Source organism: Plectropomus leopardus, chromosome 14 (assembly GCF_008729295.1).
Source record: "Plectropomus leopardus isolate mb chromosome 14, YSFRI_Pleo_2.0, whole genome shotgun sequence".
In the NCBI taxonomy this organism is placed as follows: domain Eukaryota; kingdom Metazoa; phylum Chordata; class Actinopteri; order Perciformes; family Serranidae; genus Plectropomus; species Plectropomus leopardus.
In genome coordinates this window covers 29,537,063-29,609,151 of record NC_056476.1, presented here as the reverse complement: position 1 = coordinate 29,609,151, position 72,089 = coordinate 29,537,063, and the positions used below count along the sequence as shown (strand labels likewise).

The window sequence follows — 72,089 nt, the reverse complement described above, 5'->3', positions numbered from 1 at the left end:
GAATATTACATTACTGTTGTGCTATGGCTCATATGAAACATCAGTGTGTTTTCTCATGTTTATGACTCCCTGTTCACTTCCAGGCAGGTAAAACAGCTCTTGACAAAGCCAGAGATAACAACCACAAAGATCTGGCACAGTTCCTGGCCAGAGCACCTCAGGTTTGTATCTGTATCAATAACTTCACTAAGATCTTATGACTTCTTCTATTATCGACAGACCAAAACATCAACACTAGAACGCCATGACTGTTTTCACATTCATATGTCATATAACTCTGTTGAATTTAAAATAACAGTGCTGCAGCGCCCATTATTAGCTGATAATTTTTATCATAGCTCTCAAATTTTGACACCAAGTTCTTTGGCAGAGGCTTCAACAAAGAGAAATGTTTGCAACTTTTTTGGTTTTATTTTTCGCAAAATTAAAACATACACACATGCACACACAAGAGTAACAAATACATGCAGTGCAGGGAGAGACAGAAAACCTGTTGGGCTTATTTGGAGCCTCCATCTAAATAATGTATTTTAAAAAAAGGAAAAATTAGGCTATACAGAACACACCATATGAAAAATAATATGATTAGATAGCACGTACAAAAAAAAAGCCAAAATAGAAAAAGTCTAAATGAACTTGTTAATATATTATAATGTACATTTTGTGTTTACATTATTATTATTATTATTATTATTATTATTATTATTTATTATTATTATTATTATTATTATTATTATTATTATTATTGTTGTTGTTGTTAATTTTTTAAAAGATAACCTACCACAATAAATGCATTACTCTCTATACTGGATATTTGTCATAAGAAATTTTGGCGTTAAATGACCATGCAAGGCCTCTCTAGCTGGCATGGCATTCTGGCCCTTCTAGTGTTAAAAAGTACAGTGTAATGAATATGATTAGCAGAGATATTATAATCAGCGTTTATGATTGCAGGAGCAAATTTGTTGCGTATTTAAGGCTTATTCCTAGAATAAAATGTATTACTGTAAACTGCAACAGGTCTTGTATTTGTCCTCAGGTGCATCGTTTCATGCGCGGAAGAACTATAAGGAAACGAAGAGAGAGACTCACAGCTGATCGCAGGAGCCAATCTGTCACCAGATTAGAAATTCTACCAAACAAAGTGAGAAAATACAAAAAACTATTTATACAGCATGTGGAGGTCTGCTGAGCTGTAGGGAGAATTCTTCTCAGGTTGCATTTGAATTTGATTTTACTGTGTACCTGTTATCTGTTTGTCCTGAGCAGGACAGCAGCTCTGCAGTGGAGGAAACCCCCAGCAGTGAAAAAATGGAGAACAGAACCATCACTAAAGTGGCTCCTCACCAGCAGCCGCCTCATCATCACAAAACCCCTGCAGCCGCCATCAGCAGCCCCAACAGCCACCGAAAGAGAAGGAGAGCCAGGGAACAGGTAGGACAGAGAGACCACAGCTGTCATGCTGAGCTGTCCACAATAGGCGGGTCATTACAAATTTAATATTTTTGAAATGTAAAATAAAACACAATTGCGAGATGAAATGTGTTTCCACTGAGTGACGTTATACGACATTCTCACAATATTATGCAACTTCTCCTCTGGAAACTGAAACTGTGAATATAAAATATGCCCAATAGAAACACAACAAGTTAAAAAACTCTTATTTATTGCAAAAAAGTTTTTGCGCTTGCATGAGGTGGTATTCCACACAAAACCATATTTTGCAGAACTGCAATGGAAACACTTTTTGGGGTTTTATAGGTCACATGACGCTATGACTATGTGCTTGTCAGTAGGAACTGGCTCCCTCATTATTTTTTTGCATCACATAACTCTTCAAAAGTTGAGTGGATCATCTGAAAGTTTTGAATCCACAGTTCCTCTGTGAAATCGTGGACTATCACCTCCCAGAAATCCCTCATATGTGGCCGCTCCCATGTATAAGGGGCTCGCCTTTCCATTATGGCTCCATAACACGCCTATGTGGCCTTGAATTGGAAATAATGACCGCTAGTGTGGTGACTGCAATAGAAATAAAGCTGCTAATGTTTAGAACATCCATCAGCATGCTTCTTGGAATGTTATCACCAGAGGAGAAGTTGCAGAACATCACTCAATGGAAACACAGTCATCTCGCAATTGTGTTTTTATGACATTTTAAAAATATTGCTTAAGTTTTGCGTAAATTTATAATGGTAACCTGCCTACTGTGACTGACTACATAATGACCAGATGAACTCAGATGCAGTCCAGTTTCCACCTGGTCTAACTCTCATGTCAGAACGTCACTGTATATCATTTAAAAACAACTTGGACCAGATATCACCACATTTTGAAAACTTAACCAACAGTTTCCTGTTTTAACTCCTGTGCAGGCTTTGAAAGGAAATGATGTGAGAAAAGGCAAAAAAGACTTCAACATTAAGGAGAATCTGCTGTGGGATGATTTTGAAGATTTCGCAGAGAATGGAAAAATGTATCAGCTGTACACACTATACCGAGACAAGGACGGCAACATTAGACAGGTCAGTGATGACGAAGCTACTAACATGTTTTGTAAAGCCATTATTCTCAGAGTTCAATTCCATCCTGCTTCTGAGTGTGCAGTCAGTGTGTAACCTGAGATGTCCCCCTTCAGGCTCCAGCCTATGGATGCCACTGTAAGCCCCTGCTCAAGAAGCTGGAGGGCCAACTGAAGGCCACGCAGGAGGAGATGAGGCTGCACATCCTCAACATCCAGGAGCAGGTCAACTGCAGACTGGGCAAAATGGACAGCAGGAACAGACACCAGGTCTGTGTCCACTCTGTCTCTGCTCACACATCGTTACTTTAGTTTACTTCACACACTTAAAGATCAGTTCATTTGATTTTACTCCAAAAACTGCTGGCTGCCTTTACTTTATGGAGGACATAAGTATCAATGAATACATGTATAAATAAATATAGGAATAAATAAATACAAAGAAAGAAAGAAAGAGTGGAATGTAATCACAATTCACATCAGTGAAATTAACACTTTTTTTCTAGTCTTCAAATTGCATGTCTTTCTCTTTTTTAGTCTGTTTGATTTTGTTTTGTCTTGTTTTGTCTTGTTTTTTTTTTTCTTGTTTTGTTTTTTCTTGTCTCGTCTTGTCTTATTTTGTTGTGTTTTGTCTTGTCTTTCTTTCTCTTTCTGGTGTGTTTAAAGTCTGGATGCTCTATTTCTTTGTTCTTTTGCGTAGTTGTATTTTTGGAAACCTTGACTAAGAAACTACAGATAAAAACTAGCCTCCTGGCTAATTCTGGCATTTTTATACCTTGTGTATTTATTAATGTGCACTGTCTCCTTTTTGATACTAAACAGAAAGAAAGAAAGACAGAGGTTAGGACCTCTTACCTAAATTTATTAATGCATCTGTCTGTTTAAAATCATTTCAGTTTCATTGTTTTCAGCATTTATTTATTTTCACATTTATTTCAGAATTTATTTATTCTTTAAAGTATTTATTTTTATGTTTATGCCCATTTTATTCATATAAGTATTTGTATCCAAATAATGTGTTCCTTTATGTATTTATACATCATTTATTTATTTATTTTTCATGCTCTTTAATATTTTATGTCTTAAAACTCAAACTTAAATGATTATACAATTCATTAAATTATCACAGTTGCTTGCTTCAGTTTGTTTTTTTTTTTGACAGTGAGATTGTTCTTTTCTTGTGGCAGATGAAAGTGTTGGACATGCTGAGTCAGGAAAGAGCTGCAGCAGAGAGGAAGAACATGATTTATAAGATCGAGCAGAGAGCTGCGCAGGGAAGAGAGGAAGCCCTCATGACTCAGGTATCTGTGACAACACCGGACCACTTTGGAGGATCTTATTTTATGACTATTTATGTAACCTTCATAACTGCGAACCGAATTCATTGTATTCTGATTATGAGATGGGAGGTCAGATGGATGCAACTTCCTGCATTCTGTAAGAAATATAAGTAAAAAACCTTTAAACCTTTAATTAAAGAATAATGGCAGATTTTGGCAAAATCATGATGTGATAATAGTCCAGATTTTTTAAAGAGATCTTACTTCATGTTTGGCACCCAATAGGAGACTGATCTGAAGATGAAAAATAATGTTTGAATATAAACACACACTTCCAAGAAGATGGAAGAAGGTATAAGAGAGTAGAGTCATCAGCATAAAAGTCAGAAGTGGAGCTTTAGTCTGAGTGGATTTTTGTCATGATTTTCACTCCATGTAGGAACAAGTGAAATGAGAGTGAGGGATAGCAGCTGCTGTGCTGTTACTCAGGTAAAGTTTGATAATCCAGCACCTTGTTTGTATCTCCTGCAGGCTGCAGTGAGTCATGAGCTGAAGAGATGGTGTATGTCCCAGCTGAAGGACATGGATGTCCACATCTCAGCCAAAAGCCAATACTACAAGCTCCTCCCGTCCCAGTCTTTGGAGCAGTCTGTGGCAGACGCTGACCTGGAATCACTCCCCCTGCTGTCTTTAGTGTCCGGAGACAGCAGCACTTCACTGGCCACCTACGTCAACATCCTGCCGTCTAAATCCACCTACAGCGTGGGAGGCCCGGAGCAGGAGCAGATAGGGAGCAGGACGTACTTTGAGATGAAGGTGGACAGATCACCAGGTATGTCCAAAAACAGCACCAATAGAGACCATTTTAAAGGGGCAATTGAGCCATGATTTATGGTTGTATTGCTGACGCAGCGTCAGTGGCACAGCTCAAAGGGATTAAAAATATAAAGACATTTTTTCACAGGACAGAGCAGTGAAGGAGACAATGAGAACCAACAGAAATATCAAACAGAGAAGTCATATATAAATCGCTACAACTTCGGAACAATATTGGCAGCATTAAGCCTGGGCGTCCAAGGTTTCAGCCGCAAATGTTTTATATATATATGTATGTGTGTGTGTGTGTGTGTGTTTAGAGAGAGAGAGAGAGAGAGAGAGAGAGAGAGAGAGAGAGAAAGAATTACTTATTAATGAATAAATCAATACCAAAATATGTAACTAAAACTCATAATGCAAAATTGTGACTCGCTCGATATAAAGGTGAAGTAGAGTAATGGGATTCAACTTTGGCTATCAGAAACAATGAGTTTTACATTAGAATATAAAATTTTAAAAATTCTGATAAAATGAAGGCTGCTACAAAGTTCTTGTTTCAGGTGTACAGTGACTCCACACACACATCACAATGTCAAGTGTTTTTATAAATGAAGTGAAAACCAGTGAGGAACTGAACAAAATGTGACATCTGAACTTGATCACATGCCAAGACAACCAAACGGATTAGACTTTTTGGATTAAAGAACAGTTAATGTCAAACATCAGTCAACAGCAGCATGGTAACCTATCCCATAAAACATTAAAGGAAAAGACAAAGAAGAAGCCTGATTTAAGAATAACACATCATTGTATTAATGACAGATCCTAACCTAGTTCCAACACTTCCTATATTTCCTTGTCGTCTGAGAGCATCAAGCCCATGAGCACAGAAAAGATGGATCACCTTGGAATAGGTCGGCTCTGGATTAACCACTTTACATTTTTACAGGTAGTAGTCCATTCTGATATGGTGTTGGTATATGTACCTGAGGTAAAGACCTACTCGGGAACAGACAGTAAAAGGACATAAAGTGTTTCTTTGACCATTAGTGCATGTAAAGATGTCCTGGTGGAAACCTTTAATACAAGTACGAACTTGAAAATGAGCAGAATTGGTCCCCTTTAACAAAAACCTTTTGAGCCCATGAAGCTAGCAATGATAATATCTCTGTGTTTTTGTCCTTGTATTGTATTATTTTTTAAACCAATATGGATTTGTGTACGGGTACGAAATTAAGTTTATTTGAATGGATAATACTAAAGCTATAATACTATAATAGTATAGTATAGTGTAGTAGTAATAGTTTGACAAAAAAAAGTTTCAAGTTCGGCTCATGACTTTCGTCCCACAGATTTTACCATGGAGACAGTTTAGTTGTAGTGGCGAGTCTTGATGGCAACTTACAGACATCTACTTTGCAAATAAGCAAACTCCATCTATGAGTCAAAATTTTGAAATATTTATGAATTATGCAAGATTGCTTGCTGTCAAAATCAACTTGTACAGATCTCAGCTGCTGGATGAATGTTTGTCATTTGCATACTGTGATTATTTATATGGAGAAAAACATTACAGTTGAACAGACTATTGCTTTTGTGTTAATGCATGATTTGTTTTTTTCTTAAACCCCACACATGTCACCAGACGACTACGAGAACACAGCGCTGTTCCCTCTCCATGCCAGCCCCACCCCAGGCCTCCTGCTGGGCTCTGTGGACCCCGTCTGGCAGCCTCCAGCAGTGCAGGACAGCTGCACAGCAGCACTGAGGCCTCTGTGTGCGGAGGGTTTCTCAAGCAGCAGCAGCCAGTCCAGCATCAGCAACCAGGGAGGCAGACTGATCCAACATCAGGAGCACGGCTCTGACGGACAAGACAGAAAACACTTTGGAGAGCTGATGTGTGCAAGCAGGCATACGGCGATGCACACTGAGGGCAGCAGAACACTGGAGTTCTTCATCGACCGTCCCGCTGAGCCCACACTCAGGCAGGAAAGGAACAATCAGCACGCCATGGAGGTGAGTATACTCAGTGTCCACCACAGCAGACGGTGACAGGGACATGGACCAGACCTGTCAAACACACAAACGGGCTCCAAACCCCATTTCACTTCAAGCCTTAGAGGATAATTCCATTTCATTACAACGTGAGTCTGATTTTAGCAGTTTCTGGCCATTATTTCAATCTCTATTAATGAAGTTAACAGAGGTGGGGACTTGGACTCAAGTCAGACTTGAGTCAATAATTTGATGACTTTAGACTCAACTGAACTAAAATAAAAATTTTAAAAAACTTGTAACTGAACTTGGACTTGGATTTGAACTTTTTGACTTAAAAAAAGACCAAAGATAAAAATGTATGACGAGCGAAGTAGTTTACCTTCTTTTTCTTTGAATAGACTGACACGATCAACTAACTTTCATGCTTTTCAAACCATTCTGGGTGTCTGGATCTTTTACACCAGTTTTTTTGTCAGAAGTCCTTCCTATTTTTAAGTAGTATTTGCTTCCATGAGCACCAATAATTTGACGGACACAAGAGGCGCACCTGCTGCCTCTCTTTGTTTGACAATTTAGAGTCACCAGTAAACCAAACCTGGACAGAGGAAGGAAGCCAAAGCACCCAGAGGAAACCCTCAAAGAAACAGGGAGAACATGTGAACTCCACAGTGAGCCTTCTTATCTGCACCATTGTGCCATCATTGTATCTCAGGCAAACTACTGAGACACAGTGCATTAACTAAAGCTGTAGAGGTGTTGGCAAATGTATTTGTGAACGGTGGACAGGACAAGGCGAACAGTTTCACCCTGTTCTCAGCCGTAATGCTAAGCTAGGCTAATTATCTACCAGCTCTGTGAAACCTATAGCGACATCACTTTTTTTGCCCTGCTTAGATGCCTTTCACAAGTATTTAAACCCTTGCACACAGGGCAAATAGGTTCAAATTATATATAAAAAATAAACTATGGGGAAAAAGGCAAATGGCAACTTGGCAATGAATGTTTTAAAACTTAAATATATAAGTAGATTAAAATAAGTATATCTGAAAAAGGCTAGCACCTTATTTATAATTACCAATAACACATTTTAAATAATATTACAAGAATTATTTACATTTTTCAGGTGATTTCCTTTGTTTTCACTTTTTTCTTTCTTTTTTTTCTTTGAATTTTTTTAAATTAATTTTCAAGTTAAATTTAAATTTAATTTCAAGTTTAAATTTCTTGTTCATTTTTGTTTTATTTCCGAAGTTGCTATTTACCATGCCATGTTTTTCAAAGACATTAAGTCATTTTGTTCTGGTTTCCAAGGATTAAAACACAGACATTAGACTGATATCAGTCTTCTCGCTGAGGGAAAACAAATATCTACATCGAGGGAAAAAACCTTCAAAAGCTGTTCTGAGAATTTCAACAACTTGTGTGTTATTGCCTACCTGTCAGGTGACTCAGCGTTTTTTTGAGACGGTGTCAACTCAGTTGGAACGCTGGTACGAGAGGAAGATCATGGAGGTGGAGCAGCAGACGGAGCTCAGAGCCCAGCAGGACAATAAGGAGCTGCTGCAGCAAATAAGCATGCTGGAGGAGGAGCTTGAGAAGCTGAAGACCAATGAGAATGCAGAAAGCCCATGCACCCTGACAGTGACTAATGATGAAGAAGGATTGGCATAGACTGGAATCAATAGCACATTATAGCAATGGTTACAGCAAGATCTTTATGTCAGTCGAGGTCTGGTCGTGAGAGGTTGTTTTTATGTGAAGTTTGTAATATCTTTGAAATGCGCTTTTTCTGAAGGGACGATGAGTTTAAGTTGCTGGAATGATAGGGGTGGCTGCAGGAAGTCATTGATGTTTTTGATTATAATTTTACCACTGTTTATCTGTTTTAGTGTTTCGTAAAGAATGACTGAGCTGTGATCAAATAAGTTTCAGATGTGTAATTCCAACACATTTCGATCCCAACTCGTCACGTCTGTCAAAATATTTTGAATCTACTTATAACGTTTTAGTTATCCTTCTTGATGAGGAAGGAAACCTAAAACAGCATCAGTAACAGCATCCCGGAGTGTAAACATCTGACGAGCTGTTTACGCTCTGGGATGCCGTTATGATAATTTCAACTAATGCACATGTGGTGGGATGAAGCATCATGGTCCATATGTTTACACAAAGTCACGGAAGGTAAGGTTTCGGCAAAAGAGGCACATGGTGAGGTGTGGAAAACAGCAAAAATACAAATCCACGCGGGAAGCAAACTCCAGACACCCGCACAAAAGTCAGACCCATCCACCTCCTTATTACCTGTCGCTGTCCTTTTGTGCTTATGCACATGCAACCAGTTCCATCCAGCCGCGTTCTTAAGTGACGCCACCTGTGCGTGTTGCATGTGGATTCACCTATGAGGGTATAATGTTCAAAAGTCATGGAAAACGTCACAGTATAGTATGTGGTCAAAAAATCATCAAAAATGTCATAGTACAGTAGATCGTCCAAAAATCATCAAAAACCTCACAGTATAGTATGTCAGCCAAAAATCATCAAAAAACGTTGACAAGATTTCACGCTCCTTCTAGTGCAGTGAAGTCGGACATGTTGTCAGTGATGTACAATGACTAACAGTAGCCTCCTCTAAAGCTCCGCCACTCACCCATCCCTGACTTACTACACACTCCGCTTCCCTCAACCCCTAACTTTGATGTCTGTCACCATCAAATGAGCTTTTCTTTTTGAAGGTTTGTAGTGCACGTAGCCTCCGTTTAACGCCCCTGCTTGATTAAAAATACAGGAAAACGAAAGCAAAAAGAGGAAGTGTAATTTATTGCACAACCTTACGGTGGCATTTTGGGTTTGGTGCAGTAGTAGGTGCAAGAAAAGTCCACTGCTTTCCCACTCTTCACTGTGACGAAGGCTTGGGTGAATATCCAGCTACCACTAAGAATAAAAAGTCCCAGAAGTAACAGAGCTTTAAACTAACAGACAATTTAATATTTCTTTGTTGTATCAGAGGATGGGACAGAAAGCATACACTGGCTTACCAAAAGCCCCAAATACCACTTTTTAGATGTACAGAAATGTGTCAGAAGGACTTATGGATTTCATCACTTTCGGGTCTGTTATGATTTAAAATTGGAAAGAATCTTGGAAAACAATGATGATCCTCTCTTTGCATTAGGTTATGAACTTCATATAGCAGACAGTAGATTATAGACCACTAATACTTATGGCTGGGTGGCAGCCAGATATATCAGCTGATATTTTATTTTATTCATGCCATAAAATATCATTTGGCTGTAGATTCATACAGTTTAGACACTGATTGTGATATTGCAGAACAAATTAAGGCACTTAACCCTTATGCCCTCCTCGGGCATTTCTCACAACTTTTTTTTTTCATTTGGTGATCATTTTGGCTGTGTTACAGCTTGTGGCATGAATTTTTGTAAGAACTTTTCTTTTGTGTACATTTTTTTGAAATTCAGTGTCTTTTACTCTTACATGTCTTTCATTCGACCTTGACGCATTTTGCACCCTCTGGACACCTTCGTGGCAAAAATGGACACACACAGAAAAAATGCTATTAAATCATCATACATCAATATTTTTTTCTGCTTTTTTTTCAGAAATCACTTAAACAACTTAAGACTTGCTCAAAACTACCAAACATTCAATCATTTTCAGGATTTTCCATATAATAAATAGTAGGGGGATGGGACTTTGGTGGTGATTAGAGTCTTGGATGTGTCAAAGATTAGCAACAAAATTGATTTGATTGCATTAGTATTTTTTCTGTAGCACCAGATACTCCCTCTGGACACCTTCGTGGCCAAAAATGGCTCATTGACTTCCATTATAAACACATTTTTTAATCTCACTGCCATTACAGTATAAAATCATGCATTCTGTAATGTCAGCATTTCATTTTGAAAAAAAGTAGTGATATTTGACATTTTCACTGTATTCCACCAGATTCAGCTCTTTTCCCATTGTAGGCAGATGCATGAAATTCTTGTATTTTTGCCATTATATTATGGAGCCATGTGACTACCAGGTGGCCCCAAGAGTGATTTGTGTGTGTGTGTTTGTGAAATAAGTTTTAAATCATCATCTGATTCATCAGTGTGAACATTTAATGTTTGGTAGTTTTGAACAAGTCTTAAATTGTTTTTAAGTGATTTCTGAAAAAAAAAGCAGAAAAAAATATTGATGTATGATGATTTAATAGCATTTTTTCTGTGCGTGTCCATTATGCCACGAAGGTGTCCAGAGGGTAGTAAATTTGAGGAGGGCACAAGGGTTAAAGTTGACTGATATATCATTTTGGACGATAAATCAGTTGTCCAGAAACAGGTAAAACCAGAATAGGCAGATGCATTTGCCAAAATCAAGGAATATCTGTAAAGAAATGTCAAAGCAAAATCTGAACTGTATTCTGTGTCTAATTTAGAAACTGAGATGTAATAACATTCTTTGTCCATTAGAGACTACCTACATGTTTTAATATTCAGGTGTATGGTATTTTATTTGTTTGTTTGTGTGTGTTGTGTTTATGTAATAACTGAATAATTGCCTATATTTTGTTGTCAAACATATCAATTAGGCTGTAAAAAAAGCACTTTCCTCACAGTTCCAATTATTGCCATGAGGTACAGAAACAAATTTATTTTTAAAATGTATCTAAAATACAATAAATATAACATATGACACACATATTGCATGTTAGAGCCATTTTTTGGGTTATGTGTATTTGTGTTTATTTTTTTTGTTTGTCTGGAAGCCACAGTAGGTGGCGCTCTGCACTGTGTGGGCAGGAATGATTAAATAGAGCAAGACGTAATTACTCAGCAGGTGTGCTGCTGAATGAGAGAGCAAACAGTTTTTTGACCGTCACGTCAGGTCACGTCGGATCGTGGTCGTCGACTTTATTTATGCGTTGTGGCAAATATGTGAGCCTTTTTGTTTGTATGTGCAGTTCAATTATCGGCGCATTGTGTCAAGAGCGTTTATAAATAAATGTGGATGATTACAAGAAGTGTTGGATTCATTGGACCCGGAAGACGACGGACGCGTCAATTATCAGTCTCAGCAGGTAGCAGCAGCCCCTCAGTGGCTTAGGTTCGTTTTGTTGTTTTTGTTAAGAACAAGTCACTATATTGCATTTTATGTGAATTATGCTGTTGTACTTTTGTCTGTTCGTTTCGGGACTCGGTAGCGTGCACTTTTGAAGAGTGGCATGATGCACGAGCAGACCATCCTCAACATCAGGACTCTGCTTACTTTGGACAAACGGTGAACACGATTCAACAGAAGTAGTTTCATCAGCTTTTTCAGCAGTGGTTTTGTCACGGGAATGATGCCACTTTAACATGTCTCTGTGTGACACACTGTTTTTGCATCGCTGGTCAGGCGTGCTTTCAACATGATTTGTACTCAGAACAGTGGAGCATCGCCGGAGACTCGGATCTGGCTGCTGAGCCGCTACAAGTCGCTCCCAAGTTACAGGCAGCGACGGCTGTGCAGGAGGAGAGACACTGGAGCACATTATCAGCTCATCATGAGCTTTGGGAGACTAATCCAATGTAGTTACTATAGGTTCATCAGACTCGACTGTTTTGGAGACTTCAAACAACACACTATCAGACAATTCAAGTTCGGTCTGTTTCTGATTTTCATCCACGGAGCCAAGCTTTTGTGCCTGAGAACACGTCACGAAAACAAGCCAGCCTGGATGCAATCATCCATAGGATCAGAGCATAGAAACAAGGGCGGTGTGTTTAACACAACAAGTGTCAGTGTTACTTTACCTCACGCCATGTCATTTCCCATTAACATGGTGTGGCAACACGGGGGGCGGTGTTAGGTTGAATAATGGACAGAGTTTAATAATTCTTTTAAAGAGAATTTCGATCAGGCCAACCACACCCAAACCGCTATTAGAGGAATTAGTATTTGACAAATTAACTTTATCAGGCCAAACAAATCAGTTACCGACAACGCCACCCCAGGCATTTCACCTGGAGAATTGTACTAACCCTTTCCACAGTAGTTAAAGCACACAAGTTCATTCACTGATGAAAGCTTGAGACCGGGTCCAGCGTAAAAAATGAAGTTAATTTTATTTAACAATATATTATTTTACTTAACACAGTTCAATAAAATTGTTATACACACACACCACGCACGCACTCACCCCTAAACAAACCCCACAAAATACACAAAGAGAAAGGCAAATAACTAAATTAGGTTTTACATCAGGGTTAAATTAATGAACCACACATAAATTAACAAAACCCCACGCAAAATACACAAAAAAAGGACAAATAACTAAATTGGGTTTTACATCAGGGTTAAATTAATGAACCCACATAGCTTAACAAAACCCAACACATGCAAGCAAAAGAAAACTGTCAAACAACCCAAAGCAAATAAAGATAATCAGAAATAATCTTGAATTCATCAAAACTGATAAACCCAAATAAACATGCAAGGCAACCAAAGAAAAATAATCAAGGATAAGTAAGCCAAAACAAACATGCAAAACAACCCAAACATAAAGCAAAAAAATAAAATAACAACTATGAAAAGTAACTAAACCCCAGTGCACATGCAACACAATAGTAAAGAAAAAGAAACTATTACTAATAAATATCAGTCCATGCTTAGGAAAAGGTTAAGATATGCACAGCCCAGGATAGGGACAGCAATCACCTTAATGAGTGCCAGCAACAGCACGGTTGGAGATGTAGAGTCGGATGAATGGGAATAAACAATCGCCACACAAACAGGCACGCAAAACAGCAGCAGGCCGACGGGGCGTGCGAGGGAGGCGGAGTTAGAGCTGGTGGAAAGGATCGCACACATGTGTACCCTGCCATTGAAAGACATATTTTAGGATCTAAAAATTAACTATGCCGGTAACTTGGCATCACGATGACTACATACCGTCAGGAGTTGAATGAGCATCACAAAGTGAGGAAGAGAAGCACTCTGCGCCACAGCGGCATAATTACAAATGTGGCAGACCGCAGATCACTCTCCCACGCTGCAGCACGCGAGATGAGGTGCAGGGGAGAGACACTCACCGCCCGGCGATTAACGCCGACAAGGGAGAGGAAAACCCAAGTCCAGGCACTGCATGAGGGACAAAAGCCAATTTTGATGATGACCACGAAACTTTATGAAAAGCACACAGAACCATGCAGCACTGCACATACCCGGGATCGGCGAGCCGAGGGATCCGGCCGCGAGGCAATCAGGTGAAGCTACTGGTGGAAGCGGCGCACCCGGAAGCTTCAAGGCAAGAGAGCTCCCAGGGCACAACCACCCACCCTTATAGACTGTGCCCCCAGCAGAGACATGCTGATCCTGCGGCACTAATTAAGGCACCGCACATCTACAGCCATACTGCTACAATGGCAATGCCACCGAATGGCAAAGCTGGACAAACAGCTACTGGGAAAAAACGGTGACAAGAACAGACTGTACGCGGTGCAATGGACGCAAAACACTGCCCATTTCCACACCTCTGACAACTCTACTGCATCCATAAACTGACCGCTTAGGAAACAGAAGCACCCCAGCAAGAAGAATTGATTGTGAACACGATGTGTCACGCAAAATCTGAATTGAACGCTGATCGCTTGCTTTACCCTGAGAGTGACAAGGGCTGGAATTACTCAATCTGACGCCTTGCGGCTGTTGCACACTCGGAGACAGTTGCTGCTACTCCTTGCATTATGACGCCAGGCAGTTAGTAATGACATGCCCTGGTTTGTGATAATAGAAACATTCTCTCTCTCCCTTGCGAGGAAGAGAGGGATTGGAAACTTGGTTGGCATCGCTCTGAGTGACTGGTAATGAACTGAGGAGGACACCGGCACAACAAGCACCCCCAACTCCATTAGATTTTTAACAAGTAAAGCCTTAATCTCCTGTTTTAACAGCTGTTTGGGGAGTGAGACGCCAAAGTGGACACAACAGCTAACAAATCCTCCTTGCGGAGAGTGTCAATCAGATCAAGGGACGGACTTTCCACAAACTGAGCCAAATCAAATTACGTCATTTATGCACGCAGAAACAATCAATCAGACAAACAAACATCAAACAATTTGGCTTCCCATTTACGGGAGGAAAGATCCAGGACGAGCATCCATTATGTTACGACCCACAGATGTTATGCCTAGGGACAAAGGGAGGTAACAAAATTCCGTGGTGGTAAACTCGTCGGAAAGCCGTTTATTGTTTAGATGTTTTGCGAAACAGCAGTAGCAGGCAACACGTGAACACAAGGAGAGGGCAAAGGGTCAAGGGACATCAAACAATAAGAACCTAGTCTATAGCCCAGCTCCTTTACAACTCACGAGTGCCTTCTATCAGTCAAAATGTACAACAATCGAGATGACCAACACAACCCACAGCAAACAACAGTTACACAGAGCATACAACACAGAGGCGGACTGCTCACATGAAATAACAGCTGCGCACTGGCGAAACCACAGCGGACTTCATTAGTTGATTTGTCTTCAGAAAATATGACTGGAGCAAGCATTCATCGAGACAGCTGACGGCATCCATTTGATTAGCAGGAAGATGTGGAAAGGAGGAACCAGCAGCAGATCGAAGGCAACCCCCGAAACACGGAAAGGGAATCCCCAATGACATCACCGTCCCCAGTCAAACTGTCGAACTGAATTGACTGCCACAACCCACAGATACATGGACAGCCAAGGCCAACGCCAGTGCCCCTAACAAGTACTAAAACTTGTGCTGATCAGCTTGTTAATATTATAACTGACATGTTTAACATCCCACTCTTACAGGAGACTGTTCCTGTCTGCCTCAAGACAGCCATCATCGTTCCTGTACCCAAAAAGTCTGTTGTGTCTCGTCTTAATGAATATCCCCCTGTGGCTCTTTTCCCCATCCTTATGAAGTGCTTTGAGAAATTGGTTCGCCAGCACATCAAAGACAACATCCCTGCCAGCCTGGACCCTCACCAGTATGCTTTCAGAGCCAACAGATCCACAAAGGATGCCATATCTACTGCTCTTCAGTCAGTCTTCACTCACGTGGAGAATAACAACAGCTACATCAGGATGCTGGTTGGTGACTTCAGTTAAGCATTCAATACAATCTCCCCCATGAAGCTGGAAAACTTAACACTCTGGGCTTCAGAACAACACTCTGCAACTGGATACTGGACTTCCTCACATGCAGACTCCAGAAAGTTCGGATTGGCAGTCACACCTCCTCTACATTAGTGCTCAACACTGGAGCCCCCCCAGGGCTGTGTGCTCAGCCCCCTCCTCTTCACACTGTGCACCCATGACTGCACTCCCAGACATCTATTCCAGACATCAACTCTATTGTGAAGTTTGTGGATGACATCACCATCATTGGTCATATTACAAAAAATGATGAGAGTTCATACCGGTGGAAATCAACAATCTTGCAGAGTGGTGCACACAGAAAAAACTACTGCTCAACATCAGTAAAACCAAGGAGCTGATTGTTGAATTTAGAAAGAAGGAGCAAAGACACACACCCCTGTCTACATCAGTGGAGCTGAGGTGGAGCAGGTGAAAAGCTATAGATTCCTTGGAATTACTATCACTGAAAACCTATCTTGTAGCAATGTAGTTTAAAAATTACAATAAAATTACCTTGTACCTTGATGTCCAAAAATCATCTAAAATGTCATAGTGGGGTGGCCTCTAGCTCACCTGCTATAGTGTGTGCCCCATATGCCAAGGCCTTTGCAGCAGCCTGGGTTTGATTTCAGCCTGTGGCCTTAAGCTGTGTGTTATTCTCCCTCTCCCTTCCACATTTCCTGTCAAAGGGAAAAATCCCCCAAAAATAATCTTAAAACAACATCATAGTATAGTATGTCAAATCATCAAAAATGTTAAAGTATAGCTTGATGTCCAAAAATCATAGAAAAATGTCATACTATATCTTTCAAAAATCAATGAAAATGTCATTATAATTTGTCGTCCAAAAATCATCAAAAACGTCATACTATAGTATATTGTCCAAAAATCCTCAAAAACATCATAGTATGAAATGTTGTCCAAAAATCTTCATAGTATAGTTTTTCATCCAAAAATCATCAAAAACGTCATACTATAGTACATTGTCCAAAAGTCATCAAAATCGACATAGTATTGTATGGTGTCCAAAAATCATCAAAAACGTTAAAGTATAGCTCGATGTCCAAAAACCATCAAAAACATTAAAGTATAGCTTGATGTCCAAAAACCATCAAAAACATCAAAGTGTAGTATGTCATCCAAAAATAATTAAAAAGGTCATACTAAAGAACATCGTCCAACTACATAGTATCGTATCATTTGCAAAAATCATCAAAAATGTCATAGTATAGTTTGATATCCAAAAATCACTAAAAACATCATAGAATTAAATGTTGTGCAAAAAAAGGGACATAGTATAGTATGTCGTCCAAAAAAACACGCCATATTATATTATTTCATCCAAAAATCATTGAAAACATTATAGTATACTATTTCCTCCAAAGATTATCAAAAACATCATCAAAAATGTCATAGTATGTCATGAAAAAATCATCAAAAACATCATAGTGTAGTATTACCAAAAATCATGAAAAATGTCAGTGTAGAATGTCGTCTTAAAATCATTTGAAATGTCATAGTATGATATGTCTTCCTGTACCTAATTTTTGGATGGCATATCATACTGTGGCATTTTTATAATGTTTCAATGACGCACTGTGTTCTGTCACCCTCTTGTGCTCTGCATAAGCTGACAGGCAGATGACTCCTCCCCAATCGCCATGTTGAAGACAAAATTCAAATTCAACTTCATTTAATGATGGACTTGAGGTAGGGTAAAACTGAGAAAAACAATACAGTGTACATAATTAAACTATACATACATAATAGGCCTATATACATAGGCCTATTTAAAATTTTAATCAAACATGTATGACTCCAGTATTTGTGATTAAACACAGCAATACACACCTGACCGAAGCCGCAATGATGAATGACAGTGCAATCAAGTGACTGATGACCAGTCACATGGTATTAATAGCAATATACTGTAGCCTATATGGTTTAAGTCAGGCATGTCAAACTGGTCCACTGGGGGGCCGGTGTGGGCTGCAGGTTTTGTTTCCAACCAAGTAGCAGCACACCAGACTTGACTCATTTAATCAACTGATCTCCGTCTTCAGACAGTTGATTGGTCAAACTGTGTGCTCTTGGTTGGTTGGCACAAAAACCTGCAGCCACACCGGCCCCCCTGTGGACCAGTTTGACATGCCTGGTTTAAGTGAACAAAAAAAATCATACAGATAACCACCAACAAAAATAAATGAAAATAACAACGATAGAGAAATGCATATGTAGGCTAATAAAATGAATATATAATGTTAGAATCCACAACGAATGCAGTTATAACTTAAAGGTTAACAATAGCAGAGCTCTCCAGGTTACCCTCCGTCTCTGTTGAGTTTGGCGAATGGCGATTTGATTTATCTCCATGGTAACAGGTATATGAGAAAGAGGGCCAAAGTTCAGGGTGTAGTATTATGAAGAAGTAGTATGTCCTGATTGTGTGCATACTGCATGTCACAGTACATACTTTGCAAGGGCAGCCATAGTACCTACTAAAAGTAAAAAGAAAGAGAATGCAATTAGGAACGCACCCAGACTTGTGGCAGGGAGGGAGATCACAGGCAGGCCCAACAGTAACTGACAAGTGCCCCAGGGGCATCACATATGACATTTTTTTGTGGTTTTTGGAGGACATACTTTTTTTTTTTTTCTCATTTCATGTAAAGCATCTTTGGGTACCTACAAAAGCACTACATAAGTCTCATCTATTACCATTACTATACAATGACTTTTTTAAAATCAAAAATCCTAACTAATTATATTATGTTATATTATATTATATTAATATTTGTTAGATGATATGCTATTCTATGAAATTTTTCTTTTTTTTTATATACACTATACTATGACTTTTTGGGGTGTTTTTGACATGATATAGCATGACTTCTTTCAGGGGTTTTTTGGACATACCAAACTATGACTTCTTTTTCTTTTTCTTTTTTTTTCACGTGCTAAACTATGACTTTTGTTTCAACATGCTTTCTATGACTTATTTTCAACATGCTATACCATGACTTTTTGAATTTTCATGTAATTTTATTACCAATGCTTGGACTGTCAAAAGTGCTTTAAGCCAGAAAAAGACCAAAAACACCCCGGTTTTGCACATATGACATCATTGCCTCAATTGACACGCCAGACAGAAGCAGAAAGCCTGAGTCAACAGAGACAACTGATTACCACATTCTCCGTACCTGCTATCTCTGACTGATGCTGCAGGGTTTGTTGAAGCAGCTCAGTTTAAGAAAGTCTGGCTCTGTTAAATTGGCTAAGTGGTACAATCCCCCGGTTGGTCAGTTGACTGTCAAAAACCAGACTAGACAAAGTCCTGCCCCCACTGCTGAGGTGTCACTCAGGCAGCTGGGCAGTGTTCCTGATGAAGCAGCCCTTGGTTGTGTAATCCAATGATCCTGGTGTGACATCTGGCATTTGGCCTCAGCGACCACAGCCACAGCTTCTGAAGGGAAAATCAAATCAATGCTCCATTGACTCTGTCAGAGTGCGATGGAAACCTAATTAAAGGCCCTCGAGGCACAGCTGGTCATTTATGCAGCCAAGCACCAGGGCTCTCAAATCAAGCCAGTAATATGTACTATTGCTTTACTCTGTGTGCTGAGGGAGGGGCTCTGGGCCTCCCTGACCAGGACACTGTCAGCATTCAATATGTTCAAAACTCATGCCTATGTCATGGCACTGTTAAAAATTCTGACATACAGCAGTGTATTCTGGTATAAAATCAACTAATCAGTTCACCACACACAAATGAATTAAAAACAAACTGTAAAAAAGCCTACAGAACTGATTAACAATTATTTGGCAGTGTAACGCATTTACAGTTTATGTATAGCATAAGGTAACTTCCCAATAAAGGAAACTGAAGTTGACTTTTTTGCTTATTAATTGTCTACAATTAAAGAATTGTTGATTTTTTTTATATACACATCTACATTGCATGAATCCATATTTTTCTATTAGCAATGAATCAAGTACAATGTTACTGGTAGATAACAACTGTTGTAACTGATGAACACACAGAAGTACAAAATGTTAGTTATTTTAAGTCAGTTTAGGGTACTTATATTTTGGTTGTTTGGTTGTTGTTTTGACTATAAAACATTTTAACAATGTATTTAAAATGTTTCATTCAAGAAGATTTCCATATGACAGTCTCCAACCATGTTCTATAAAGCTGCAGTTTAAGCTGAATAAGCAATAAGTACATATGTCAAGTAATTTTTGTCAAACAGTTGTGGCTTTACCATGCACAATTGGAACACGCAGCCCTCATTCGGTGTTTATGTGTAATGGATTTAAGCAGTCATTCTCTTTTAGCTCTGCTTATTACAGAAATAAAAAAAAAATCACCTTTAGGTCTTTAGGGGCTCAGTACTAAACCAAAACAAGAACTATAAGATGCTAAGTTTGTCTACAATCAGCAAAGCTTTTTTAGTTAATGTCACAAATTTACAACTGACCAAATGTCTCCCCTGAGATATGCAGTTGAGTAATCGCTAGGAAAGTGTTAATGCAGAACATTACGATCTTACTGTGAAGTTGACCTTTGACCTTTTGGATATAAAATGCCATCACTTCATCATTATATCCCGTAAGAAAATTTGTGTTACATTTTGTCATGGTTTGCACACGAATTCTTGTGTTACAGCAAAAAACTCAAAGTGGAGGTTTGTGCCAAATTCAAAGATATTACCTCAAGGTGATCTATTTACCACAGTCCATTCAGTTGATTGTTTAGTCATTAAGATTTTCATTGAATCTAAGTGGACGTTTGTGCCAAATTTGGAAAAATCCTCATGTTCACGAGAATGGGATGGACAGACGGAGGGACAACCCAAAAACTAATGCCTCTGGCCATGGTGCAAGCGCCGTAATAATAACAAAAGTGCTTTCCAAGCCCTATTGTGGGCATCATATGGGTTGTTTTTTTTTACTGTGGAAAAAAAAATTTACTTGAAGACTTTGTTGGATTAAATTGAGAAGTGCTAGAAAGTCATAACCCCCACATTCCAAATTAAAAGTAGTGTGCAATATAGCAGATAGCGCATGATGCATCAGACCACACTAACCACATTATCTCGATGCTGAGGCCTCCCTGTTGGCTCAGTTACATCTTTATGTTGAGGGCAGCAGAAGCGAGGCCTATGTGAAACGACCAGTCACAAACAAATATCACCTCTCTTTGTCAGAGAGGCTGATATTGATGGCACTGGTTAGAGTTGGCACTGCTGGCGTGGGAGAAGGGAGGGGGGTGCTAGGTGGGGGGCATTGTCCCGTCGGGAGGCGATCGATGCTCACATCCTGTGAACCCTACATGTAACACGGGAGAGCACTCCAAACACACAGGCAGCCACAGCACACACATCCACAGACAGAGACAAAGGAAGAGAAGAACCTAGCAGAGGGATGTGGACTGGAGTCCAGGACCAGCACAAGAGGATCACCAGACACCTCCATGGGGTAGCCAGACCAAGATAGTCACTTCCTGGGACGCTTATATACACACAATGAAGTGCATCAAGATGCAAAGAGGGAAGCCAAACCAGTGATGTAAGTGCTGCTGAAATGGTTGATACGTTGAATTTGCTGTAAAGTCAAGTTTTTAGGTGTGCACCACATTGTTCCAGGAATGCTTTGTGCAAAAAAGGTCTCTCTGATCTAACTCTGAAAGCCATACATTTATTTATATTTACTATAAAAAGGTCAAGATGAAATAACAGAAAACCAGCTTCATGCATTTCGTTTGCATCATACTAAATCCTTAATAAAATATAATTTGCATGTTATTTTCACAGCACTGCACAGTTCCATGTGATTGTGTGCAGAAATGTCTCTGTATCAGCATGACTGCGTGGAGAATACACCCCAAAAATCAGGTGCTGGTCATGGCAAGGGCATATTTGACGAAGGAATGACGCACACTAAGTGCAAACAGTAGGGCTGTATCACCAACGTTTTGATCACATGTTGAAACATTGGGGCTGACGTTTCAAGCACACTTTATTCAAGGCCTTGAAAAGGACCAACTGGAGTTCAAATGTCAGTGATACAATAAAATTACCGTAGTCATCGAATCGTCTACTTTTTAAACAAGTGTCTAGTATATTGCTCAAACAGTTGTGATGATACCATCCAGAGACGAATTCCAGAGCAACATAGTTGGCAACAAATGTTGGCTTTGTACGTTTTTGCACAACATGGATATATTACAGTTGTACGTTATTACATAATGGATATGTTGAAAGTTTACTTTTTCACAGCACTGTGGTTGTAATGTGGTAAGGAAAAGATCGTGTTTTGGCTTAAAAATACCCAGTGTTTGGAACACAATAACCCACTGGAAAATTAGCAATGTATCGGTACAGATGAATTTCTTTTCACGCCACAATCCCACCAGGAAACGCGGTGATGTCTCTGTAAAAAACAAGTGCTCTCCGGGGCAGTATCCCCACCGAAGAAACAGCGTAAGGTCCCTATAATTCATCCATTCTTGTTGATAAAAAGCCACATCAAACACAATGTTTACTCTGTTTGTTGGTCTCAAATTGTGGTCTGCAGTTTGGCCCGCTTCTCTCCTGTGACACACCATCCACCAATGCCTCAACCTTCCGATGATAAAGTCAGCTCATACATTACGCCACTTTAGAAAAATTAATTTCATACACATAAAACATACAAATGTAATACATTTGTGATTTGCAGAAATGAACAATGCCAACACATTCTCTTGGTGACTGGGCTGATCATAGGCTGAATGAGTAGACAAATGCCGGAGCTCTTCAGTTTCCATAATGATTCACTGGGGTATAGAATAAGGCCTTAACACATATCACATGCTTTTAATTGAATATCTCAAATAAAAGTCAATAAAAGCCAGTAAAAAAACAAAAAGCCAATAAAAGCCAGACACTGACCTTCTGTATTCATTTTAAGGGTTGGATTTCCCTGTTATAGGCTGCGCATAAATACATAAAATGCACATACACTGTTGTAATGGGTGGTGGGAGGGTAACTTTTAAAACGTATTCCATAACAGATTAAATGCATGGCCTTGAATGTAATCTGTATTGATTTCCATTGGATTACTCAAACTGAGTAGTATATTCGGGATAATTTAATCTTTTGGAATACTTTAGAGATCATCTTGTTGAGCTCATTTGTCTTGGTCTCATAGTTCCATGCCAAAAACACACAACAGTGTTCTAGCTTTGCATCTTCTCTGCCACAGGAATATTATACGCCTCATATTAATTTCACATCATGATCTCACAGCAAGTGTCGCTTGCGGTCCACACTGAATGCACTAAATATGCACCTCTGTTCTCTTGTAAGGCTCTTGGAAACACACAACATAGGCTATCTGTCAGCTTTTCACTCGACTTGAGACAAAATCACTTGCTATCTTGCGATACAAGTTTAATAATGTGATATTTAATGGAAATGACAGACAACACAGCACGCAAGAAATTAATCATTTTAACTTTAACATGAGTTAACGTCAGAGCGGCCTTAACATTTATAGGACTGAATTTGAAAAGACAAGCTGAGGTAATTTTGTAATGATCCACTTTATTTTTTTTAATTTTGTTTTGTTAAGTGAGGAGGAATCATAGAGATAACTCCTTATTTCAGCCACAAGAATCAGCCATTTCTTTCACAGTGCGAAGCTTTCAGAGCGAGCAACAGCAATAAGAGCGCCCAACAAAAGTTCAGCCCAAATACGATACTTGCGGTCCGTTGGAACATAGGAATTGAAAACAATGCAACCAAAATGATACCAGCTCATGTTGCATACATTTAGGTAACTGTGTTTGAGCAAATAATAAAAATAAACAAACAAAAACCATTTTAATCTAAATGTAATGAAATACAGTTACTCATATTTTGTATTTTAAATACATAACTTGCATTCTGTTACTCCCCAACCCAGGTTGTAATTAGGTTGCATCATAATGCCAGACCAGTTTGACTTCCGGACAATGGTATAAAAGGTTCTTACAAATACCTCAAAAGCTCATCTCTGATGCAACATTAGTCGAAAACTTGTAGACCCTCAGGTTGCTGATTAGTCCAGTATGCATCTCAATACATTATCTGTATGCTTTTGATTCTGCTGATATTACCTAATTTTATTTATGTAATTGAATGTGTCCTACTGACAAGTATTATGTGTATCACAGCCTGATATAGTGTATGTTCCTCCTCTGTGAGCTCCATTGTTGTTCTAAACACATCAATGAGCCATACTGTTGCACCCGCTGACATGTTCCTTCATTTCCATGAACATACCCATGTTTATTGATTCAATTCCATTCCACATACCACAGCTTCAAATGTGGATTAATCTGCTACTGAAAATAGTTCCCATCAGTTTCCTCCTGTCTGAGTAAGGTTTGCTTAAAACTACAGTGGCCAGCTGTTATTTTAAATGACTAAGACTTTTAAGAAAATTGAACTATATATTTGTTAACTCTTAAAGATTTACGTCTTGAATACATGAGTAGGAACCCTGGGGTTGAGGCTGAGAGCCACAGAGCAGATAAGGTAGTCAAAAAGTATTGTGAGATGGACTAACACACTGTTGTTTTGGTCTTTTCATTGGATTTTAAAAAATATATACTAACACCAGCCTTATTATTAAAGGAATACTTGATTCGCAAAATTATCATGTACTCATTGCCTGTTACATTGAATTTGGGAAGACAACTTTGTTTTTCTCTCATGCCTCCACCATGAACGAAGAATCCAACAAAATGCAAGCGTTTTTCATGAATTAATATTAACTTGGACTGCAGTTAAGAAGAGTAACACTATATCAAAACATTAGTTTAAAGTCTCATAATCTTAAATATCAAGTCATATGCTCAGTACTTTCCAAAAACATGCATTTTCATCAAAATATTCTGATTTTACAAGCTCTGTACGTATACCTGCATTGGTATACGTAGGTATACAGGGTACACCCACTTTGTATCTGCAAGTTTACAGTTTACCCACCCATCAACCAAAAAGTAATTTGGAATATATGTGTACACTCATTTTCTCCTCGGCAACCTACCCATCTATCTAGTAGTATACCCGCATCATCAACTACCACCTCATACATGTGTACTACAGGGTAGATGGGTAGTTTACAGAGGAAAGAGGGTATAGTCTTGTGTATATTCCATTGGCTTCTTGGCTGGGTGGGTATACTGTAGAAGTCCAGAAAAAAGTTGGGTTTACCTGGGTGTACCTACACATACCCTTCAGTAAACCACTGTTGGTGAAAGTGTTTTATATTATAATGTTTTTGGTGAAAATGTGTGTGTTTGGGAAGTACTGAGAATATGACTGTATAAATGAGAATTGGAATATACCGCGTTTGTTGTGTGCGAGTTTGTGAGCAAAGTTTTAATATTGTTTTGCTATAACACCCCGTTTGTTTGAATTCATGAAGAATTTACCTTTTTTGGATTCTCTGGTTACTGTAGAGGTACTCCAGAAAAACAAGTTCTCTTCAGCAATTCAAGGTAACATGCAAAGACTAATTGATATATAAAAGGTTATTTTTCAAGTGAAGTAATCTTTTAAAAATGTAATTAAGGGTTACATCACAACATGGGTTGTACTGTCATAGATCTGGCCACCAATTGGTTATGACAACACTCTGCCTGGGTCTTGGAATGTCATGACAGAGCTGAAAAACTGGGCAACAAGCACAGGAAGTTTGATGTTTAAACTGAATGTAATAAATCTCCCAGGTTAGCAATCTATCAGGAATAGGAAATGAATATTAACCCAACGCAGACTATCTGCTGTAAACATCCAAAACAGCATACAACCCAACTGTCTTGTTAAACTCACAGTAGTTGTTACACTTGTTCTTTTTCCCTGTGCAGTGAGGTTATATTAGTAATGTAACTGCTGCAGCAACTACTGGTTATTCCTCTAAAAGAAGCAGAAGCTATTCTGGCTAAACTATCGCCTTGTTTGCAATCTGTCTGATTGTCTGACTGCTTGTGTTTCTTGCCATGTTAGATTTATTTTGGTGAGAAAGCCTCAAAATGTAACACCCTCAATGAGTAGTTTTTATAACCAATAGAGCTAATGGCCTGAGCTTCAAAAAAGAAAGCCTGTAAACTGTGGATTTCCTTAAGAATTCCTTAAGAAACATACCTAACATGTAGCTTTGTGAGACTAATGTGTTGTATGTGCTGCATCTCCATAGTTCGAGGACATGTGGCAGTGAAGTGGTGAGAAGCTGACCATGGGTGACTGGAACCTGCTGGGCAGCATCCTAGAAGAGGTCCACATTCATTCCACCATCGTGGGCAAGATCTGGCTTACCATACTCTTCATCTTCCGTATGCTGATCCTGGGTGCAGCCGCTGAGGACGTATGGGACGACGAACAGTCCGAGTTCGTCTGCAACACCGATCAGCCGGGCTGCAAGGCAGTCTGCTATGACCATGCTTTCCCCATCTCCCTCATTCGTTTCTGGGTCCTGCAGGTCATCTTTGTCTCTGCGCCCTCGCTGGTCTACATGGGCCATGCCCTCTACTGTATCCGAGCACTGGAGAAAGAGCGCCATCGCAAACGGGTCCAGCTCAAGGAGGAGATGGATGAAGGTGAGATGGCTCTGGACGAGCATAAGCGCTTAGAGAGGGAGCTGAGGAGGCTGGATGAGCAGAGGAAGGTGAAGAAGGCTCCTCTCAGAGGCTCTCTGTTGAGAACCTACATCATCCATATCCTAACACGCTCTGTGGTGGAGGTCTGCTTCATCCTGGGCCAGTATATTCTCTATGGTATCCAACTGGAGCCCCTCTATAAGTGTGAGAGGCTGCCTTGCCCAAATAGTGTAGACTGTTACATCTCCAGGCCCACAGAGAAGACCATCTTCATGATCTTCATGATCGTCATTGCCGGTGTGTCACTTTTTCTCAACATTCTGGAGATATCCCACCTGGGCATCAGGAAAATCAAACAGACACTATATGGAGAGAGGTACACGGAAGATGACAGTTTGATTTACAAGTCCAAGAAGAAGTCGTCCTTACCACATCTTTGTGTAATGAGCAATGTATCACCTCACAACGGGCCTTTGACTCAGACCTTCAAAGTGATTCCAGAGGCGGACATGAAGCCTCCTTATTACAACACTGGGCTCAAAGCCAACCAGACTGCAACAAGACATAACAGTTTGGCTCATCTGGGACACAGTCAGACCAGTTATATCTGTACCCAACCTAGGATGCCATCCAGGTCTGGCCAGGACTGTGAAATCCAAGCCTCTGAAACCCATGAAGGGCCAAAGGGCCACACAGCTTTGGTGGACCACCATCCAGCTTGGGATTCTGCTGAATCCAATGTGGACAGAAGTGCAATGGGCCATCATGAGGATTCACATGAGGAAGAACACCCTCAGCCCAGCCATTTGGAAGCTCTGCTATCCAGTACTACCTTAAGGCCCAGGGCTATCAGAGACCTGGACGAGGATGAGCGAAGGGAGTCATTAGGGAGCGAGGTCCTGTTCCCCCACCCGAGGAAGACCAGCTTCATGATCAGGCCACCGTCTGAGAGTTTGTCCTCCATCAGTGGCTCCACAAACCCTTCCTTACATACCTCAGAAGAGTCGGATGAGCTGGGCTCCCTGCAGGGAGACATGCCCATGATGCCGCCTGCTGGTGGCCGAAGAATGTCAATGGCAAGTAGAGAACACAGATAGGCTTCTGATTCACAGAGATGGTGCTATAGGGTCGCAACAAAGTCCCCCTTTTATGTTACGTTTAACAAGTGTGTCTGCTTTTAGTGTGACATATACAGTATGTGTCAGCAGCACTTTCTAAACAAAAACAAAGGCATGACATCTCAGTCAAAAACATTTTCCATTTATGTTATATGGCGGCTGATCTTGTTTAATGCTCAAAGGGTAAGGAGCTAATATCTTTGTTTTTTCCATTTGTGGACATTTACAGCCACCGTTCTTCTTTCTTTAAATTAGGCGATGTGCTAACAGCTGCTTTTTTTTAGAGATATTTTTTGGGCTTTTTCATTGCCTTTATTTGATAGGACAGATATAGCGTGAAAGGGGGAGAGAGAGAAGGGATGACATGCAGCAAAGGGCTGAAACCGGACTTGAACCTGCAGCCGCTGCAGGAAGGACACAGCCTTTGTACATGGGGCGCCTGCTCTACCAACAGAGCCACAAGGCACCCCTAACAGCTGCTTTTAAACCTCCTGCAGTGGGTTGCACACAAAAATCTTTATCAGTTACATGTACAAAACATGAAGCCTCATCAGAAGAGCAGTGGCAGGGCACTAGGGAGTGCTTTGTCCCAGCCAAATATATGAATATATATATTTATTTATTTTCTGAAAAGAGGAACGCTGCTTGCTTTTTTAAATGAGCTCCATATGTTAGTTTAGTTTCTAGAACAACAATAGTATCTTGACAACAGCATAAGCTAAGTAGCTAACATAATGCCATGTTAACAGAGGCTTGACTATACAGTTAACAAGCTTTAAAAACGAATTCTGATGACAGCAACATCTGGTGTTTTCTGGCTGCTCTGCTCCCCAAAAATGACTTCTATGTCTTTGTTGTGAGAGGAGACATAAGTTAAGCTAAGAAGTGGCAATGACATAATTGGTGCCCTTCTGAAAAGGTGGCTGCAAACAGTCTTTCATCATAGGAAACAATTGTAAAAAGATGAGAAAAAATCAAAATAAATGCCATGGGGACACTGGACATTAAGCATTTTGTCCACTAAGTCAACCAACAAATCTGACAAAAACACTTAAAAAAAACGTGTGATAGACAGTTATGCATGATGAAGACTCAAAGAGACAGCAGAAGAGATGAGGTGGGGTTTTGAAGAGAGAAAGAGAGAGAGAAAACGGTCATTTTGTTGATTGGGAGGAGCCCGATAGCGACAAACTGGCAGCTCCTGTCTGTTCAATGTCCTCAGTGAACGTAATACCTATTAAAAAAAAGTCAAATAAATAAGTTAAAAATCAAAAGAAAAATTAATTAACACATAAAAATATACCAATGATAAGATGTAATCTAAATCAAATATATGTTAAAACAGGCAATAGACACAAATTAACTGATGAATAATTATAAAAATGTTAAAATACACACATGTATTGTATTGATGTATTTTATCACTAATAAACATAAATATACTGTTAAAAACATGCTCTTACATTAATTATTTGTGCTCACTCACTTGTAATTTAAGCGCTCATATTATTGCACAATTCACAGAGCATATCTGTATTAATATTTACAATTTTTACAGTAAGGTATGCCAAAAAACACAATGCTATGTTATCTTCAGCATTGCTTTAACATGTAAAAAATGTTGACAAACAACTTAATGTAATTTCCTGATAATTAATTAATTTGCACCTATTGCTCTGACAAATGTGTTTTTTTCTTCTACATGACCTCTGCTGGCCTCCATAGATTTTGTAGTATTGCTACATGTTCTGCTCATCAGTAACAACGTTTAAAGTGTAATAACAAACAAACAAAAAAAAAGTTGCTTCATTAAATTCCATGCACACAATGTTTTTTTTCTGTTTTTTTTGTCCAACAGCAAGTCAAATGTGTCCTCTTGTCTTCCTCAGAGCATGTTTCTGGATATCTCCTCTATCATGAAGAAGTGAAGAGACGAGGCTTACATCATGGCCACAGGAGCTGTGTTCCACAAACTTTATCAGTGATCCACCCATCAACATTGATTTGGCCCCATGTGACTTGAGCCACATGGAGCCAAAAGCAGTGACGCAGTCAGCCATGATGAGGCAGTGGACTCAGTGCCAAAGCCCAGCATTTTCTGGTATTGAAGCACCTTAGAACGTCTCCATGTGGGTACTAACAAGGACAGATCTTTTTTTTTTTTTTTTTTAAATGTCTTGGCTGAATTTTGAAGATTGTGCAGAGACGACACAATGGATTATGAAGCAAACTCCTCAGAGGATCTGTTTGCTGGACTTTTAAGCTTCAAATACTTTTTATAAGTCCAAGACTTGATTAGAATTTGTGTATATAGTCATTTATATGTGGTCATCTCATGAGGGATTATGATACTTTATATTGTATTCAGATTAAATGCTTCTTAACAAAACAGCAATCATTTTGTCAGCGGATATTGAATCAGAACCCACCCACACTGACATCACGCTGTAAATTCTCATGCTTTTTGTTTTATTTCTCAAGAAAAGAAATGCCTAGACAAAATGCTGTTTTTCTTCATATCAAATAAACAGAACATGACATGTTGCACAATATTTACAAAAGAATCCAAACAGAACAAAGGTCATTTGAACATTCAAAGATAAAAAAGGAAATCAAAAATGCTCAATCTGCATTTAACAGTCATGTTGCAGGTACTCAAAAAAAAGAACACTTAAAAAATGGCTCACCAAAATCTACAATGAAGAAACCACTGTAAAAAGTTAGAAACAACGCCACAGAAACGGTCTACATGTCTATCATACAGTCCTTACCCATAAGAAGAGGTATGCTGAATTATCCAGGTAGATAAGTGCTTAGAGTCTGTTCGACTCAAGTCATCAACGCATTCTGTAAACAGATTGGAATAAATAAGTTCTTCCTTTAGTCGGCCACCATGTGCGGTAATTTCAAAGAAAAAAAGCATTTCATTTTAAAATACTTAAGGGAAAACTGCCCTGCTCACCACAGCTGTAGCGAGAACAGGTGCTGGGAAAGAGCTGCATTCAGAGATGGTGAAAAGCTGCAACATTTTATGATTAAAAGTAGTACTTTGATTTAACCCTTTCAAACCTGAATCTACATCACTTTTCTTGTGCTCAGACGCCTTTCACAAGTATTTTCATGTTCGGACCCAAAGCAAGTTAGTTAGTTTGATTTCTTCAAATACATATAAAACAAGGAAATGAACAATAAATGTCATACATATAGGGAGAAATTTGAATATTTACAAAATCATTAAAAATAAAAATTGTGAAATATGGCCAAAAATCATATATATATATATATATATATATATATATATATATATATATATCTTAGCATCATTTTATATTGAAAATCATTATAGTAGTAATAATAATGATCGTAATTATTTATTTATTGAATATTTTATTTAAAGTTATTTCCATGTCTGTCAATAAATGTATTAATAATTTTTTGGGTATTTCTTTTCAAGTTGCTCATTGCCTTCTTCCCATGTTTTTTCACAGAAATCAGCCCAATTTACTCAAAGATTTAAGTAATCGGATGCCATGTTAATATTTCAGCATACTCTGTAAACCAGCGGTTCTAAATATGTTTGGCATGGGTCCGCCAGTCCGCAGGTTTCTGTGTCTTTCAGTACTGTCGCAGATACTTGACACTTGCTTGTGTTCACTAATCTGTCACAGTGAATGTCACACAAGCTTTTACTGTCCACAAAGGCTTTTTAGTGGTGTAGAGACATAGCTGTAAGTGTAAACTGTTCTAAAAATCTGTGCTGCATTACCACACTATAAAAAAAGTCTATCATGAATGACCTAACTCGGGCCAGTTTCAAGTCTCCACATGTTAATTTTTGTACCATACTGAAATAAAGCCAAATCATCAGGCCCAATTCAAAAATCAAGAGTATGTACATATGTTTGGCAGAAAGAGAAAGGAGTGAGCTACAAATAAAAAAGAAACAAAAGGAGCTCCTGGCCAAAATATTTACTTTGAAATTTAATATCACCAATATTTCACCAACATATATATATTTGGTTTAATTTAAGTTATGCCGACCAAAATTTATTATTGATATTTAGTTGGTTTTTAGTTGTGTTGTAAACAATCCAAAATCTTCCAAATGTCTCATGCCAACATCATCTTGATGTAGAATACCGACATTCAGTCATAAGGTATACAGACAAAACCCAACATCTGTAAAATGTCATAATGTTAATGTAATGACAGATTCTACAGTCATTTCACCTTTAAAATATCATCAACCCAATTTTCATTTTAGCTTAAATATAACATCTGTCCAGCATAAAAATCCAACGTCTTTCTGACATCATTTTGACTTAATTAACATTAATTAGGTAATAAGTCATCATTTCAGGGTTGTCAGACTTCTGATTTGTTCCCAATTTTAACCTTTTTTCAAACTTAGAACATTTTCTTAAAATTTTAACAAATGACATATCTTCAGAGCTCTAACTATTTTGCTTTACAGGTTTTCAATACATGGGGAATATTATGCATGTCCATATTCTGCCTTCTCAGGGTTGGACTTCTGCTAAATGCAGACCAACCAGCTTAAAACATTCAATTTTTCCACATCTCTGAAGTGCAGCCTTTAATTTAACCCAAACCATGTGTTTTTGTTTCTGCAATTCCAGCATTTTAGCATGTGTTATGTGCTACAAAAAACATGTACGGTGCAAAAAAGTACCAAAAAGATGAATGTTTTGATATTAGTTTTGGACAATTTTTTTTGCACTGTGCTGTTTAGAACAGGTTTTTAAACTCAAATAAAGGATTTGATGCCTCATTTTGATGTCTACCTGCTTTCTCTAGCTTGCTTTAATGTTCTTTAACTCAATTACAGAGAAGCAACTGATTTAATACATCATTTCATCATTTCATCTTTCAAACAGTTGCTCCTCTATTATGGTTTATTCCTTGGTGACATCTACAAGAGCATATGGAGACCCACTGTGGCCAGTATTTAACTAATAACCAAGCAGTTACGTAACAAATAATCCTATGAATAAATACACACAAATATTATAAAGTAGCCATTAAACTGTGAAACTTTTAAAACTTGCATGGTTAAAATGAAATGTTATTTCTTTTCTCGGTAACAATTTATTATTATTGTATTCCAGCAGTTTTAAATTTCAAATATTTTTATTTTCATTTCACGCAATGTATTTTAAAAAGTGATTATTTTGGAGTCCCATGGTTATATTACTTTTTATTTTTGTATTTATTTATAGGATTGTTTTGTTTTTGAATTTATTCATACTGAATAATTTGAGTCTCCATTTTTTTGGGGGGGGGGGGGCAATGTACTTGGTTGATTTTGCACTTACAAAAAAGGGAGCTTTATGTCTATCCATCCATCCATCCATCCTCTACTTTACAGGGCCATGGGGGGCAACCAAGTCGTAAGAATAAATGTTTACAATGTAAGTTTCTGCAAACCACAGATATGTTACATTCGTATGCTATTATTTTAGCAGATAAGTGAACACTTAAGAAATGTTGATAAAATTGTAACATAACCTGCAATGCAACAGACTCTATTTGTGGTTTACAGAAATACAATTCCTACATTTCCTTTGTGTCAGCTGGGCTGGAGCGGATCCCAGCTGACACCGTGGACAGGTCACCAGTCATCTATTAGGCTAACACATAAAGACAGACAAGCCTTCACATACACGCGTTCACACATACGGGCAATTTAGAGTCAAAAATGAACCTTTATGTTTTTGGACCGGACTGCTTTACTAATAGTGAAACGAAACTAAAGGAGTCAGGAGGGGGCCATGTCCACATTTTATGACAATGCTGCCATGCAGTTTGTGGAAGCTGCAGTGCAGTTTCCTTTGAATAAAATCCTTTGTTCCCTTACTTGATAGTTTGGCCTCTGTAACCTCTAAGGCAAGAAATTGTAGCTGCACTTGTCAGATGCTTCTTTCATCAACATTTTAAACTTACGAAAAAATTAAAAAAAAAAAAGCTTTATCAGAATTTCTATTCAACATAATTCTAAGGTCTTAATTATATCTTTACAAAACAAAAAATGCCATACACAAAACTGTAAACATATTCACACCCTGTTAAGTTGAAATATTAAACTTAAGCACACGTGAGACCTTGAAATGAAGACTTATTTTTCATGAAATTAACAACAATAAAAAAATACAACAAATCAACTCTAAGAAAGGGTAGCAACCTACATTTTACATCTATGCCACTTTCTCTACACCCATCCCCCAACGCCCAACAATGAGAGTCCAAATAAATAAATTAACAAGTTCACATTTAGGAATTACAGCCGATGAAAATCAGCTGAGCAGTGTTCTTCAGTGTACTCTGAGCATTTAGCACATTTGAGATTAGCATTGGCTAACAGTGATGACAGCAGATTTGATTTTTTTTTTTTTTTAATTTGAGCTCATTGTAGTCTGTTAAAGCTAGCACACTGTAAAAAATACTATTTGTTTTAACCTACAAAAAGCTCATGTCTGCGACTTAAATTTTTTATTTGACTGAAATTGAGAAGACAAGTTGAATCAATACAAAATTACCTTAACCTTTCTTCTGAAATTCAGTCACCTTAAATTTTAAGACAGCTCCGACACTGACTTTTGAAGTTAAAAACTTTTACTTACTTACTTACTTTTACAGTGCATGTACTGTAAAAAAATAAAACAATAAAAATACTATTTGTTTAACTTAAAAACAGGCTGCCTTATTTTTTTCCAGGTTTACTGAATTTGAGAGGACAACTTAAATTATTATAAAATAATGTAAAGTTAAGTTTTCTGCTGAATTTCAGTGAACTTAAAATTCAAGTCTGACAAATTCTATCATTACAAAGTTACCTTAACTTTTCTTCTAAAATTCAGTCAACGTAACATTTTAGGCCAGCTCAGATACTAAATAAATGTTAGTATCCAGGTTGGCTTAAATTTCTCAAGTTGACTGAGTTTGAGAGGACAAGTTGAATATTCCCAAAATGACCTCAAATTGTCCTCTCAAATTTAGTGAACTTAAAATTTTAAGGCCTGGACATGTTTGTTTTTAAAGTTAAAACTAAAAAGGTTATTTTTTTACAGTGCATGGTCCAGCTGGCATTATTTACTGATCCACATGGTTTTAATGGTTTTTGAGGTTTTTTTTAGCTAATTTCTAAAAACAAAAAAAAAACAAAAAAAAAAAAACAAGTGCAATGAAATATTGATTGAATTTCAAATTCTGCTCTGACCTTCATGTGCTAAAAATGATTTCACCCTGACCCTGGTGGACATAAGAAGCCAAAAAACACATCAAACGCCATGGCCGTGCTCCACTGTGCATCTGACCGCGCAGCAGCAGAGTGCTGGGCAGCAGCACTCACCCCAGCCACGTGCATCGCTATCGACTATTCAACAGCAGATGAATTTGGCATGTCCCTAAATCAATATGTGCCAGCATGTTTGTTTGGAGCTTTGAACTTCATACCATACACGATTACAGATGCTGATTTGTAAGTAGAAACTGATAATTTTTTTGATTAACAAATTCACATATGATGTGTGGATTTGAAAATGTAGGTGTCCCACACCGACATACTGTACCAAATACTTTTAAAAGGGCTATTTGTCTTATGTACAATACAAGAACAGTGCAGCTAAATACATCATTACCATAAGTACAAACACTAAATTCTCACAACTATTAAGACAATAAATAAATGAGTCAAAAAAGAGCACTTAAGATCTGTTTAAGTTGTTGTTTAAGTGACCACACCAGTGTGTTCAGATTTTAGCCCATTAAATGTGGCTTGTTACATTGCTACCATCCATTTCCAAAGCATAACGGAATGCTTTTTAGTATGCTTTTTTCCCACCTTTGAGGCATATTGGTTTCCATTCTTTTAATAATAATAATAATAATAATAATGATAATAATAATAATATATAAATAAACCAAGAGGCTGTTTGTGATGTAAAATGTGTGTAAAATTGTCCAAGTGAATATTATGTCTGTTGCTACTTTTGCTATCCACCTCTTTCATTTGCAGTTTTAGTCGAGTGTCCTGATGTGCAGACTTTTCAAGTCAACATTTTAGACTACATGTCAGGTCATGCTAACTCCAATAAAATTTATATAAATAAAAAAAAAATTCTAGGGAAGTTTCCTGGAGAGGAAATGGAGATGATGACAGAATCAGGAATGAATGTAATCGTACAAAGCCCCAAAAGTTGACATTTATTATTTTGCGCACACAAGTTAAGAATTTCGTGGGAAAAAGTTATCAACTCATTTTGTACACGCAGATAATAGAAGTGTGCAAAACCTATTTTGTTCCCACAAGATAAATAAGGTGTACACAATAGATAATAACTTGTTCCCAGATGATTTTAACTTACAATAATAACTTGTTTCCACAACATCCTATTTTGAGCTCGAAAGATAATAACTTTCTCCCACAAGATAATTAAGTTGTGAGCAAAACATTATTTGTTCCCACATGATAGTTACTTGTTCCCAACAAGATAACTTTTTCCCACAAGACAATTAAGGTGTACACAAAAAGATAATAACCTGTTCATACAAGACAATAACCTCGGGAATTTTCTTGATAAACTGCTACCATTGTAATATCTAGAAAAAGACTGAAGATCAGTTTAAATGTTAGAAACATTGCTTCTCATATTTGCTGAATTGTATGCTTGCATGCCATTTACAAGTAAAAAGACATCATTTCCATTTTTTGTTTGCTTTGGAGAAGACAGTTTACGCTACCAATTAATTGAAATGTAAAGGAATTGTACCAATTGGAATCTGTCCCCATTTTTACTATAATTATAAGCAAAAGACACAGTCATGTCAGAAACCCTTTTTTTTTCAGTTTTCTGCATGTTGATTAAGAGTAAATTAATTAAATCAACTGAGAAACTGCAGTATGCTTTGGAGAATGATGAGCAGAAATGTAAATGGACACCGGTGTGGTCCTTTAATTCATTTGGACACGCTTTGACTGGCTCGGGCTTTAGGTGCCAGCGTCACAATGCGTGTGCTCGTATTGGATGCCAGGTGTCACCTCTTGGAGGTGCTGGGCAGTGCTTCAACTTTGTCATGTAGTTCTGTCTCTTAGCGCAGATATGAAAAAAAGGCAGAAGAGAATTGTGTAAAAACATCCATCTGAGTACAAGAAAAAGTACAAGTGAAGTTTGACAAAAGAAACTTTGCATAATGAGAGTTCATTTGACCGTTTCATCGAATGTAAAATTTTACAAATACACACCTTTGGTCACATTTTACTTTAAAGTCCTGTGTCACTCAACAATTACCAGATCGATAAAAAGTCATGTGACAAAAGTAAGGTGATTGATCAGTTCAAAATCTTCCAACACATTTGTTCTGCTTTTTAGAGTGAGGTGAGATGTCTTGTGTGTTATAGATACCTAAAATGTAATATGTAGACGCAGATGTCTGCTGACAAAGCTGCGATATGTGACGATTTGGGATGAGAATGTGTTGCTGGCTGCTGACGGGCTTGGTTGGAGTTGGCGGATGGTCAATTTAATACTCATCTTCAAACTCCCTGTCAGACTCTGAATTGACAGAAACAGGTGCCATCTGAACACATCTCACTCTCAGAGAGAACTACAAAAAGTACATTTTACTAAATGCAATGAACCAGTGCTTTAGTCCGCCACAAGTCAGACTCGGAGGTCAAATATGACCTGTTATAATGTACACATTACTACATGATTCATTTATTTACTACAAATCAGCTGTGTGTAGAGAAGTAACTGTCAAGATTTGACAGGACTGTAAAGTAAAGTGCATGTACATGTTAACAGGGACACTGGTGATCATTCTGAGGAATTCCTGAGTTGAACCTCCCATGATGCACTAAATTAGGGAGGAGAGCTGACAGGAAGAAGAAGGATGGGACAGAGACAGAAAGAAAGAGAGGGAAAGCTGCCAGTGCTTTTGTTTGATCGCCAGTCCAAAAAATACCTGTTGAACAGTATTGCTGATAAGACAACGCTTGTGTCATCCATTACAAAAACAAACAAAAAATACTTCAAATATCAAGACGAGTAGGAGTGTGTCACAGACTAAAGTGTTAGCCACCAGACTCTAAGTACAGTTCTGTCTCTTCTGTTCCTCTGTGGTGCATTTCTCAGTCATTTCCTGACAGAAGTCCACTGTTACAGTGGGGCTACATACTTCCTCCGTGGATCCCAGCACCAGCTCGGGGTTCTCCTGCCCCACACCTGACACCTCCACCCCCGCCTGCCTATCCTCCAGCCCCCCCTGACTGGGACCCCTGTCAGACAGAAACGCAATGTCGCTGTGTTGTGACGCAGGTGACCTGGGCCGTGAGAAGGAGCCCCCGTCAGAAGAAGGCGATGGCGGGTTGGATGTGAGGTCGATGCTGGCGGAGACAGGTGGCGGCTGGCTGCCCTGCACCTCCCTGCACACTTGCTGCTGTGAGAGGAAAGACAGGTTCTGCCACAGCTCGGACATACAAACCTTCAGCTGGTTGCGTTCGCTCAGCAGCTTTTCCTTCTCGCACACCTGAGTTCAAAAGACACATCAGCATCAGCGGGTCAGTGGCTGAGTTTGACATCAAAGCAACCGTGGCTGCTCACTGTTTCTCCTGAAGCCTCCTGCAGACTGAGACTTTTGCAGTCTTAAAAATGTTTAGTGCAGCTACACTGTCTGACATGGATCTTAATAAACTTGGGGACAACATCAAGTTTGATATATGCAGACTGTACAATGACATCACCTACTGAATCAGAGGCTATGACTGATGTCAACACACACATGAACAAAACGCCACCAGTGTATCATCCATCTACGCTGCTGGATTGGTAAATGCAAAATGTAAATAAATAAATCAAGCCCTCCTTATAGCAGCATTTAGACTGGAGACTGCAGTTTGTGTCATGTGAAAAGTTACTTGGACATCCATATTAGTTCAACATATGGAGTAACCACTGCCCAACCTCTCACACATGAACATGTATTTCATTGTCGAGCTGTGTGCACCGTTTTACTTGGTTCAGCTCTCTTTTTCTGTTTTTGGGATCCTTCAATCCCACTTTTGTCAACTGTCTCTTGTCTCCATGACGACAGCCACGGAGCAAAGCAGAGTCAGCATGGTACAGCTCTATCTGCTCCAGCCCTCTGACTCTGGCTGCCTTCCTAAATCCAGTCTGACGCTCTGCACACAGCTGTTGTTCAAAGCCACGGAGCGGTCTGTTTCTCCATTAATTAACTAACATTTAAGTTCATCACACATTCACTCCATTCAGCGTTTTGCTGCTCCTTCAGACAGATTGCCCAGAGTGCACTGCTCTAGATAACAGAATGGTACATTCCAACAGTGCTCCGAATTTATGTATGGTCCAGTTTGTGAATGAGTGTTTCTGAACCTTCAGCCTATTGAAAGGAGCATTGAGGGATTTCTGTTTGACGTGTTAAATTAGTATCAGCTGACAGCTGACTTTTTTGATTGTCTTTATCCACATTATGTGATCCCAAATCAACCCAGCTCCAGAAACTTAAAAAAACCCCTGAAATGATTGGCATGGATTGATCAATCAGTGTTGCTTAACAGAGGAGCTACAGTTCACATTATAGCCACCAGAGGGCGTGCTCCGCCTCCTAAAAGCACTGATTCCTTTGAAACCCCTGTAGTTTGCTGCAGTGTTTGATTTGACTGGTGTGTATGTCTGAGTTATGATCATACCAGTTTGCGGATCTCGCACTCCAGGTTCTGGATGCAGTCGAGCTTCCTCTTGCGGCAGCGCTGGGCGGCGATGCGGTTTTTGCTGCGGCGGCGGATGTCATGGATGAACTCCAGCTGCTCTGAGGTCAGCTTGTGCATCTTGATGAGGATCTGGAAGTCGTTGCGTGGCAGGTTGGTGATCTGGTCTACAGGGAAGGGAAGTTTTACCTGAAAGAAACAATGAATCACTGTCATCATATATGTACTTTGATCAAGTTATAACAACTGAGTCAAGTCCAGGACAACTGGGCAAGATCACTTTGCTGATGAAGGCCAGGACATGTGGTTGACAGCTTCAGAAAAAGCCAGTAAGTGGACCTTGAGTTAGGATTATTTCATTAAATAGAGGTTTCGAAGATCAGGAACTTTAAGGGTAAAAAAAGTTCAGTGTGGCCACTCACAGTACACAGGCCAAAACCCAGAGAAGACATCAACCAGCAAACATATACATGTATATAGTTACTTCCATTGTTACTCAATATTTATTTTTCCTATCTTCCAATCTAAAGAGAAAGAAGTCTTTCTACTGCATCATGAATTTTATTTTGATACTTTAAGTACATTCAGCTGATGTACTTTCAATTTAAATGTAGTCTTTTTACTGTATTGTAGTTTGTAACAACTACTTGTTCTGAAGCATCTGAATACATCAGACACAACTGAGCAGCATTCAGCTTCAGCTCCATGTTGGCAGATGGAGGTCAATGTGGTGTAACATTCACTAGGTGTCAGTGTGATGCTGTTTATTGAAGCCAGCAGCTGTGACACAAAGAGAGCATGGGCTGAGCTCTTTGTTTCACTCAGCCGCTCAGCTTCAAATGTGGATCAGCACATTGACTTTTTTCTTTACTGATATCACTCTAGCACAGATGGATTCATATCATGTTGTCTTTGTTTGTCATTTTGGTTAACTCCAACTTTTTTTCACTCTCTCTTTCTTCACAGTTGTGTCATAGCAATACATTTGTTTTTGCCTCTACTGATCTGCTTTTTCCTGTTAGGCATTCTGTCATTTATTCACTGGTTTGTTTGATTCCTAAGCTGCATCTTTGGCCATCCAAAGATGAAATCTCATTTGTTAAATATTGCTTGTTTAATCCAATAATAAGTGAGTATTCTGTTGAGCACTTCTCGGTGTTCCACTGCAGTAGTGAACATGAGAGCAGAGAGCTGCAGCAGCCCATGCTGTTTCCTTCATACAGCAGTGTTCAGCACAGCGATGCCAGCACACCACGATGACATCATTCACCGCTCTGACAACAGAGCAAAGAGAGGCAAGTGTGTGTGTGCATGTCTGTGTGTGTGTGCTGTGTTTAGGTGCCGCCTGTCCTTTACTGTATAGACATCTATATATAGCTCCATGACTCTCAGCAGTCACATAATAAGGTTGGAATGACAAAGTGAGCCCTGGATGCTCATAAATCCCCTCACCAATCTCTCTCTCTCTCTCTCTCTCTCTCTCTCTCTATAGGGATATAAATATAGGGAGAAGGCAACGAGCAATTTAACATGGCCCAAAAAAGCGCAAGAAATGATTCAAAAGCTACAGGAAAATAACCTGCTAAATGTGCAAACAAAAAAACACAAACAAAAAAGAGAAAATGAAAAATAGTGCTGAGAAGTAATGATATGTGTGGTTTTGTTAAGCAACAAAATTAAATAAATATAATAATAATAATAATAATAAGCAGTAAACATGTAAATGTAAGAATAAATTCTAATACAATCTATATTAGAATATAGTATAATCATGATAATTATAGATACAATTTTCTGTACATTTTTCTGTATTTGAAGAAAATAAAAATTCTAATGACTCTTCCACCCCCAACCCTCACCTCTTTTTATGCCTAATTTTCAGGTAATTTTCTTGTGGACTTTTACCATTCTTTATATATTTTGTGGGACATTTCTGGCATTCTGGTCATTCTGGTTCTGTTTTTTTCTGCATATTTTCAAAATTATTTAAACCAATTTGCTCAAGATTCAAAGGGTAAAATGATTCAAGAAAAGGTATCTGAACGCAGCACGAGACAACTAATGTCGATCCAGGTTTAAAGGGGTTAAAGGTTTAACATTTGCAACATCATAACTCAAAAGAATAATAAAACAAAATGTGAAATAACTGTACCATCAAACCTAATATAGTACTCTTAACCCTACAGAGGAGGGTTACAGCTAGATGATGTTCTCTGATCAATCACTTACATGTGTCCCAGCATCCTGCTTTTGACTCTGACATTTACATGGAACATGACAAATCTTATATTGTCTTATTGGATATTCATTTTCATGTTCACATACAGGCTTGTGATTTGTCTGCCCGCAGTAGTGTGTTATTTCTGACCACCTTGGCCGCAAACTACTTATTTGATTTCAATCAAATAACTTAATAGGAACATTGTTTTAAAATGTTAAATACCATATTTAACATAATCAATATCATGCTGCAACACATACTTCATGAATGCATTTATTGCAATTTTTAAATAATAATGCTTTGTTTTAAATAATACTTAAACTCTTGCTTGTTATTAAATAATATTTGCAATAACTGTTAAATTATTTTAACTCTAACTTTTTAATTTCAAGCAAAATTATTCAATGTTAATACTTAAATTACATAATTCTAAGTCACAACAAAAGAATGAAAAGAAATTAGAGTCGTTTGGTTTATGGCTTTACAAGCATCAACATCTCAAATTAGGGATGTTAACAATAAATCAGTGATCGATTAATCGGTCATTAAGACTTTAATGGAACATGTAAAATTTAATCGATAAATCGATAGGCTATGAAATGCTGGTAAAATATATGCAGTGTGTTGCTGTGGGCTTTGATTGAGATGAAACGCATTTTGTATATTTTGAAATACGAAAAATTTTCAGTTTTTTTTCTTTTTCAAATAACAACTAATTAATTGTCATTTTTACCAGTTAATTGATTAAGGAAAATGCTCACAATTAGCAAACCCTATCTCAAAACTATATTAAAGCCTATGAAATACTTCCACAATAATTTATAGTCTTTTGTTTTAAATGTGTAGTTTTGTAGTATTTGAATACTCTGCTTGATTGGCAGATTTTAATAGTTTATAGAAATTGTTTCTTTTACTTTTTTTAAAGAATTTTTGGGGGGCTTTTTGCCTTAATTTACAGAACAGTGACAGTGTTCCCATGCATCTTTTATTTATCTCACGTGTTACTTTCCCTTCAATGACCACGTTTCCCAGCATCCCAGCAACAGTTTTACCTAACCACATGTTAAATACGCTGCTCTGGATCTGTTGATGTCATATGTGATTGGATATCTGATACAAAACTGGCTTCTTTGTGTATGGACTGGAGCTGGATTGGAAAAAACAGGTTGAATAGAGGTTGTTGGTACAATGTTTTGTGGGACAGGCCTCTACTCTCAGTCATTTACAGTATATATAAATTGTTTGGGGTGTTTTTTACTTAAAACTCAATCATTTGTTGAAAAAAAAACTAGTAGAAAAGTAAATTTTGAAAATATTCAACTATTACAAACTTACTAATCTTGAAATGCTACTTCAAAATTCTTTAAATAAGGAGTAAAATGCAAAGTGGCATAATGCAGAGTGGGTGGAGAGGGTCTTGGTGGGCTGGCCTAATTGGAGAGGGCAGATCTGGGGTCAGGAGCAGCAGATGGTGGAGGGAATGTGGCCAGGACACCTTCCACCTGCCTACAGGGCACCCCAGGGTCTCTCTCTCTCTCTCTCTGTGTGTGTGTGTGTGTGTGTGTGTGTGTGTGTGTGCGTGTGTGTGTGTGTGTGTGTCTGCTATATGGGGGAGACAACTAGGGCAAAGAAGTGGGACAGACACAGACACATACATGTACAGGCGGATGTATGTAGGTACACACACACGCATACAAACACACAAAATCAATAAAACACAACAGGACTTCAACCAAATTCTATTTGAAATTATGTATATTCCCAATGTGCTGAAGTGAACTGTAACACTGTGAGTTTTAGCAGCGACTCTGATCAGTCATAACTAACATATAAAGTTAAAGAGGTAAATATGGTGGTCCGACCTGTCTGATGTTTCTGCTTATTTTATCCACTGTGATGCTTTGCTGACATCTTTGATCCACCAAATCTAGTGGCACGGGAGCTAAAAAATGCACTGCTGTGGATGGGGCTGCAGCAAAACAAAAAAAAAATTCCATTTAAATGTACACTATATTTGAATATTTGCTCCTCTTTAACTTAAACAATAGCTGATTGAGGCAGCAGAAAGCCAGCAATTCCACTGTTTGGGGGAGTAAAATTACTGTTTTCTCTAATGGAGTCCGGGGATTTTCATATGACCACTTCAAATCTCCATCTGTAGGGCTGTCACACAGCAATGTAAGCAGTGAAAATAAATAAAGCGTATACTTAAAATAATTTTGATTTTTTAGGTGGGCCATTTTTTGGTGGCTGTAAACCAAAACATAAGCGCCATTTGATTCTCTGTGAATTAAACTTTTATGCCCAGAAGTTATAGTAAATAAAGACTGTGAACAGGTCAATATTGCTGGGTCTAGCTACCTGATGTATGCTGATATTCATAAAAAAATATGTTCTCAAAACTCATTGGAAACATGGCTGACTCTTCTACAACTGGTAAAGGTCTCACTTGTTTTAGGTGAGTAGGAAACTGTATAGCGTTAGTCAAAAAGGTCATAATTACCCAAAAATCCAAATATTTGTTTCTGAGGTTTAACATAATCTTTTCTTAATTTGATTTTTACTTTCCTTTTTTTATGCTTACATCCACCACTACAATTGTTTCAACAGGAAACAGTCAGCATGTTTGCATGATGTTAAAAAAAGTCAAATTATTGTGTTAGTCCATATAAAATTGGACTTTTAAAATACATGTAAACATGTAAGTGCGACTAAAAGTACAGTCCCACAACATCGGCACATCCTTATATACAGTCTATGGTAGCACCACTTAACTGTGCATGTAAATGCACTAAATGTGAAGCTGCACCCTATGCTTGATTGTCTTTGCTTCGTAGTTATCTAGTCAAGATAATACATAACGAGGCTGACAGGTCACTTAAAAAGCAGGATGACTTCAGTCGGCCCAGTGATCATATAATTACATGCCAACAGAGGCGGCAGATGGAGCATTTTGAAGATGTCAGAGCATCAACAGCTTATAGTGGGTCAAAATATAGTTCCACAAAATACACTATACATATGTATCATCGTCAGGAGAGCAGCATTTGAAACAAATAAAGTGACTCTGTGGTAGTGACCCCTGTAAAATGCCCCTCCAAGTGTCTGCTCCACTGTGTCTATTCAGAATAGCTGAGCACCTTCTGATACATTAACCTCTGCAACACAGTTTACTGACTCATCCACGGGCCACAGGCCACAGCCACTCACTTCTCATGAAGATAATATCCTGTGTATGCATGTGTGTATGTGTGTGAGCTCCAGTATAAAACTCCTCTCACATCTCATCACATATTGCATGTGCTTAGGCGTCACCATGGTAACCATACAGCTCTTTTAACTTCAAGCCGTATCTGCTGGAAGGGTTTGCGTAATTCCTCCTGAGAGAAAAAAAATGTCTAAGAATAGTCCCAGCTGTGAATCGCACCTAGAATATGCTTCAAAAAAGCACTGCTACATGTTACTTACACCTGAACATGTCCTTTTAAAGCTGTAGTAGGTAACTTTTATTTTTATTTTTTTTAATATTTGCTAAAAATACATACTATATTCATACAGCACTAAATGGGACAGCTAATCAAAGAAAAACAAAATCATATTCCTCTGCCTATTCTTTTATCTTGTAAAATTTTACTGCATGTGAACGAAAACAAGCAATCAGAGTTGAGGAGTCTCTAACACTGCTTATGAACTACAGTCAAACTCTGAAGCTAGACAGCACTGATCAAATACAAATACCTTTAACAGTTAAACAATACACTAAAATGTGTTTCTGAAAACGTTTGCCTGAACATCCACACCAAACAAAAAATATGTGTACATGCATGGACAGGGTAGAGTGTCTGTGTTTCAGGAATATAAGAAGCATTGTGATGGGACATTCAGAGCCTTAGGGTGTCCTCACACCTAGGGTTCAATGGCTCTGGTCTATATCAGTGGATGAATTTTTAAACTTAGGGCATCTTTTACTTGGCTCTGTTTCATTTTACAGTAAGAAAAATCCAGGCAAACCAAAACACTTAACTATTGCTGCCTTCACATGCTCCTCAGAAATATCGGATTTATCATATTTTACGACTTACGAGCACATGAACGGCCCTCCAAAGTCATAATTACCAATGGGAATTTGGGAAATTTTGATGATACCTGAAATTTCAGGGCAGCAGAAATGCGAAAAGCATGGAAACAGTGACAACAGTTGATGCTAAAAAATACATTTTTAGTTCATAGCAGCTATCATTACTTGATGTCACATTTTAGTATCTGCATCTATTAGCTGTAGCCAGCAGTGTTTCCCATACATATACTCTCCCTGGGAGGCCCGCCCAGATAAATTGAGACCCGCCCAGAAAGATTAAATCTGAATTCCACTGTTTTTTCTAATCAACAATGTAATTTTACAGCGCAGACAGACCATCCGCACTCCGGCCCCAATGTTTCCCATTAATTACAAAGTGTTGTCCTGCCATAGTCTCAATGGAGTTGGACTGTTAATTAAGAGCCATATTAAAATACTGTTGAGTTATTTGTAGCGCAGTAGCGGTAGAGACGCACAGCAGATCGTTAGGCGCATTAAAAATGAAACTGAACCTTTCATTCTGCTGGGCCTAAATCTGTCTTTCACTTACAAAAATCTGCAAATACCCCCTTTCATCGATCTGATCAGCTGTGAACGTATCATCAGATCAATTATCCACCTCAGACGTGACATTCAGCTGCGAAGGAGATAAAAAGAACTCTGCCTGCTGCGCTGCATTCACGGACCCGCAAAAACGTCGGATATTAAAGTCACACCACAGATAGAGTGACAGTAACCGCTACTTTATTTTTGGTGTTTTATTGTTATTCCATTAGGTTGGAGATTTGAGCACATCTCTAATGAGATCAACCACAGACATTATCCCTGAACAATCTAATCTGTAGTGCTTCATTGACTCACTGTCATCAAGTGCAAGTTTTGCAGGTATCTTTGTCTTTCTGCCATTTTCTCCTGTGCATGAGTTACTATCGAGCCTCTTAAAAGTCCTCTTCTCTACTTGCAACAGTTTTTCATTATAGGAGCTTATGGGCTACAATGCTAAGTCTCTCTCTGTGTTCACACCTGCCCAAACAAATCGAACCAAGGAGGAAATTAGACCATTAGTACCATTTTAACCAGACTAAACAGTGCAGGTATAAAAACATCCTTAGTCTAAGTTTAAGCACAAAAAGGTGTTCTTGGTCCAGTCCAAAATTCACTCTGAAGCTGAAGGTTTGTTTTGGGAACCTGATCAGAATTTGACCCAACCAAACTAGCAGGTGTACTCTGCAAGTTTAATCTAAATGGCTCCTGTAGTGATGTTTGCTTTGCATCCTGATTAGGTCACCAATGACGATGTCAAGAAATCAACTCTTGAGGATCTATGAAATGAAGGGAAATTCAATCTTATTGCAATTTGTGGTTGGCTGTCAGCAAAAATCAAGCAGTTTCCTACTAACCTCAGGGCCAGAGACTCTGGAGACACCACTTTCACTGTCCCCCTCTGAGAAAGAGCCTGATTCGTCACTGGAGTTACCGCCACTGGCACCAAATCCCTGTTCACTTTTGATACTGGAGCAACCCTGAGAGAAGACCACCTCTCCACTGTGGGGGTTCCTCTGCTCCACTACCCCAGCCAGGCAGTGTGACAGTCCAGAGGTGGAGCCTGAGAGTGGGGATGACGAGAAGTCAAACTGGGGAAGGCTGGAAGGGGAGCTACCACTGCCTGCGTCCTCTGGGTAAGAGAATGAGGAACGGGAGCTGGAGGTCTGTGTCCGGGGCTCAGAAGGGGAAGGGGAGTGGACTGAAGTCTTGATGGGAAGAGGGCAGCTGGTGGTGAGGCAGGAGCGTCCGGAAGAGGGAGCTTCTACCTGCATCAGGGTTGAGACTTTTTCTCTGAACTTATCGTCCATGTAAGAATGGGCCAACATCTGTCGTTCTCCAGCTGCTGAAGAGAAAATGACGCTGGCTCTGTCTAGCTCCCCCTCTTGTTTAGAGGAGGAGGCTTTGGACAATGGCCTTTCCATGTTCTTGCCAATGCCAGTCAGAGCTGTTGGTATGACATCTGCAATGCCGGTCTTGAAGTCCCTCTTATCCCTCTGCCTGTCTTTGACCAGCTCCCTGTAGTGGTTGAGGGACAGTCTGTTGGTGAGTAGTTGCTGGATAGTGGTGCTGGGCACGCCACTGAGATCCAGGCCGCCTCTCTGGAGGTAAGAGCGCAGGCAGGAAGAGGGTGAACCTCGGCTTGGAGAGTGCTCAGTTGCTACTGGAACCCCTTCTACCTCCAGCTCCATCTCCAGTACTTCTTCAGTACACAGTTCTGGGTTGCAACCGCTCCTTTCATCTCCTTCCTCTTCAAACATGAATGGTTCCTCCTTGATCCTGGAGGGTGTAAGGAGAGTCTGTGGAGCGGCACGGCTGTCTCTGAGCTGTGAGCTCACAGGGCTGACTGAGGTATGGTTGGCATCATCACTGCCATAATGGGTTTCTCCATTGTGCTTATTATCACAGATCTGGTACTGATACTTCCTGTATTTTGGACATTGAGAAAGGTCAGCGGGAAGTGACGCAGTGCTTGCTACGTGATTTGTCTGCTGCCTCGTCTCATCTGAAGATATCGCCTCGTTAAAGGCTGCATCCTCGGTGATGTCATCACCATATTCCACCTTGCCGTTAGTGGCGATTTGGCTGTCGTTCTGTAGCTGAGCTTGAAGGAACCGAAAGCAAGAGTCCTCCAAGTTGTGAACGCCCAGGAAGTCGGCACACAGGATGACCTCGTGGATGTTTTCGCGACTTAAAACCAGCTTAGCTGTGTAGGCAAACTGGAGCAGTGGAGCAAAACCCTTTGCTGTCACCTGTAGAGGAGAGAAGTGTGAGATGAAAGAATAGTTTTTCTGTCAATGCCTTCAAGCATCACCTTCATGTTGAGTTAATGATACATCAAAAAGATTATTTTTTTTGTGCACTGAACTGTCAGTAACCTCAACATCAGCTCAATATCAAGATTAGCATCACCAATTCAGTATCAGACCAAATGTCTCCCTTTCTATACCACCAATGTCAAATCAATTCCATCTTGACTCAAAGTGGACATTTATACCAAACTTGAGGAAATTCCCTTCATATTCTTGAGATATCGCTTTTAAGAGAATGAGATGAACCCCAGATCACTGCAATCTTGACCTTTGATCGATACAAGTCTAATCTGTTCATTCATCTGCTCAAAGCAGATGTTTATGCCTAATTTGAGGAAGTTTTCTTCAAGATTCTTGAGATATTGCTTTCTCGAGAATGAGACAGACGCAAGGTCAAAGCAATCTTGAGCTTGATCTATAACAAAGTCTAATCAGTTCATTATCGACTCAAAGTGGACATTTGTGCCAAATTTAACAACATTCCCTCAAGGTCTTAGTGAGATTTCGTGTTCATGAGAATGAGACAGATGAGGTAATAGTCACCTGGACTTTGACCACCAAAATCTGATCATTTCATTGTTAAGTCGAGTGGATGTTTGTACAAAAAAAATCCTTCAAGATATTCTTGAAATATACCACGACAACCCAAAAACATAATGCCTCTGGCCTCAGCTGTCTCATGCATGGAGATGTAAAAATACACATTGCAACTCTAACAAAGAGGTGGTGAGCTGGTAATGGATGAAACTGAATTTTACCCCACAAGCACTCAATCCACTTTTTTTATTCTTTGTTATTTCGCCATATCTTGGCCTTATAAATCTTTTCTGTCTCGTCTTCTTCTTCCATCCCCGTCTTCTACCCTTCACCCTCTCATTTTTGCTGCTTTCTTCATCTTCACTACAGTCAGCATGGCTTCTTGTGTGTGTGTGTGTGTGTGTGTGTGTGTGTGTGTGTGTGTGTTCATATATGTGTATGTGTAAGAGGGGATGTTGTGCCTACACTATATTGCTGTATATGCAATATATGTGTGTGTATATTGGTGTGCATGTAAGCCTATTTTCAGCTGGCATCAGCAGCTGCGGCATCCTGTGCAGAAACACATGTGTACAGGCACAGACAGGAGCCAGGAGCTACCAAGCTTACTAATGAGAAGCAGCAGAGAGAGGAACATTGCCTAAGAGAGAGACTGGATTAATCAATGAAACTGATCGATAAGTATCTCCTTAACATCTGTTTTTCATCTTTTATTTTCCCTCAAGTAGCTTTAAGGTTAACATGTTATTCCATACTGTCTGCCAGTGCAATATATATTCTGTATTAAACTGTGAAATATTCAAGTATCATTTTCTTGTCATTTCCATAAATTTTATTTCCATTTTTCCTCAAATTCAGCCTGACATACAGTCCTTGCTGTCTTAAAAATATGGGATATTAACTAGAATTTAAAACCACAAAATCATGATTTGGGTAAAAATAAATAGATTTCTGCTAGAAAGCTAGACAAACTTCCCCCCTGTGCCAATTTGTCAAACCCTGAAGCTGCCACTTGCTGATGGCACTGGCATGTTCGGGGTTAGGTTGCCATGTACACTGGTTTTCAAAATACCTCTCAGGGTAGTCCCTACATTTCACTGTCAAACTTACTGGTGTGACCAAACCTTAAACTAGATATACTACCATGCAGTTGTATGCCCAGAAACCTGTTGTATGTGGTCACCATTACCTTGACCTTTGACCACCAGATTCTAATCACTTCATTCTTGAGACCAAGTGGACATTTGTGCAAAATTTGAGGAAACACCCTCAAGGCCATTTTCATATATCGCATTCACGAAAATTAGATGAATGTGAGTGTCACAATGTCACAGTGACCTCGACCTAATCCATTCGTCCTTGAGTCTATGCAAACATTTGTGCCAAACTTTAAGTAATTCCCTCAAGGTGTTCTTGAAATATTGCATTCACGAGAATGGGACAAATGCAAGGTCACTGGGACCTTTGACCTTTGACCACCCAGATATAATTAGCTCATCCTTGAGTCTACTCGAACGTTTGTGCCAAATTCGAAGTAATTCCTTTAAGGTGCTCTTGAGATATCTGATTCACAAGAATCGGACATACATATGCATGGAAGGACAATCTGAAAATATAATGTCTCTGCCCACAGCTGTCCCCAGTGCCAAGGCATAAAAATAATCAATAGGTTTTAATTATGTGGTTAGGAAGACATAGATTTAAAGATAAAAATTAAGCTTCAGGTTACAGCTACGTAAATAAAGTTGGAGTGACGATCGGCTCGTTACTTCTTTTTTATTGATTAACATTGAGTTAGATCAGTTTTATTAGGTGCACATGAGGGACCAAAAAACCTGTCAGGTGTATACAGCCTGAAATTCAGTAGTCTTAATTGCCATGTAATAAAAAACAAGTCCACTGAGGTTTTCTAATGCCGGATTGTAACAGTACTACAACAGAGTCCTTTGTCCTGAAAATACTAAATTCCACACCTGGACCTGTTTACCTCGGAGCCACAGTGAGTTCTGGTAATTTATGAGAGGAATGAGTGGAGAGCAGAGAGGATGTGAAAGATAAAGCCATGCTTGGAGTCATTAGTGGCGTAGTCGGGTGGAGGCCTGTGCGAGTGATTACTGTACAAGGTGGAGTCACAGACATATTAATCAATATGACAGATCTGGGGCTTTATATGGTAATGTCTGCCACTGGGATCACAAAGTGAACAAAAGCAACTCCAACTAACAAGGTAAATGCATTTAAATCCATGTCTGACATGTTGGATATGGATTTAAATGCTTAGCTTTAGGCTTATATAACATAAAAATCAGTTATTGTTTGTATAAAGATGTTTTGGCTTAAAATACATGTTTTTTTGGGGCACAATTCCCACTGGAAAACAGTGACAGGTCCTCAAAAAAGACCCACGTTGGGGGGCTGAAAGATCATATATATGTCATAATGATCCAGATGTACACCCAGTTCATTCTAACTTTTGTAAATCAGGCTTTCTGTTATAATTTTGTTGTTTCCCAGACCGAACTGGGACAACCCTGAAGACTTCATCAGAGTTATTACCATAAAACTTATATTAATAGCCTGGGCTATTATTTGCTTAAATCACTGAACTCAACAGACTTATATTTGGGACAGGCGTCCATATGGGACAGGCTTTTAATTCCTTTAACACAAAACTTGCTCAGCATATTACTTATTTAACCTTTTGGGACCTGGGACTTATTTTACTCAAAAACATGGCAAGAAGGTGATGAGCAACAATAGAAGAAATGACCATATGAAAAATACAAGAAAATATGCAGAAAAATATAAGCAAGAAAATGATTAGAAAAAAATATAAAATAATTCTATAAAATAATTTTAAATTAGCAATTATGAATATCAATCACTGGACATTTTCCCTCACTTGTAAAAAATGTATCTCTTTTTTTTGAGTATTCCATGGTTACTATGCCGACAATACCGTCTTTGGTGCTTATTGTTTTTTAGTTAAATGAACTCAGTAATTGCATTGTAGAGAATTTTACCAATCTAACGACATGTGTAGCACGTCCATATGGACAAACACTTAAACACAAATACATATTTGTATGTGTGATGTCAGCAGCTAATGTTATCTCCAGCCATAGCCAACAACTCGGGTTTAAAACATACAAAGAACTTCTATAAAAATGAACTGCTTGGTAACCACCTTTAATTGAGACAGGCCTTTATTTGTCAAATTGTGTCACCACACCTGACTAGTAAATGGGACTGGATATTTATTTGGGACTAGCCTTAATGATCACCTCAGGCTGTGTGTTGTCATTGTGGCCCTTACCTTGTCTGGCAGGTTGATGATGGGCTCCGTTTCGCCTGGTGATCCGTTGTGGCCCAGCAGGGCCTGCAAGAAGTAGCGGCTGCTGGCAGCGAGAACAGCCCTGTGTGCGCGCACCTCCCGACCCTCCACCAACACGGTCACGTCGCACAGGATGCCCTGCCGCCGCTGCTCCTCCAGGCTCAACAGCACATTGGCACAGTGGACCTTGGATTCGTACACGTACACGGGCGCTGCCGCCTCATCGCCCCGCTCCTCACCTGCCGACATCACTCTCTCTAGCACCCTGCACAGACGAAAAAAAGATAAAAGAAGGGACCATGTCAGAAAGCTACATGTATACAATATTTGCGTATTGGCTACCTCTACACTCTTTCAAGAGGTTACGAGGTATTTTAAGTTTTAAGCTGCTCTATGACAAATGCAAATGAGTTAGCAGCTGAAAAGAATGCAATTGCTAGAATTATGCTGTAACATACTGAAGCAGTACAATTTGCTCTCCTTTGATCATTTCCTAAAATTCTCATCCCTCAAACTTTTTTAAATGCCTTCAAAAACCAGATATTTTATGTAAATTTATCAACAGGCAAAATGGTGGTAGGGACACCAGGGACACAGCAAGCAGCTACGGAAATATCGCACATCGCAAGACTTCCTTGGGGCAGTCAGTTTTTCCATAAAATGTTCTAAAATGTGGAACTAACTAAAATAAGAGCAACACAAGATATGTTTAACAAGGTGTTAAAGGTTGGCTGAGGCAAAACCCCCAAAAGATGGGAGCAGTTTTTATCTTTTTATATAATGTCTTTTAGCTGAGTGTTTTAAGAGCACATAACCTTGATTTTTTTTTTGCATTGTAATTCTATGTAATCATGATGTAAACATTTACCTTTTTATCTTCTTTAATGTATAAGCCTGTTATTGTATGCACACGATTATACATGTGTGTAACCTTGATACTTTCATATTTAACAAAAGGCCTAAATATGGACTGGAGTTGGAATGGCTATAATCTCTATATGTGAAACATCAGTTACTACAGCTTGATTGTCACAGGCTGAAGTCGTACTATGTCACTTTGCATTGTCCCTATCAAAAAACTATATAAATAAAAAAACAAATTTAAAACAATTGTGAATTTGTTGCAGATGAAAAGTCTGCAAACATCTGCAGTCTTTAGTGTGTAAGATCTGCAATATGTGTGTGCTTCAAAGTCAGATTGCCATTTTAGCATCCGGAACATCATTTGCGGATGCTAGCCAAGCAAGTCGACTGATAGTCCCTTATCAGCCAGCAATGACACACACAGGCAAAGAAACGAGTGTGCTTAAGACAATGGTGAAATATTAACAGAACATATAAGGGAATATGTGAAAAGAACAGGTACAAGAGTACAAATTTGAAATGTTTGCTTTTTCAATTTAATGTTTAGAGAATATCAACCAAATCCTGGCACTGTGCATTGGCCCTGGTTCCCCTCGTCCAAAACCCAAAGGGATTTTTCCATTGGATTTTAGATTACTGTAGAAATAAACTCTGTGGCAAACAAACACTTATGATACTTGGACACCAAAGTAATTCAGAAATGTCCATAAGAATAAATAAAGAATCCATTTATCTACCACTTTTGGGACTTCTGAAGCCAAAATGCAATTGCCAGAAGTAAAAAAGCTAACGTAAGCTACCGTCACGACCTAATGTTGCCGCCACAGCCAGGCTGTAAAATGGGGTGTTTGATTAGGCATATTGAACAAGCAATGGTTTTAGTTAGGGATGCACAATATTGGATTTTTGCTGATATCCCATTTGTCGATATATAACAACTCATATTGCCGTTAACCAATATCAATATGTCCAGCCAATTTTAGGGATCACAGAGTCTCTTTATTAGTGGAATTAACGTCACATCATGCATACTGTTATCCTGATGGCCCACCAGCAGATGGAGACACAAAATACACTGTTTTTTTGTGTATGTAATATTCACTCATTGTGCAAAAGGAGAAAATGTTTTGTACATGTTTACTTGAGAAACGAAAGAAAAGATATATTGGTCTGTGACAATGGCAGAAATCAGCATGTTGGCCTATTATGATATTTCATTTTAAAAGCTAATATCTGCCAATACAGATAACATGCCGATATCATCATGCATCCCCAGTGTCAGTCCCCGAACAGCAGAGGAATATTCATCTTTTCACTGCAGGGTTACTGTGCTGAACTGTAGCATTCTGTAAGCTATGTGTATTAAAGTGTCTGCATGTATATATCTAGAAAAAGATATTAAAGAGGTAGACATAGTGAGATATGAAGCAGCTTTCCATATTGATTGCAGGCAGCTCTGTCTATTGTGTTTAATTTCAATGCTGTAGTACATAAAGCCCCGACACAGACAGCTGAGCACGCAGTCTGTCTGTCTCATCAGCCCTGGGCTCTGTGTGTGTGTGTGTGTGTGTGTGTGTGTGTGTGTGTGTGTGTGTGTGTGTGTGTGTGTGTGTCAGCAGGCAAAGAGGAGGGGGCTTCTTTCTGCTGACTCAGGCTTTTGAGCAGGCAGAGCCCTGTGCTGGGGGCTTGCTGAAGTAGTGTTCTGGCTGTTCTCCCTGTGGCCCACGGGCCAATCATCTCCACACTGTAGATCATCTCCGCTGCCCCTCAGGAACACTTGGGGCTCAGACCATTCGCTGCTGCTTCTCATGATGCCTGCACATTCTTATCCAGCACTATTTAGCCGCTGCACTACACATTCACATGCCTGCTGAAAGTGAAGATGAAAGAAAGAGGAAAAGGCACTACTGTATTCCTCAGACTTCATTTGCTATCACTGAATAACTCTGTATACTTTACTGTACTCAGCTGCTGACCTCTGACTACTCAGCCCTAGCTTTATAGAGCCATAGATATACACTCACCGGCTACTTTATTAGGTACACCTTGCTAGTACCGGGTTGGACCCCTTTCTGCCTTCAGAACTGCCTTAATCCTCCGTGGCATAGATTCAACAAGGTACTGGAAACAGTCCTCAGAGAGTTTGGTCCATATTGACATGATAGCATCACACAGTTGCTGCAGATTTGTTGGCTTCACATCCATGATGCGAATCTCCCGTTCCACCACATCCCAAAGGTGCTCTATTGGATTGAGATCTGGTGACCGTGGAGGCCATTTGAGTACAGTGAACTCATTGTCATGTTCAAGAAACCAGTCTGAGATGATTCGAGCTTTATGACATGGCGCGTTATCCTGCTGGAAGTAGCCATCAGAAGATGGGTACACTGTGGTCATAAAGCGATGGACATGGTCAGCAACAATACTCAGGTAGGCTGTGGCCTTGCAACGATACTCAATTGGTACTAAGGGGCCCAAAGTGTGCCAAGAAAATATCCCCCACACCATTACACCACCACCACCAGCCTGAACCGTTGATACAAGGCAGGATGGATCCATGCTTTCATGTTGTTGACACCAAATTCAGCATATATCGAGACTCATTAGACCAGGCAACGTTTTTCCAATCTTCTATTGTCCAATTTTGGTGAGCCTGTGCGAACTGTAGCCTCAGTTTCCTGTTCTTAGCTGACAGGAGTGGCACCCGGTGTGGTCTTCTGCTGCTGTAGCCCATCTGCCTCAAGGTTCGACGTGTTGTGCGTTCAGAGATGCTCTTCTGCATACCTCGGTTGTAACGAGTGGTTATTTGAGTTACTGTTGCCTTTCTATCAGCTCGAACCAGTCTGGCCATTCTCCTCTGACCTCTGGCATCAACAAGGCATTTTCGCCCACAGAACTGCCGCTCACTGGATATTTTCTCTTTTTCGGACCATTCTCTGTAAAATTCTCTGTAGAGATGGTTGTGCGTGAAAATACCAGTAGATCAGCAGTTTCTGAAATACTCAGACCAGCCCGCACCAACAACCATGCCACGTTCAAAGTCACTTAAATCACCTTTCTTCCCCATTCTGATGCTCGGTTTGAACTGCAGCAGATCGTCCTGACCATGTCTACATGCCTAAATGCATTGAGTTGCTGCCATGTGATTGGCTGATTAGAAATTTGCGTTCACGAGCAGTTGGACAGGTGTGCCTAATAAAGTGGCCGGTGAGTGTAGAAACATAGATACTGTACGGGAGCCATACTGGGGAGGTCAAGATCCGCTTGTAAACAAATACATGTATATTTAGAGATGTAGATTTCACCGCAAAATTGACTGTAACTCACTTAGTTCTGAGTCGATTTTCATTTTATGTTTCTGAAATGTAGTGAAAGTATGAAGTTGAATTAAATGAAGTTGCATAAAATTTAAAGTAGCAGAAATACTCAAGTAAAGTTCCAGTACCTAAAAATTGTACTGAATTATTCTACTTCAGTAAATGTACTTCAGTAAATGTAAATGTACTTTTATAAACGCTATTAAAAACTACTTTCATCTCTACTCTCATTTAAGCCAAAATTTAAAACACAAGACCTCCTTATTGCTTACATTTTTTTTAATGTAAGCACTCCTTCATAAGCGAGGCCAGCTCGGTGACGAGGAGCACGCGCAGAATATTGACTCCAGTTTAAGTCCTAATAAGGTGTGCACATTACGGTGATACACACCTGATCACCTGATCTCAGTCAGACTAACATGTTTACAGTTATGTCAAAAGTCTGGTTTTAGTCGGACTAACACAATAATTCTACTATTTCTAACATCATGTGAACATATTGAGTGTTGTGCAGCATGGCAAGCATCTCACATCCACCATCTCCTCAACCTCTTATGTCACTTTGGAAACGTTGGTATGATACGCATGAAACGTACAAATATAATTTATCTGTGGTTTGCAAAAGTGTACAGTGACAGCATTTTGTTCAGGAGACTGATGTGTTTGCTTGTGACCACTGGTTTCTATAAATCATAAAAATGAGACATCACTTTAAAATCATTACGTCTTTTTGAAGTAAAACGCATTTACAGTTGAACTTCAAACACACTGTGAGCATGTATACTTGAGATGTGAGCTCCAGCAGAAGCTCTGCAGTGACTTTTGACGATACCACTACAACAAAATACAGACATTATTTTGAGAAACTGCATAAACATCTCCTGCTTTTCACATTTCCCCATGTCTCACTTTGAGTTAGCCCCGTCTTTGACGTTTAAAGCTATGCTCCTCCGTGTTTTGCTCTCCTCCTCCCGACCACGCTGGGTAAATTGTTCAGAGACAGTTGAGGGGCTTCGGTAAACAAGACGTTGCCAGTGGTTTCATCATCTCGTCTGGGCTGTGCTTTAATATGTGTGAGAAGAGGTTGGGATGTTTCAGCGGCAGACTGAGCTGACAGGCAGCTAACTGATATCCATAATCCCCAAACTGTAAAATTACAACTGAGGAGGGAGGAGGGAGGAGAGGAGAAAACACAGAGAAGTTTCTCAGAGTGGAACACCAGAGCTGGAGTGAAAAACTGGAGCTGCTGAAATACAGCGTGAGACCATATTATTCACTCTCTGTTTAGCCAGTTATATACAAAGAGATGCAAGAAAAAAACAAAAATACTGACAGATACTTTAAGAGAAAACTAGAAGTGTGTTTTCTACATATGGGGATGTCTTATTATGAATGATGAAATACTGAACCACTCACTGTAAATCACAGCAGGTGTGTGAACACTGCTTATCTTATTAGTGTATGTACAAAAGCTATTTTGTGTTGTTTTCTCAACTTAAATATATGTGTGTTTGTGTTTGGCTGTTGCAATTTTTTTTATTTCACACAGTTACCACAGAATTACAGTCTATGTGTGGAGGTAGCTGACCACAGGAGGACGACAGCAAACTTTCATTATTCTACCATTATGTTTGTGACCGGTGTTCTGTCATGCTGTATCCCCTTTCTAAGTTCAGTAGCTTTTGCATGTCTGTGAGTGCAGCGCAGGCGAAGACATGCAAAGACAAATCCAAAGATACTTTACAAAACTTTTGGGGACAGAAGCTCGTTGTTTCACACAGAAGCCATCAAAAGAGTCTTCACTATGCCGTTGTATTGATACAGTCCTCAAAATCACAATCAACAGGAAAAAGCCCAGAGAAGCAGAGCAGCAGGAGTCTCCTCCTGTCCAATTGGCACTGCCAGTATTTCCCATAATGCAGCTCAGCACTTTCCCCCCCATCAGCCAGTTGCTCCGTTAGCCTACATTCACCCCGGCACCACCATCAATCAAACACACACATCTAACGCCATCCAAACCCCTGAGACAGCCTGACACGAGCAAAGGTAGCCACGGGCAAGCAAACACACACACACATACACATACACATACACATACACACACACACACACACACACACACACACACACGGTGCGGCCCAGCAGGCGGAGTAGAAACATCCAGGAGTGAATTATTCATCACAGGAGCAGCAGAGCCCAGGACCAGGCAGGGACCTTCCCCCAGAGCTGCTGCTGCTGCTGTTGCTGCTGCTGCTGCTGCTGCTGCTGCTGCTACACACAAATATTAATTAACAAACACTAATAATTCACCAATTCCACTGTGTGTGTGTGTGTTTGTGTGTGTGTGTAGGTACAGTCCAATGTACTGCTATGGCCTACTTTCCTCCACCCTTTCCTGCCTCCTCCTCTGCCCTGATTACGTCTTTTTTTCATCTGATGGTGTCTGTGGGGTATAGCGCTTATAGAGTGTGTGTGTGTGCATTTAGAAGATAAATAAAGGATGGCGAGTTCTGTCAAAACATCTGATGACATCTGTTTGCTAAGAGAAGCTCTGCCCAGCTTAAATCATTTAAGAAAAGTGATTTCATCAAAATGTCTTACAAATAATCCTGATCCTGCACTCAAAAAACAAAACACAGTCAGTGTAAGTTAGCGTAATTCAGTAAAAGTGAAAGTTCAAGGATGCAACAAATTGGAAATAACTTTTATTCACGTTATTTCTTTAAAATGTTTCATGCTCAAAAGTGGAAAACTACAATGTCTACAACTACAAATATCGAGTTGATGTTCATAGTATGTCATAAAAATGTTGGTCTAATATGCCATAAAATATCATAAAAAGTAATAAGATTAAAAATTAGAAGTATGCCATTAACTCTTTGAAACCTCGATCAACATCAGTGCCTCTGAGCTGCATCTAGATGCCTGTCACAAGCCTTTAAACTTCTGAAACATGAACAACTTGGTTTGATTTCTTTAAAAAAAAAACACAGGTAAAAGGAAATCAGCAATTTTACAAGACATCAAGACATGTCCTGCAAAATGCAAGAAATTTATAAAAGGAAAAAAAAGAGAGGGGACTATTAGAAAATTGTCCAAAATTAAAAAAAAAACAAACAAACTAGGATAGAGTTTTCTTGCAGAGTCCAAAAAAACTTTAGTTCTTATCTTAATTTTATACTTAATAAAATGTTATGGGAAAAAAACATTTTATTTTATAACTGTATTTTTTTCATTGAAACATAAAACACACCCATTGCCTTGCTTGTTTTCTTTCTTTCTTTCTTTTTTTTTGTTTTTTTCTTTCTATTTTTTCTTTTTTTCTGGCAATTTTGTGTGACATGTGCTTGAAAGAAATCAAGCCAATTTGCAGGTTTCCCACAGATGAATGTCATGAAACTTAAAAAAAATCATAGTATATGTATTATAAAACGTCATAGCATTCCAGCCTGTTCTCACTTCGAACTCATGAAATACATCTGTTCTTTTTGTGTTTACGGCTTATGAGTGTGACGCCAAACCCCCCCTCCCGCCTCCACCTGTAACGCGCCTGGATGGCGTCACTTGAGAAAGCAGCCAGCTGGAACCAGTGATGTGCACATGCAATGTCCGGTAATAATGCTGCTGGTGACGACACCATTATAACGGACAGTGTTGGTTGCCCTTTGCTCATGTTGTGTAAACATCAAACATGCTGCACCATGTGCATTTGTTGACATCATGGTGAAGGCATCCCAGAAGGACACCTACAATGTCCTACATAGAACTGGAAGGTCACTGACAGAGCAGCACCATGTGACCAGCTGGAATGAGAATGTGTTGTAGCACTCTCTAAATTTGGCACACCCTGATCAAGATTTTTGTTTCAGAAGGCTCAATTTAGATTCTAAATTTCTGAAACATTGTCCTGGAGGGGAAATCCTCCCCAGGTGCCCATGTAGGGTTGGATCCCAGAGCCCCCCCCCCCCAATTTTAAATAGGTGATTACAGTCTTGCAGTGAACTGTTTCAATATTGTCAAAGCCATGTCTATCTAATACCCCTTTTCAGTCGAATTTGTGCATATATGCTGTTTTTTTCAAAGCTTGAGAACCCGATAAAATTACGCAACAGACTTCTTTCCCATTGCCAGTAGATCAAAGCCGTGTACACAGCTATGTAGTAGACAAGTATGCCTTTCTGTGTTTTTATTACATTAGAAAGCAGCATGGAGGCCAGTGAAAGCATTACAGTAGTTACTATTTTTTTTAATTTCTTCTATTTATCCTATCTCCTTCTGAAGCTCAGTGCTAACTAATTTGAAATATTGTTTAAGAACCACTTGGACAGAGACAGACAACGTTTGTGGCGGCACATCATTATATCGCGCCCTCAAAGTTAAAATCCACCCAGTGTCTTACGGATTGTGTGCTATTGATTTTAGCCCAGGTAAAAGGTTTTCATTAACTGCAGGTGGTGTAGGATGCATGCTGAAACACCCACACCCATTGTTTTCTATGTGAGCCTTCACACATTGATGGCATCTTGATGTTGGTCAACTCATCAAATGACACCACCCTCCCATTTCTTCACATCTGTCAAGTCCTCAGAAAAGCTGCAATTGTAGCACATTTGCTGCCTAGATTGTCCCTCTCAGGACACTGTACTGTGACTGCCTCTCCTGTCTGAGGCCTCCAGTGTGTGACCCAAATAATGTGATACTCTATAGACCGGCTGATGGATGTTACACACCATGGCAGTCCAACAGACATGACCTGACGAGAGTTGTGACAAAGAAATGGTTGGATCCTTGATACTCAGTTCTGGTTTCTGAAGCAAATCAATATTCTCCCAAACCGCAGGGAGCAATGAATCGAAAACTCACATCTACAGCATGGTTTCACCTGAGAATTTTGCGTACATTTTCAATTTAAACATGAAAAAACTTCTTTTATTCACAGAGAGGTTTATATATTAGAAGCATGTTGACTAATGTCATCCTTAAACATTTTTGGAAAATTTAAAGAGAAAGAAATGTACTAATTTTTTTTTTCTTTAAAATTTTTTGGCGATTTCTATATTTTGGGCATTTTTTTCATTTGGCCATTCTGGATTCTGGTCATTTTCTCGTTTTCCTTTATTATTTTATTTATTATTATAAATAAATTATAATTCTATTTATTTAAGTCTTTTTTTTCTTTTTTAAAAATGTTTAGTTTTTATTTTTAAAGAAAACATGCCTTCTAAACCTGCCAGCAAAGTCAGTAGGATTTATTTTGTGGCAGCCAAAAATATTTGTACAAAAATGTGTGCCAAGCCATCAAAAAGTTGTTGAAAAGACAGATCACCTCTCATTTAATCATGAAATCTGACTTAAAAGTAAAATCATACTGGCTCTACAGAAAGATGCCTGCTTGTTTGTCATGGCTGAGATCAACTGATCAAACTCACGCCAACAAAGAGAGATGAAACTTTATCTCAGGAAGAAATGTCCTCAAAACAATTCACAGCTAAAGATAGCACTCAGTGCTCGCTACATTACCGGGGCCCTCCCTCGGGAGTTCCTGAGTTCCGGAAATATACCGCCATGACATCAGCGTCTCCCATTCAACAATGAGCCTTTGTTGAGCTTGCAGCTCTGGGGAGGCTCTCACTTGCACTGCGGTCATTGAGATCTTGATGAATGACCTCTGAGGTCATCGCCAACACTGTTTGCTCAACCCTCAGCCTCCTTCAGCCCTGTAACTCATCTTGCTATTGTCAAGTGGAATTGGATTTAGTGCAAATGAAACCTCTTCATCCCTCAGGCGTGTAGCCAGCCCTCCTGACAGAGTGCTCGGATGTCAGAGGACTGCTGCGGATGTGTGTGAAGGGCAAGTGGCCTGCTGTAGCACTGAAGGATTATGAGGAGTAAATGGACTATAGGACTGGGAAAATGGCACATGGAACATTTATAGAGGAAAGACATATGTGTTGGTATGAGCAGGAGAGGGGTGAGGGCAATATCTGCATGTGTGTGTGTGTAAGTGTGTGTGTTCAACCAGGGATTAAGTTGCAATCTATAGATGCTGAATAGCTGACCTAGGTACTTTGCCTTCTCACTCCATCAATACCTTCACCTTTTATCCTACAAGTGTGCGCGCACACACACACACACACACACAGTGTTGCAGACTACACATGGGTCAAGCAGCACTAATGCGGAGCACTCACCACTCTAATCTGCCTCCATCAGGACACCATTTGTAACCCTGAGAGGAGCACTCTACTACTTCAGGAGCAGCACACTAAGACATTTCCCTGCTTTCAACTCTACTGCCACATAGGAACATTGATACAGTATAATTATGCAAAACTCAGGATTACAAACAAATAAAGCATCTGATTTTAAAATTTAGGCAATTTTTTTGTTTTATTTAAATGTATTTATTTTTTAAATTTGGGTGTTTTTTTTTTTTTTTTAAATTTAGCCAGTCCCTTCTCTGTCACTTTCTTAGGCCATTTTTTCTTTAAATATTTTTGGAAATTTTTCCAGGGAAACATGCCTTTCAAACTCATCAACATTTTTTCTTTCAGAAATAAAAATAAAATTTTTGGGGCCATTCTTAAAGGAAAAATAGAATAAGAATTGATACACACAGCATTTCAGACATAAAGAGGCCTATACAGAGACCTCTAAAATGAGCATACAGAGTCTAACAAAACTGGTGCCTAAGCAAACCAAACCCAACCAAACTGCAACCCTTTTACAACATTAACTGGAACTATGAGTGTTCAATACTGACTTTCCATTGGCATTATTTTTATTGTGCTGAAAAAGTAATTTTAACATACTTCATGGCACTACCATGTAACGTAATGTTATACAGAGAGCTCTAAAACGAGCAGACAGGCTGCTAAATAACTCTTTCAGTTGCACATCTGTGTGTACTGTGTATGAAATGACCATGACCTCTTAACACCACATGGGTGAAGAGTGGACTTGCATTTGCATAGCACCTTTCTAGTCTTCTGAAAACTCAAAGAACTTTTACAGTACTTGCTGCATTCACTGCACATTTCACACACACTTTCATTCGCTGGTGGCCAAGGCTCCTGTTAAAGGTGAGACCTACTCATCACTTACACACACACACTAACTATTGGCAGCTGTAGTTACCAGAATTCTACTGCTATTTTACAGTGTCACTACCATACCATACTACCATATTCTATATTATACTACCGTTAAATTATTACAGTATTCTACAGTGACAGTCTATGGGTTTACAATGTAATGTTAAGGTAAAAGTTGGACATTATTGTTAGGATTTGGCAGTCTTTTTACAGTAATTTCACTGTTGTCCCTTATTTATGTACCACTTCATTGTAATAAACCGTACTCAGTCTCTCACAAGTTTTATGTTTTTTGCTAACACAGTAAAAAACTAAACAAAAGGCTAAAGGCCAGCATGTTCTTGGCTGCAGAAAAAAAAATCTCTTGTGGTTAGCTCGTGGAGAAGCAGCGCTGCTGGCTACAGACTGTGAGGTGAGAACACAATTCCTGACTGAACTAGAAAAATCCTTCATTTGCCAGGCATCACTGAGCAGTTGTGCTGCTGATCTAAAAGGCCTTCGTTGTCTGACGCCTTGTACCGTCTACATTTCCCTTTCTCCTGATTCACTGCCTCTGTTTCCATCTCAGTGCTAACACCTGCTGGTGAACAGCTTATTAGAAGGTTTTTGTACCGTTATGAGGGTTTAAGAGCTTGTAAATTGTCAGACTACCTCAGCCACTCTTTTCTGACACATTTACCTCTCCAGCTGGCTTCACGTGCTCCACCCACTCTCATTCCCTGGGCGTCAAAAATGGAGTCTTGGTCAATGGCCCTCAGCTTCTGTTAATGGTGCACACGGCGCCTTACTGGCATAGTTAGCATATGAATTTTTGAGGTATGCCAAAAACATGTTTTGTGAGGTGACAGTGACCTTGACCTTTGACCATTGAATTCTAATCAGTTTATCCTTGAGTCCAAGCAGACTATGTGTCAAATGCAGGGAAACTCCCTCAGAGTGTTCTTAAACAGTGTGAAACAAACAACATAAAACATTGTGATGAGGAACCTTAACCAATAAATTCTAATCTGTTAGTTCTTGAGTCCAAGTGGAAATTTGTGCCAAATATGAGGAAATTCCTTCATGCCTTCCTGAGATATCCCATTTACGAGAATGAGACAGATGGATGGACAGACAACCCAAACACTTCATGGCCTCGGCCAAGGGTGTTGACTAAACGGGGGCATACATTCAAATTTTGGTGGTCATAGGTCAAAGGTCAAGGTCACTTATACCTCGTCTGTCTCATTCTTCTCATTCTTTTTAAATTTGGCACACACATTCACTAGATTCAACAATGAACTGATTAAATTGTGGTGGTCAAAGGTCAAGGTCAATGTGACCGTCTTGTGAACACAATATCTCATAAATACCTTGAGAGAATTTCCTCAAATTTGACACAAACATTCACTTGGACTCAAAAATTAAGATAAGATAAGATAATCCTTTATTAGTCCCACAGTGGGGAAATTTCCAACAATTGCAGCAGCAAAGGGATAGCAAAATAGCAAGATAATACTGTGCAAAATAAACTGTATTAATAAATAAATAAGTACAAAAACGTGCAGGATGAAGATGAAGGAAATGAGCACAGAGGATGACATAAACAAACAATATATACAGTATTTACAACGCAGAGAAACTCAACAGTTAAATAAAGAATGTTCACAGTTGCATGGGTGAAAGTGAAATTGCACTTGTGGTATTAAGCTGTACAAGTGGAGTCAGTTATTGTTGTGTGTGGTCTACTGGGAGCAGTGCTGGTTGTACAGTCTGACTGCAGCAGGGAGGAAGGACCTGCGGTAACGCTCCTTCACACACTTTGGGGTGAAGCAGTCTGTCACTGAAGGAGCTTTCCAGTGCAGTCAGGGTGTCATGCATGGGTTGGGAGTCGTTCTCCAGCATGGATGACAGCTTAGCCATCATCCTCCTTTCTCCCACCACCTGCACTGAGTCTAGGGGGCACCCCAGGACAGAGCTGGCCTTCTTGATAAGTTTGTCAAGTCTCTTCCTCTCAGCAGTCGTGATGCTGCTGCTCCAGCAGACCACTCCATAGTAGATGGCTGATGCCACTACAGAGTCAAAGAAGGTCAGGAGTGCTCCCTGCACTCCAAAGGACCTGAGTCTCCTCAGCAGGTATAGTCTGCTCTGGCCCTTTTTGTAAAGTGACATTGTGTGTTGATTGACCAGTCCAGTTTATTGTTCAGGTGAACACCCAGGTACTTGTAAGAGTCCACTATCTCAATGTCCATTCCCTGGATGTTCACCGGTGTCAGAGGGGAGCGTCTGCACCTGCGGAAATCCACCACCAACTCTTTGGTTTTCCCCGCATTGATGTGGAGGCGGTTCCGCTGGCACCAGTCCACAAAGTCCTGAGTCAGTTCTCTGTACTCACTGTCATCCTCATCTATGATGAGACCGACAATTGCAGAGTCATCAGAGAACTTTTGCAGGTGGCAGTTGGTGGAGTTGTACATGAAGTCTGCAGTGTAGAGGGTGAAGAGGAAAGGAGCCAAGACGGTTCCCTGCGGGGCCCCCGTGCTGCAGACGACCATGTCGGAAACACAGTCCTTAGCCCTCACGTACTGCGGTCGGTCCGTGAGGTAGTCCAAGATCCAGGATGAAAGGTGGGAGTCCACGCCTGAGTCCTCCAGCTTGTCCCTCAGAAGCTCAGGCTGAATGGTATTGAAAGCACTGGAAAAAAAAAAAAAAAACATGATCCTCACAGTGCTCCCAGGCTTTTCCAGGTGAGAGAGAGCTCTGTGTTGGAGGAAGATGACAGCATCATCCACTCCGATGCCTGGCTGGTACGCAAACTGAAGTGGGTCCATAGATGAGCTCACCAGGGGGCGCAGATGGACAAGCATCAGCCTCTCCAGGGTCTTCATCAGGTGTGATGTCAGAGCCACGGGCCTGAAGCTGTTGAAGTCCTCCAGGTGTGGTGACCTTTTCTTCTGAACTGGTACCACACAGGAAGTTTTCCACAGCTCAGGCACCTCCCAAGTTTCAGGCTCATGTTGAAGACATGCACCACTATCCCGCACAGCTGGTCTGCACAGGACTTGAGGAGCCTGGAGCTGATGCCGTCTGGACCGGCTGCCTTTTTTGTCTTGATCTTCCTGAGCTCATTTCTCACCTGGACTGTTGAGAGGGACAAGCAGGGGGACTGAGTGCTGGGGGGTGGGGTGGAGTGGTCAGTCCCTCAACAGGAGGAGCATCAGCAGGGGGTGGCTGAGAGGTGAGAACTGTGTGGAGGGGGGCAGGAGTGGAACGGGGGTGGAGCAGTTTTTACTGAGGACGCAGATGAGGGGGGGTGCAGCAGGGATGACTGGGCCGGGGGATGGGCAGGTGGCTTATCAAACCTGTTGAAAAACAGGTTCAGGTCATTAACCCACTTCTGATCCCCCACAGCCTGGGTGTTGGGCTCCTTGTGGCCGGAGAGATGGTGTTAAGGCCCCCCCAGACTCCCCTGATGTTGTTTTTCTGCAGCTGGTCCTCCATCTTCCTCCTGTAGATGTTTTTCCCCTCCCTTATCTTCCACTTCAGCTCTCTCTGCACAGCCTTCAGCTCCTCCTTGTTTCCTGATTTAAAAGCCCTCTTTTTCTCCTTGAGGAGAGCCTTTATATCAGGATTAATCCAGGGTTTGTTGTTGGAGAAACATCGTTCAGTCCTGATGGGTACGGTGTTCTCTCACACAGAAGTTGATGTAGTCGGTTATGCAGTTTGTGAGACTGTCAATGTCCTCCCCATGAGGATCACAAAGTTCCTCCCACACAGTTGTCTCGAAACAGTCTCTCAGAGCCTCTTCAGTCTCTTCAGACCATCTTCTCACTGTGCGAGTGACGGCTGGTTGTCTGTGTACAAGGGGTCTGTGCACAGGCAGGAGATGAACCAGGTTGTGATCTGATCTTCCCGGGGGGGGGGGGGGGGGGGGGGGGGGGGGGTGATGAGTTGTATGCCTCCTTGGAGTTGGCATAAAATAAGTCCAGCATTTTATTGTCTCGGGTGGGGCAGGTGACATACTGGGTGAAAGTAGGCAGAGTAGAGGACGGAGAGGCATGATTGAAGTCCCCAGAGATCAGAAGAAGGGCCTGTGTGGGTGCTGTGTCTGCAGCCTGCAGGTGAAGAGTGCAGGACATCGCAGGCTGCGTCGCCATTAGCAGAGGGGGGGATGTACGCCGCTATGGTAATTACGTGTGAGAATTCCCTCGGCAGGTAATAGGGTCTCATGCTAACGGCTAACAGCTCAATGTCCTTAGAGCAGAGTTGCTCTTTAATAGTGATGTGCCCAGAGTTACACCATCTATCATTAACAAACACAGCCAGCCCTCCTCCTTTCCTCTTACCGCTCTCCATGGTCCTGTCCGCCCACACCAGGTGAAAGCCGTCCAGTGTTGTGTGAGTGTCCGGAGTTTGCGGAGTTAGCCAGGTCTCTGTAAACAGCATGATGCTGCACTCACGATACTCCCGCTGGTGCCGGGCCAGAGCCGCCAACTCATCCATCTTATTTGGGAGAGATCTTACATTTCCCATAATGATGGACGGGAGGATGGGTCTGTAGCGTCTTTTCTTAGCCCTGCGTTCAGCTCCGGCCTGAGTCCCCCGTCTCCTCCTCCTCAGCTCTCGGGGAACGTCGGGTCTCTCGTGAGGCATGACGGCTGAGTTACGGAGGGCCAACAGCTGATCCCGTGTGTAAACAACAGACGCACGGCTGTGATCTCCAGACGCAGTTGTAAGCAGAGAAAAAGTAGTTAGGAGAACCAGAGCAAACTTCAGAGCTTTGGTCTCCATCATGTCGTAAGTAAAGTAAAAGACTCATGCAAGAATAATTAAAAAAACACTTAGAAAAACACACGAAAAGCCGAAAAGTACTCAAGAATGAGCAGGAGCTGCTGCAACAGGCTGCCCCTCGCGCGGCGCCATCTTGGTAATTATATGTGGTTATGTGGTTAAGTGGTTAAGTGGTTACAATTTGGTGGTCAAAGGTCAAGGTCACTGTGACATCTCAAAACCATTGCTTGGCCATAACTCAAGAATTCATATGCTAATTCTGACAAAACTTTACAATTTTTTTAAGTGTCTAACAGGATATAATGATGAAGTTGTGAGATTTTATATCCAAAAGGTCAAAACTCAACCTCACTTTGACATTGTAGTGTTCTGCAAAAACACTTTTCTATCCATTATTCTAAATCATACCTTAGGAACAGCAGAAGAGACATTTGGTCAGATACTGAACTGGTGACACTTATCTTGAAACTGTATTGTATAAATCGACTGTGCTGTCAGGTGGAAGATGTTTGAAGCATCCATGTTTTCATGGACATGAATGTAACCCAGCTAGCAAATTTTGGTTGTTAAAACTCCAACAATGGTACAATACAATCAATGCAATGTTTTAGTAACGTTATCAGTGGCAAATTTCGCTGTTAGTCCCCAGAATGTTCTTCTTAAAGTTAGGGTGAAATTCTTTATGAATCTCTTAATTGTTAACATATCACCTTACATTACATTTTCAGAAAAAAAGAAATGTTCTGTGATCTCAGTTCTCAAAAACATGTTCTGAATGTTGTTTTTAAAGTGGTCCCCCTTTGTTCTGATGTAGATAAAAGACCATTATATGATCTGTCACCTCTCAACATCACCAAAACATCCTCAGAATGTTGCAGTTATAACGTTACATCGTAGTCAGTATTTTAACCTTCTAGGGACATTATTTGAAAAGATAAACATCCATAAAATGTTCCTTGAACACTAGATTAAAATCTTTTATTTAAACACTATTGAAACTTGTAGGTAATGTTAGCCAATGTTCTGGAACGTTCCCTGCTGAATGGGGATTTGCAAATGCAACTTCTTGTCTGGCACGTGGAGGCAAACAACCACAAGGCAGTAACTGTAGTTTCAGTCAAACACTTTCATATAGATCCTCTATATTTTCTTCCTGAACCAAACGCAGATGTTTACAGAGCAGAGGAACAGTGGTGAGCACTGTCAGAGAAAAAGGGAACTCCACTGTTAGGAGGCTACCAGCGCTGGTCAACAGTGCAAGTTATAAACTGCTTTCTACTTCCTTTTCACATGGACAGGCGTCAAACAAAGACCTCCATGCCTCACATGGCACTGTAAAATAAACAGTATCAATAATATGTTCCTATCTGGTGCGAGGCCAAATGTGTCACATTAAAACTGTGCAATAAACAAATCATTTTGAGAGGGTGCAAAAGCTCTCGCTTGCCAAATGAGTCATAAAGGCAGGGATGTTGAGCAGAGGATTATTTCATCTCCTTCACAAGGCAACACAGTGTAGGCGTAAAAATGAAAGTACACATGTGGGCTGCTAGACGCCCACAAAGTTTCCATAGAGGAAAACTGACAAGATTAACATCACCTTTGTGAAATACAGTGAATTATTTTAGCGCCGCAAATGTTTTGCAAAAGCAAGAGCAGCACTGTGCTGGATATTATACCTCGGTGTGACATACAACATGGCGTCCATGACACCACAGAAGAAGAAAAGAAGCATTCGTGACTCAGATGTTGATCTCATCCAGGCTCAGGGCTGCCCTGGATACAAGTTCACATGATTCTCTGCAGAGTGTTGTGTTGGTTTATTATCATTCTCCTGTTGTTATACTAAACGTTGTGGTGACGCCACTGCCCTTATTACCCAAAAACCATTGAGGAGTCGGCCCCGGTTCAGTGGATTTGATTTCACCTGTGTACTGATGCAGCAAGAGGAGGGCTTTCCATCCCCAGGGAGCTGCTCTGTGGTCATCTGTGTTTCCTTACACCTCCTCTCCCTGCTTTCGGCTGGGAGGCTGGGCTGACATCACTGTGCTCCTGGCTGCCGGGGAAGCGTAAATTGGATCAGGCTTGTCAGGTTTCGGGGAAAGTGAGCCTGGTTTTGCCGTGAGAGTCATGCTCAGGATGGGAATCCAGAAATTTAAATTCACTACAGTGGGAAGGCAGCCAAATCAAAGAGAGATGAGGAGGTAGCATCAAAACAAAAGGAGCACATCTAACTGCTCAGTGCTTACTGCAGGCTTTATACTGCATGTGATACAGCCTACAGTCTGAGCGCAAGAAGGAACAAGCTTTTCCATCCAAATACCCGACTAAAAACATGCTCCAAAACAGCTGCCACTGTTGTTACTTTAGACACTATCTGCTAAAAACCAACACGAGATCATGAAGCTGAAATTCAGGTAGCATCATATATAATAACAATGACTTTTATAGCACCTTGAAAAATAGAGTTTACAAAGTGTTTTGACAACCATAGCAAAGGAGAAATGGGAAATATAGATGGCAATACAACCGAAAACCAAACCTAATGAACACAACATGATAAAACTATAGAGTGAGGATAAAATTAAAACCAGAGGACAAAAAAAGCAAGACGCAGGACGCATTATGTCAGTATAAAATAATACAAAGAAATAGACCAAAAAATAGAAAAAAAAACACAATCAAACCACAAATAAGAGGAAATAAAATAGATAAAACATAAACTCGAAAGATAAATCACATAAAATGTATCACATAAAAGTAAGTCTATAAAAATGGATTTTGAGAAAGCAGGTTATTCCAAAGACAAGGGGCCTTGATGGCAGAGTCTCGGTCACCTTAGAAGTACAACAAATAACAAACTTCATTCAAACTCAACAACATCAGCTCTGGTTTAGTCAAAATAAAATCTTATTTCACCAAGTCAGATGTGAAGAAATGCGGAGCCACACCCTGTTATCCCATTAAAAGTAATGGATTGCTTATTAGCTGCTTCTCGGCTGCTCATCTCAGCAAAACTACATCTCAGTAGCTTCTCAGCTTGCTGCAAGTTGGTTTGTGTACACAAGTTCATTTGTAAATTAGCCCGCTACAACAGTTGCAATGGCAACTGTGCACATAAAACGGCACAGACCATCCTGCTATGTTAACCCTTTGAAACCTGCAAAAGATAAACTTTAGATAAACTGAGCAAACAGAAATTAGTGTAATTTCTGTCAAAAACATGGGAAGAGAAGCAATGAGCAGTTTGGTAATAAATGTTCCACAAATTGCAAGAAATTAGTATATTTAGATTTATTTCTTTTTAAAGCTAGGGTAAAAAAAAAAAACTAAATTTATAATTATCATAATCACAAACTTAAATTTATGTTAGAGAATTAAACATTTTAAGCCCCTTTTCCAAGTCTTGTTTGAATTATTTGATTTTTTCTACATTGTTATTATTATTATTGTTATTATATCTTTTTTCTTCTTTAAAAAAATGAGTTAGGTTTTCTCTTCTTTTGTTTCCTGTTGCCTTCTTCCCATGTTTTTGAAAGAAATCAAGCCAATTTCCTCGAGTTTCAAAGGGTTCATTTGGATGGGGATGTGCATTCTATTGCCATTATATCTCTATGTTCCTGCCCCCTGATAAATGATTAAGAAACTACAGTGATTTATTTCACTATGATTGATAGTAACTAATTTCAGTGCCATCAGCCCTACAGCCACAAACATGCTCCACAGGCCTCAGCTCCCCTGCAACCCTTCAAAAAATAACCTG

General features: G+C 39.8%; 3 protein-coding genes across 3 annotated transcripts in view; 2 read left to right on the top strand and 1 right to left on the bottom strand.

The window, feature by feature from the left end:
• The window catches only part of ankrd6a (ankyrin repeat domain 6a), a 13,299-nt gene extending 5,013 nt beyond the window's left edge, over positions 1-8,286 (top strand). Inside the window, exons 6-14 of the mRNA XM_042500837.1 lie at positions 84-161; positions 1,040-1,144; positions 1,270-1,434; positions 2,376-2,525; positions 2,639-2,791; positions 3,709-3,822; positions 4,333-4,633; positions 6,263-6,633; positions 8,059-8,286. Coding sequence (XP_042356771.1) covers positions 84-161; positions 1,040-1,144; positions 1,270-1,434; positions 2,376-2,525; positions 2,639-2,791; positions 3,709-3,822; positions 4,333-4,633; positions 6,263-6,633; positions 8,059-8,286 — 1,665 coding nt within the window. The remainder of the gene's footprint in view (positions 1-83; positions 162-1,039; positions 1,145-1,269; positions 1,435-2,375; positions 2,526-2,638; positions 2,792-3,708; positions 3,823-4,332; positions 4,634-6,262; positions 6,634-8,058) is intronic.
• A 17,745-nt stretch (positions 8,287-26,031) lies between these two features.
• On the top strand, positions 26,032-29,438 carry gja10a (gap junction protein alpha 10 a). Its single transcript, XM_042500835.1, has 2 exons — positions 26,032-27,468; positions 29,400-29,438. Exons 1-2 carry the CDS (start codon positions 26,032-26,034, stop codon positions 29,436-29,438), a joined length of 1,476 nt encoding a protein of 491 aa, XP_042356769.1.
• An 8,179-nt stretch (positions 29,439-37,617) lies between these two features.
• On the bottom strand, positions 37,618-52,530 carry bach2a (BTB and CNC homology 1, basic leucine zipper transcription factor 2a). Its single transcript, XM_042501332.1, has 4 exons — positions 52,264-52,530; positions 46,956-48,350; positions 39,239-39,445; positions 37,618-38,058 (listed from the first exon to the last, which is right to left on the bottom strand). The coding sequence occupies exons 1-4, from the start codon at positions 52,528-52,530 to the stop codon at positions 37,618-37,620; spliced, it is 2,310 nt and encodes a 769-aa protein (XP_042357266.1).
• Positions 52,531-72,089: the final 19,559 nt, after the last annotated feature.

Excerpts from the sequence above, each read along its gene's own strand:
- gja10a (XM_042500835.1), top strand. The coding sequence starts at position 26,032 with ATGGGTGACTGGAACCTGCTGGGCAGCATCCTAGAAGAGGTCCACATT. Across the intron at positions 27,469-29,399 it reads GTGGCCGAAGAATGTCAATG|AGCATGTTTCTGGATATCTC; the intron begins GCAAGTAGAGAA and ends TGTCTTCCTCAG.
- bach2a (XM_042501332.1), bottom strand. The coding sequence starts at position 52,530 with ATGTCGGCAGGTGAGGAGCGGGGCGATGAGGCGGCAGCGCCCGTGTAC. Across the intron at positions 48,351-52,263 it reads TCATCAACCTGCCAGACAAG|GTGACAGCAAAGGGTTTTGC; the intron begins GTAAGGGCCACA and ends TCTCCTCTACAG. Across the intron at positions 38,059-39,238 it reads AGTGCGAGATCCGCAAACTG|GTGTGCGAGAAGGAAAAGCT; the intron begins GTATGATCATAA and ends TTTTGAACTCAG.